Below are 72,089 nucleotides of genomic sequence, written 5' to 3'. Positions count from 1 at the left end.
CGCACATTCGTTGATTCAAGGTCTTAATTGTTTGAAATGGGAGTAATTCAATGTAGAGCGACCATTTCTTCCCCTTCTTCTTAGTGAGTTAGGCCTTCTGTCAGAGGGAGGGCACACAATTTTACTTGTTTAACCGCTTTAACACTGGGCACTTTTACCCCCTTCCTGCTCAGGCAAATTTTCAGTTTTCAGAGCTTTCACACTTTGAATGACAATTGCGCGGTCATGCAACACTGTACCAAAATGAATTTTTTATCACTTTTTAACACAAATCAAGCTTTCTTTTGGTGGTATTTAATTTTTTGTTAAAAAAAATGAAAAAAGCCTGAACATTTTGAAAAAAAAAGTTTTCTTAGTTTCTGTCAGAACATTTTGTAAATATGTAATTTGCCTCCTTCACTGATGTGCGCTGATGAGGCTGCACTGTTTGGCACTGATAGGCTGCTCTGATGGACATTGATGAGGTGGCACTTATGAGCACTGATGAGGCGGCACTGATATGCTGCACTGATGGGCACTGATAGGTGGCACTGAGAAGCACTGAAAGGCGGCACTGATGGGCAATGATAGGTGGCACTGATGGGCAATGATAGGTGGCATGGACAGGCAGCACTGATGGGCACTGAAAGGCATCACTGACTGGCATCACTGCTGGGCACTGAAAGGCATCACTGACTGGCATCACTGCTGGGCACTGCTGGGGCTGCACTGACAATCAGGACACTGATGATCAGTGCCCTGATTACCTGTACAGGTCTCCCCTTAGAGGAGATGCCACTGATCGGGTCTTCTCTCCTCACACTCTGTCAGTGTGAGGCGAGAAGGGCTGATTGTCAGGGTGCCAGGAAACCAGACCACACAAGGGATGCAGGTAAAATAAAGCAGTTTATTGGAGCAAACAACAATAAACGCACAGCAAGAGTGAGGAAGTGGGAGCTGGAACAAGCCAGGGTAAAGTCCAGAAGCGGGAATTCATCCAAGCCAGGGTTAAGTCCAGAAGCGGGTAGCCTAACGATGCCGGGTCGTCTGCTGATGTGGGAATCGTCTGCTGATGCGGGGTCGAGAGCCAAGAGAGTCGTCAGCCAAGCCAGGTCATACACTGGGGAACACGGAGAACAGAAGACTGATTGCAGAGATGCACCTTGGAGCACAAGGGCAAGGACTGCAACCCATCAGGTGATAAATATAGTCAGGTGTGCGACACCCAGGCAGTAGGCAAGTGATGATGCAATCAGAGTCTATAAGAGGCAACAGTCTGTATATTTCCAAGATGGCTGCCAACAGGAAGGAAAGGTAATACCTTGACAGTACCCTCCCCTCAATTGCCCCTCCACCGCGGAGCAAAAAACGGTTTCTGAGGAAAGCAAGCATGGAAAGCGCGGGTAAGGGCGGAAGCATGAAGATCAGTGGAGGGAACCTGGGAGCACTCCTCAGGACCATAACCCTTCCAGTGCACCAGGTATTGAACCTAAGCTCGGAACAGACAAGAATCCAAGATACTGATAACCTCATACTCTGCATGATGGCCCACAGGTGGGGGAAGAGGGCGAGGAAGTGAGGAAGTATAGTGATTGCAACCTAGTGGCTTCAAAATTGACATGTGAAAGACATTGGACATACGCATGCCAGGGGGAAGACATAGGCCACCGAGTTCACCTTACAGAGGATATGAAAAGGCCCAACAAAACGGGATGCCAGTTTTGGAGTGGGCACCCTGAGGTTTAGATTACGGGTCAACAACCACGCCCTCTCCCTGATCTGGTACGGAGGAGCAGAAAAACGCCTCTGGTCTGCCTGGAGCTTCTAACGCTGTGCAGAGACCTGTAAATATTCTTGAATCTGCACCCAAGAGGAACGGAGGGCACGAAGATAATCCTCCACAGCCGAGATGTCCTGTGGTGAGAATGACTCGGGCAACACAGCGGGTTGGAACCCATAACTGGCCATGAATTGGGACATTCCGGAACATGAGTTGATGGCAGAGTTCCTGGCAAACTCTGCCCAGGGTAGCAAATCAACCCAATTGTCCTGATGGTCAGAGATATAGCAGCAGAGAAATTGCTCCAGAGCTTGGTTGGAACGCTCAGCGGCACCTCAACTTCGTCAGGGAAATCCTTGGCCATAATCTCGTCCTTCAATGCATCGGAGAGACCATGAGAGAAGACAGCCACCAGAGCCTCACTATTCCAGCCCACCTCTGCTGCCAGGGTACGAAATTCAATGGCATACTCGGCAACGGTTCGTATACCCTGTTCAATGGACAGGAGCTGCTTTGCAGCAGAGGCAGAGCAAGCAGGCACATGGAATACCCTACTATAGGAGGTAACAAAACTCGGATAATCGAGTGTCACAGGATTATTGTTCTCCCATAAGGGATTCGCCCAGGTCAAAGCCTTGTCCAAGAGCAACGAGATTAGGAAGCCCACCTTGGACCTATCAGAAAGAAACTACTGAGGAACCATCTCATAATAAATGCCCACTTGGTTTAGGAAGCCATGGCACTGACTCGGTTCACCCCCATAGCGCTGCGGAAGGGAGGCTGAACCAGTCATCCCTCTGGTAACAGCAACTCCAGCTGCAACTGCAGGAGCAAGAGCGGCAACAGGAGCAGCAGCAGGTGCAACAACAGAAGGAACCACCGGCCTAGCAGCACCAGGAGCAAGGTGCGCTGTGCGTGCAAGCAACATGAGCGAACTGACCCAAAAGGTGATCTTGTTGATTGAGCCTTGTAACCAGCATGGGGAGCATAGAAGTAACTGCATCGCCAGGATTCATGGCCCTTGCATACAGTCAGGGTGCCAGGAAACCAGACCACACGGGGATGCAGGTAAAATAAAGCAGTTTATTGGAGCGAACAGCAACAAACCCACAGAAAGAGTGATGAAGTGAGAGCAGGAACAACGTGGGGTCGAGTCCAGAAGTGGGTAGTCTGCCGATGCAGGATCGAGAGCCAAGAGAGTCGTCACTCAAGCCAGGTCATACACGGAGAAACAAGCAGAAGACTGCTAGCAGAGATGCACCTTGGAGAAAAAACACAAGGGCAAGGACTGCAACCCATCAGGTGATAGATATAGTCAGATGTGCAGCATCGTCCCTGTGCGACACCCAGGCAGCAGGCAAGAGATGATGCATTCAGAGTCTATAGGAGGCAGCAGTCTGCAAATGTGCAAGATGGTTGCCAGCAGGAGGGCAAGGTAAGACCTTGACACTGATTATCGGCACTTCTGTGTTTACATGTGATTGGCTGTGATTGGACAGATCTGATCACATGGGTAAAGAGCCCCTGTCATTTTACTATACAACAAAAGGCAGAGATGGGGCTTTGTATGGGCGAATGGAGAGAGGATGATCACAATTATCATACCATTAAATTAAAAATTACTCTCTTTATTGTACAAACATAAATAAAAATATTATGAATACATAAAAAGAAAAATAGATAAAAGAAAATCGCATTTGTAGAAATATATTCCCATCTCAATAGATGTTACGGTCTCTAGATAGCACGGTCTAGGGTCCCCAGCAAGCCCTTAGCCTTTTGTTGTACACTAATATGTAGGTGTTTGGGCTCAATATCACAGGAAATGTTTTTGCTTTCATTTTACTATAAGGCAGGTTAAACAAAATAAAAGTGTTTTGTTTATACTGAAGACATATAGTACATATCCGCAGTAGGTTTTCTGAAGCCTTTCTAAGACCCGGTTCACACATATGCGATGTCAGACATCGCATGTGATCCACTGCTCTGAAAATCACATGCAATGTCTGTGCGTTGCAAATTCAGCCATACAGATTGTATGGCTGAATTTGCATCGCATTCAAAGTCGCACAGGACCCTTTTTTTGGTCCGCTCCAGAATCAGGGTGTTCACACCTATGTGATCTGATTCATGTGCAAACTGACAGTTCGCACTGCGACATGCGAACTGATCTGGGGGTGTGGTTAACTTTGTGTTGACACCCCCAGCATATGGTAGTGTGAACTGCCTGCAAGTGGAGTGCGATGCGGGAACCAGCAGTGCATTCACAGGGTTCCCGCATCGCATATGTGTGAACCGGCCCTCATAGTCGGCTATTTCAAAGGGAGAGCAGGCAGATTTCATGCCCAAAACATAAAAAAAGATTGTCTGTTTCCTAGGATATAATACAGAAAAATTGTACAGATTTGCAGCACATCTTTTAAGCCTTTCTTGGGTGACAACAAGCACATTGCAACTGGAAATACAAAAGTTAATGTATTTTTTTAGGAGATTGAAGATCAAAAAAATTGCACAGTTTTTTTTTTTTATTATTAATTTTTATTGAAAATATTTGCATATAATCGAGTAGAGTATAAACAGCGCCAAAGGGTAAACTTTAGTCACAGACAGAAATTTACATTTTCACAGGAGATTTGAGAACGCAAAGGTTAAGCACACTCCAGTCTGTCTAATCATCTAGAGGATATAAAAATGGCAGCACAATGAGTAAACTGGATCAGAAATTATGAGGGGAAATGTAAAATAAAAGTGAGAGAATAAAGGTAAAAAAAAATAAAAGTAATAATGAGAAAATAAAGTTGAAGAATAAAAATATAAGCAGTGCCTGACCAATGGTTGGAAAAAGAGAAGGGACCCACTTCGGAATACAGTTATTTTTCGGGACCCACTTGCTTGTAATTGAATATTGTAAAGCGCTACAGAATTTGTTGGCGCTATATAAATGCAAATAATAATAATTATAATGCATATTTTAGAGGGAGGGGGATTTTTTTCAATTTATTATGATCAAATACCACCAAAAGAAAGCTCTTTTTGTGGGAAAATAAGGACATCAATTTCATTTAGGTACAGCATCGCACGACCACGCAATTGTCAGTTAAAGAAACACAGTGCGCAATCACAAAAAATGGCCTGGTCATTAAGGGGGCAAACCCTTTCCGGTTCAGAAGTGGTTAAACCTGCAGGGGGACCAGTGTTTTTATTTGTAAATCACTTTACTACTGCTTTAGGCCTGGTTCACATGTACAGTGGGTACGAAAAGTTCACTCTTCTTCCTCATGAATGTACACATAGCACCCCATACTGACAGAAAAACACAGAATTGTTGACACTGTTGCAGATTTATTAAAAAAGAAAAACTGAAATATCACATGGTCCTAAGTATTCAGACCCTTTGCTGTGACACTCATATATTTAACTCAGGTGCTTTCCATTTCTTCTGATCATCCTTGAGATGGTTCTACACCTTCATTTGAGTCCAGCTGTGTTTGATTATACTGATAAGACTTGATTAGGAAAGCCACACACCTGTCTATATAAGACCTTCCAGATCACAATGCATGTCAGAGCAAATGAGAATCATGAGGTCAAAGGAACTGCCTGAAGAGCTCAGAGACAGAATTGTGGCAAGGCACAGATCTGGCCAAGGTTACAAAAAGATTTCTGCTGCACTTAAGGTTCCTAAGAGCACAGTGGCCTCCATAATCCTCAAATGGAAGACGTTTGGGACGACCAGAACCCTTCCTAGAGCTGGCCGTCCGGCCAAACTGAGCTATCGGGGGAGAAGAGCCTTGGTGAGAGAGGTAAAGAAGAACCCAAAGATCACTGTGGCTGAGCTCCAGAGATGCAGTCAGGAGATGGGAGAAAGTTGTAGAAAGTCAACCATCACTGCAGCCCTCCACCAGTCGGGGCTTTATGGCAGAGTGGCCCAACGGAAGCCTCTCCTCAGTGTAAGACACATGAAAGCCCGCATGGAGTTTGCTAAAAAAAACACCTGAAGGACTCCAAGATGGTGAGAAATAAGATTCTCTGGTCTGATGAGACCAAAATAGAAATTTTTGGCCTTAATTCTAAGCGGTATGTGTGGCGAAAACCAGGCACTGCTCATCACCTGTCCAATACAGTCCCAACAGTGAAGCATGGTGGTGGCAGCATCATGCTGTGGGGGTGTTTTTCAGCTGCAGGGACAGGACGACTGGTTGCAATCGAGGGAAAGATGAATGCGGCCAAGTACAGGGATATCCTGGACAAAAACCTTCTCCAGAGTGCTCTGGACCTCAGACTGGGCCAAAGGTTTACCTTCCAACAAGACAATGACCCTAAGCACACAGCTAAAATAACGAAGGAGTGGCTTCACAACAACTCCGTGACTGTTCTTGAATGGCCCAGCCAGAGCCCTGACTTAAACCCAATTGAGCATCTCTGGAGAGACCTAAAAATGTCTGTCCACCAACGTTTACCATCCAACCTGACAGAACTGGAGAGGATCTGCAAGGAGGAATGGCAGAGGATCCCCAAATCCAGGTGTGAAAGACTTGTTTCATCTTTCCCAAAAAGACTCCTGGCTGTATTAGATCAAAAGGGGGCTTCTACTAAATGCTGAGCAAAGGGTCTGAATACTTAGGACCATGTGATATTTCAGTTTTTCTTTTTTAATAAATCTGCAACAATGTCAACAATTCTGTGTTTTTCTGTCAGTATGGGGTGCTATGTGTACATTCATGAGGAAGAAGAATGAACTTAAATGATTTTAGCAAATGGCTGCAATATAACAAACAGTGAAAAATTTAAGGGGGTCTGAATACGTTCCGTACGCACTGTATGCGGGTTGGCGGTTCACATGTATGCGGGTTGGCGGCCCACATTTGCACAGGCATAGCAGCCGATTGATTTGAATGGCTGCTATGCCCTCATTTTCCGTAGAAAAAAGGTGCATGCAGCATTTAAAAAAATACAGTGGCCTTGAAATGCATCCTGCTTTTGCACCATGCAACTTACCTGCAGTTCCTGCACTGGCAAGCTTTCTGCGTTTTTATATACGTGGGCCCAGCATTTAAAAAAACACAGTTTGCGTGTGCAGGAACTGCAGGTAAGTCACATGGTGCAAAAGCAGGATGGATTTCAAGGCCACTGCATTTTTTAAATTCTGCATGCACCTTTTTTCTGCCAAAAACGCAGGCATAGCAGCCCATTAAAATCAATGGGCTGCTATGCCTGTGCAAATGTGGGCCGCCAACCCGCATACATGTGAACCAGGCCTAAAATAAGCCATCAAGCAGTGTCTGATCTGCACGTCTGGTGGCCCATGCTGCTCTCTAAAAAATAAAGCCACAGTCTGTACTGGTCAGGGTTTTTAAACTCAGTCTCTATGGGAATTTGGAAGCCAAGGGAGGAGAAAGACCTACCTGGTGACTGGTCCTGGCCAGCTCAGCTCCGATCTGATGCACTCTGATAACGGCTCCACTGTGCAGTCCGACTCCTACCCCAAGGCACCGCGTCCCGTACAGAACACAGCATGCATGGCAAGGGGCGGGGGTCAGATCGTCAGTGGAGCTCAAGGTCCAGCCTGCTCCTTGTAGCACAGTGTGCCGCAGATGCCAGCCCAGCTGTCACTGTCTGCACGGACCGGTGGATTAATCTACAGCGAAACGCTGATGGGGCTCCCGATTTGCGGCTTAAGGGGCTTAAGGGGAAGCTCTGCTTTGGGCCCCAAACAATCACAGTAATTTGTGCGTGCTCGCACAACACAATTTAAGTGGGCCCGCTCTAAGTAAAATCTGTCTCAGCGCGACCAACTCAAATGCATCTCGCGACCCACCATTTTGGGAACTCCTGCTGTAGATGATGCACTTGTATAATTTCTAGGACCTCCAAAATATTTGGAGCCCTATTGGATTTCCACCTTCTTGTTATGAGTAATCTGGCTGCTAAGAGAATGTGGGTGACCACTGTATGATGGGGTGGAGAGAAGTTGTCAATGCCAAGGTGCAATATCGCCATTGCTGGGTTAGGGGAGGTTAGTATACCTGTGATGCTAGAGATAAGGCGGAAAACAAAGTTCCAGAAACTGGTAAGGTGTTTACAGGCCCAGAACATATGCATAATATTGCCAGCCCTGCCACACTCTCCCCAGCTTAATGGGGAGTTAGATTATGAGAACTTGGACAATTTCTAAAGTGTGAGGTACCACCTCAAGGCTATTTTTTGTGCGATTTCCCAAAGGTTCTCACAGCTCGTAGCCTTATAAACTGTCCTGAATGTGCATTGCCACTGGTAGTTGGTGAAGGACTTACCCAGATCAGTTTCCCATTTTTGGTATGGGTCGGACTTAATAAACTAAGTTTATTTTGTAACAGATTGTAAAAAAAGGATATGCCATTGTGGGGTGCAGTGTGTGAAGAGTAAAATTGCCATACTGAGTGCTGGAAATAAATGCAGGGGGTCTTCAAGGATCTCAAAATATGGTAAATTTGTAGAAACTTATAGTAGTCCGAGGGAGAGAGGTCAAATTCCATTTTAAACCCAGAGAATACCTTTATTGTGCCAATTGAGAGGGGCAATGGTAGGTATTATATTTGTCAAAAAAATGTATAGGTACTGGGACCTCTATTTTTTTAATAGTTGTATGAGCTTGTTGAGGTCTCTTCATGATATCAGTAAAGCTTGCGTTGTTGGTGACAATTGTTTTAAAGGGAATGGTTTCCAGATATCAAGATGCAGGAGAGAGCGCAGATCAGAGATAGGTCTGTGGGTGGACTCAATGGAGGCCCAAGGGGTCTCAGGGGAAGAACCAGCATCTTAACTGAGTGAGTATCGAAGCATGGTAGTAGTCACGTATGTCGGTCATACACATGCCTCCTACCGATCTATGTTTAATTCGATGGATCCTGGAACACCTAGAGCGGCCAAATTGCCAGATATATTTTGTTAGAATAGAGTTTAAGGATTTTAAATGGCTGTTCTTCAACAGAATGGGAAGAGTTTGAAATATATAGAGTATTTGAGGTAGTATAATCTTAAATGAGCCTGGTCTTCCTTTCCAGTATAGTTCTGTTTTAGCTAATCAATGAGTTTCTTTAGAAAGTTTCTCCATAAGTGGCGCGCAGTTGGCATCTGCTAGTTGTGTCCGCTGTTAGTTGTAGTTCTCAATATGAGATTCTGAATTGTCTCCATGTATACGGAAAGGAGGACTGCAGCCTGACTCCAAGAGAAGGGGGGATACCCAGGTCTAGGATCAGCGATTTTGTGAAATTCACTTTGTAGTAGGATATGCAGGATATCTGGCTGTATTTAGGATGTCATGGGCATGGGGAAGGGTAATGGATGGTGTGGTCATAAATAATATGATGTCGTCTGCAAAAATGTTTATTTAATGAGATGTTCCTTGTTTAGAAAAGCCTGATATTTTGGGATGTGTCCTGTTTGTTTCAGCTAAAGGCTCCATGAGGTGATTGAATAAAGAGGGGGACAGGGGGCACTCCTGTCTTGTTCCATTTGTAATTGGAAAAGACTGAGACAACATGTTGGATGTGTACACTTGAACACACCAAAAGGAGTACAAGGCTAAAATTGCAGAAAGTATGGGACCAACAAATCCGAATTTCCCGAGGGTATGTGTCATGTAACCCCAATAGATCCTGTTGAATGCCTTCTCTGCATCAAAAGATAGGAGCAGAGAAGGAACTTGACAGGTTTTAGCATAATGGATGAGGTTTATAACTCTCCTCGTAGCACCCGACGCTTGCCCACCCGGGGTGAAGCCAGTTTGGTCGGGTTTAATTAGGATTGGAAGGATTGGAAGGAGTCTAGAGGCCAGAATCTTAGCATAAAGTTTTACAGTAAACCCCCCTCCATTGCGGGGGTTACGTTCCGAACCCAGCCGCGAAAAGTGAAATTCAGTGCGATAGAAAAACCCTATTAAAATGCATTGTAGGCATGATTTTTTTACTGTCACTGTACGTGTAGAAGCATTTTAAGGTCTTTAAACACACTTTTAAAACAATAGAAACTCATTTAAACACATAAAAGATACTTAGAGACAGAGCAAGAGCTATGAAAAACACAAAAATCTTTCATTTTTAATGATTTATATAGTAAAATAACATTACAAAAAAAACTGCGAATTACCGGGACCGCAAAAACTGAACCGCGATGTAGCGGGGGATTACTGTACATCCATATTTAACAGTAAAATTGGCGCCAAAATTAGATGGTGTGGGGAGTTCTTTGCCCGGTTTAGGGAATAGTAATAACATAGGCTTTCGACATTTTGGGAGGGAATGAGGCGGAGGACATTGATTCAGAATAGACTGCTGTCAATGCTTGGGAAAGGGAGCTATTAAAAAGCTTATAATATGAACAATAGAAGGATATCGGTTCTAAAGACAATCATTCACAGCCACATCCCTGTGTGAAGACATAATAAGAAAGAGAACAAGAAGAAGGAAAGGTGCCAGAACACTCTAACCCAATGACATGGGGAGTTGACTCACATACCTCTTCTTAGAAATAGGATTTTAAAGGCTGTGAAGTTGTCATTGATCATCATATAACATATTCTTAAAAAAAAACATCTATATTGAGTTCATCAAATAGAAGATAAAAACAAGATATATAAAAAAGGTTTTACATCAATAGTTGAAATACAACTGCCAAGTCCATAAGTAGAGATACAGTACTGGTAGGTCCTCAGCGTGGAGAGAAAGGAGTCCCCCGTCCGAGTCCCGTGTGTCCAGGGAGCCACGTCAGATAATAAGATGCGGACACAGGGAACTCGGACGGGGGACTCCTTTCTCTCCATGCTGCCTGTCATTCATAGGAATTGCTTTTTATATTTCACCCGTTGTAATGGGAGCATTGAGCTCTGTTAATTGACTCTGAGATAGTGTGGGGAGTTTGAGATTAGCAAGAAAGGTTTGAATAGCCTCTTCCGTAGGCTGAGGAGTAGAGAGGCCTTCCCTAAGGTTATAAAGGGAGTAGTAATACTCCGAAAAGGTGTCAGCAATATTTTTTGGGTTGATTATTTTATTTTTGTCAACTGGGTGAATTAGGTAAGGTATGTTAGACATGGATTTGTGTTCTCTAAGTCTTTGAGCAAGGAATTTACCAGCGTAGTTGCCAGATAAGTAGTGTGACTCTTTAAATATGGTGAGATATATTTTCTTACTCATTGTCATTGGGTTATGTGTGTCTCCCGTGTGGTCCTTCTTTGGGAACTGCAATCCGTCTCGTCCGCGTCCGTCCTTCTCTCTCCCCCCTCCGGCTACATGCCGGGGTGGGGGCGGGATCTTCGGTCGCGGCCGCGACGCATCGGCGTCACATCCAACCGCACAGGGCATGACGTCACACGCATGTTGGTGTCCCTGCACGTGACTCCACCAGCGTTCATTTGAGGGAGACCGCTCCGGGCAACACCCGCTTGCCCGATGGACTCCCTCTGTGCCGAACAGCATTGTGACGCTGAGAGCCGCCTCCCACCCAGTCCCAGCGTAGGTTCTTTGACTCTATGCACTCATTTGCTCCAGACTCACCTTTATTCATGTCTTCTTCACATTCCTTGGCATTTTCACCCTTCGGACTTCTTCTTCCTGACTATCGTGTCAGTCACTTTCATTTTTATTTTTCATTTTTGAGCACTTTTTCCTTTGGTGTTTATGTGGTGTCACTGGTTTACTTAGTTCAACACTCCTCACGCATGTCTCACCTCCTCTCCACCTGCTATGGCTGTCCACACAGCCACACACCTTTGCTTCACTGTTTGGTATTCTGATTTGGTCTCACTTTCTTCACATGGTTTGGGCTCATTTTTCTTTACTATTCTATACTTATGAATTTTATATATGGATCACTGGTTTGATTCACATATATATGCATATATATCTTTTTGTACAGTGTCATGCTACTACCAAATCGAGCTCTTCAATACCACTTCCTGATTTCTTCACCACACTATGGATCTTGCGTTTTGACTGTGTCTGTGGAGGCCGCTTTCTCAGTTCCCATTTGGGACTCAATTCCGGGCGAATCCATTGCCTGACTGACATTCCATATTCCTGTGTAAGCTTTATTCTCTTACGCTAATATTACAAAACATTCTTCCATTTGATGCAATATCACATATGTATGTGCATATATATTTTTTAGATGCCATGACCATGCCTGCTCCTGAGGAAGTGAACAATGTTATTCACGAAACGCGTCGAGCTTAAGAGGCAAACAATTTACCTACAAGTTTCATCAGGCATACACAAATGTTTTGTAGTACCTTTTTGAATGCTGATTTATGATATTATAGTTTTTACCAACTCTATATATACATACCCTTTTTACCCTCATTGTATTGTATTCATACATTAGTGTTAACTCCCATTTATACAATATTAAAACACATGATGTTAATTGATTCTATACTTGTTTTGTGCTTACCAGCCTAGGTATATGGAATATCATACATAACATCATGTGCCCATTGGCCACATCTCATACAAAGTCCCAAACATTTTTGTGTCATGGTGAGATATTTGTTGTGTTGCTCTATTAGAGTGAGTCTAAGGTCAATGCAAAGCTGAGACAGTTTATATGCTGTCTTAGTGTCAGCGTTCCGTTTATTTTGGGCTTCTAGAGTCTTAATATTATTTAGAAGACGGTCTAGTTCCTGTGTCCTCCGCCTTTTTACCCTGGGACAAATTTGCAATATAATTCCTCTTTTAAATGCCTTGTGGGCACACCATAGAGGAAAGGGATTAGATATGGAGTGAGTGTTCAATGAAAAAAAGAGGTTTGCTGATAGTGAACAAATGGGTGGGCATTTGCAGCACATGAGAATTGGCCCGCCACACGTATGCTGGTTCATGAGTGGTCCCCCCCATCACCTTTATCGAAACAGGGGCATGGTCTGACCATGAGATGTGATGGATGGTGGAGGAAGACACAGCCTGGAGTAGAAATTTATCAATCAAGATCATATCAATGCGTGAGTGTGTGTTGTGTCCGGGGGAGTGAAAGGTGTAGTTGCAATCATTCACGTGTTGACACCTCCAGACATCATACACATCCTCGGCACATAAAAGAGAGTGCAGTGTAGGTGGAGGACGTGTGGGTTTAGAAGTAGAGTCCAATGCAAAATCTACTGTCAACTTGTAGTCCCCACAAACAATCAAAGTGCCTTTTTGCATGGAATTGATTTTGCGGAAGAGATTCTTCATAAATCAAAGTTGGCGATTATTTGGTGCATATAGGTTAACAATAGTGTACAATTTGTTGTTTAGTTCCCCAATCAGGATCAAAACTCTCCCCTCCCAAATAGGGTGCACCCCCTGAAGCGTAAAGGTGACCCAATCTCTCATGGCTATTCGGACGCCCTTCTGTTTTGTTGATGCTGAGGCCGCAAAGATACAGTATCTCACAAAAGTGTGTACACCACTTACATTTTTGTAAATATTTTAATATATCTTTTCATGTGACAACACAATGTAAAGTAGTGAGTGTACAGCTTGTATAACAGTGTAAATTTGCGGTCCCCTCAAAATAACTCAACACACAGCCATTAATATCTAAACCACTGGCAACACCCCTAAGTCAAAATGTCCAAATTGGGCCCAAAGTGTCAATATTTTGTGTGGCCACCATTATTTTCCAGCACTGCCTTAACCCTCTTGGGCATGGAGTTCACCAGACCTTCACAGGTTGCCACTGGAGTCCGCTTCCCCTTCTCCATGATGACATCAAGGAGCTGGTCGATGTTAGAGACCTTGCTCTCCTCCACCTTCCATTTCAGGATGCCCCAAAGATGCTCAATAGGGTTTAGGTCTGGAGACATGCTTGGCCAGTCCCTCACCTTTACCCTCAGCTTCTTTAGCAAAGCAGTGGTCATCTTGGAGGTATGTTTGGGGTCATTATCAAAAGGAGTACTGCTCTGCCCAGTAATCCATGTCCTTAGTCTGCTTGTCATCAGCAAACTGTTTGTAGGCTTTCTTGTGCATCATCTTTAGAAGAGGATTTCTTCTGGGACGACCAAGCCATGCAGACCAATTTGATGCAGTGTACGTTGTATGGTCTGAGCACTTGCAGGCTGAATCCCCACCTCTTCAACCTCTGCAGCAATGCTGGGGCACTCATACATCTATTTCCCAAAGACAACCTCTGGATATGATGCTGAACACGTGCACTCAACTTCTTTGGCCGACCATGGCGAGGCCTGTTCTGAGTGGAACCTGTCCTGGTAAACCGCTGTATGGTCTTGGCCACTGTGCTACAGCTCAGTTTCATGGTCTTGACAATCTTCCTATAGCCTAGGTCATCGTTATGTAGAGCAACAGTTCTTTTTTTCTGATCCTCAGAGAGTTTTTTGCCATAAAATTATTGACGTTTGAAAACGTCACAGACAGTGAGAACATCAGAACGTGGAACGCACAATGTGACGTACGCACAGAGATTGGGAACGCAAGCTGGAAAACTTCCGCTCGCCACTCTGCATTGCTGTACAATCTGTCACGGGAACCTTTACCCGCCCGCTTATATGCTTCTTATCTGTTTTTATATTACCCAATATATGGGGAATAAAATCCATTGACAATATTACACTATTAGAGAGTTTATTTTTCTATATACTTGTCGTATGCTGATGTGAGGGAAGGTGAGGAGGAAACCTTAAACTACACATCCAGGAGGCAGCACAAGGGGACCTACCTTGGCCCTGAGGGCCTACAAGCGTGATTGGGTTAATAACAAGCGTTAATATCATACGATATATGAGACCCATTACATCTGGTAAGTCACCCATATTTTAAAATACCACTGAAAAGGAATCCGCACCTGCACTTTAAAAGTCACTAAATATTGGAGGAAATTTATCACTGAGCACCTGCACTTATAATTCCTCTGGAAGAACTTTTTGCACTGAAGAAAATTTAATTGGGACTTTTTCATTGTCACTTGTTGAAGACCTGCATTTATTATTTATATTTTATGTCACACAATTGATTGATTTAATATTTGTATATTTTTATCAACTTGTTTTCATTTGGATCACTATTATCATTTTTTACACTATTTGCACAATATTTATTGCACAATGATATATGAATTTAGCCATTTACTTTGGATATTTTGTACGTTTATTTATGATATTTATTTGAACACCCACTTTTTACTGTGATTAATAGCAATTGCTGTAGATAGCCCTAATTACTAGACTATTTTTTTCACATTAAATTTTTGTGTCGGAAAACAGGGGGCACTTGAGGCCAGGAAGTGCGTTTCTTTTATGCAGATTACATTACTACTGAGCTTTAGAGCTTCCTTCCATACAGAAGATCTTTTTGCAGGGTGGTTTAATCCATGTACTTTGTACATTAAAAGATGTTACAGTGAGTGGCATGGTTGTCGAGTGGGTGTAAATGATGACAGTACCTTATAGGGTCTTCAGTGCATCCAGTGGCATGCAGGGGCAAAGTCTGCAGACAGCGTCTGGAGAGTGGGACGTGTCGGCAGTTCCTAAATGGATCAATTTCAGTGGAAATAGTTTCCAACAGCGTGAGGTCAGACCAAAAAAAAGAAGAACAAAAAACATTAAACAGTTCAAACATAGCATTTGTGTTAAAAATATAGATTCCAACGGGAATCTGGTGGCAGATTTACTGCACATTACTTTGGAGGGGAAGTTTGTGCGTTATAGCCTCTGTAGGGTTTTAAAGTAGCTTGAAGTTGAAGTTGTGAAAGAAGGGCTCAATTGCTTTTTTTCTTATTTTTCTTCTTGTGAGACACCAATTGCCAATCAGACTGCGTGTGTAGTATAGAGGCAGAAGCAGATTCCTCTGGGGGTGTAGCAGGGATTATTTCCCAAGAACGGAGTAGCACCAGGCCTTCATCAAGGGATGTAATCACTGAGGAATTTCCATCTTTGGTGATGGTTAATTGTGTTGGGTAGCCCCAGCAGTACACAATGTTATGGTTGCATAATGCCTTCGTCACAGGCAGGAGGGCCTTACCATTGTGTGCTGAGAGAGGTCAGAAAAAACCTGGATGGAGGTATACTGCTCAGGAGGCTGTGGATGTCTGCGAAAAAGCCGACATAAATTGCTCTTTGACGTAGAAAAAATGTACCTGCCTTATCACATCCCTAGGGATGTTATCTGGAAGGTGGGACGCAAGCAATGTATTCTGTCAATAATTAATTCTGAGTCAGGTATTGTGGGTAAGTAGGCCTTCCTGATGCCGCAAGCATATTGCTGAAGCTGTGTAGGTTGTGTAGCCTCCGGGATCCCCCTTAATTTCAAATTGTTTCTGCGTGACCTATCTTCTAGATCCACAATTTTGGATCTGAGCCAGGCTACTTCATCTGTATGGTCATTATATGCATCCACCAGAGAATTATGAAAAGAAGCAAACTCTCCCATCTTCTGCTCGATATGATCCACCCTGCCACCCAGCTCCCTCACTTCAGTTTTAAAGCCTCTCATGCACTCCATCATATCAGCATGTAAAGAAGTGCACAGGGATACAAGCATGTCTTTAAGAGTAGTGTCTGAGAGAGACTGGTTGGCAGTAGAAAATGCATTAACAGTATCTATGAGCTCCCTCGTGTCTTCTATGGAATCATGTTCAGTGCTCACCTTGCTGCTGTGTTTTCCCGGATCAAGGTGAGGCTTTGACTTCGCTGGGCTGTGGGACACAGGCATGGAGGCATCTGGGGAGTGCTGCAGGGAACCCTTCTGTGAGCATGGGCTCAAGTTATAAGCAGTGGGCCGGGGAGTGGGCATTGGTGCCATCTTTGGAGAAACAGCGGTCCATCGGCGGCAAGAAGTGTTGAAGCTTCTTCGCCGGTGTAGACTCTTTCCTGTTCTGAGTCATCTCGGTATGGCGAGCGGCACTTCAGGCAGCTTTCGGTGTGTCTGCAGTGGTGTGAGAGCACCTCAGGCCTTTAGAGATCCTGACGCTGGAGCGGAGCTACAGGTCGAAACGTCCATGCTTCAGCGCGGTAGCCATGCCTCTCAAAAAGTTGCACAGTTTTAAAATGCACCTTTTAAGTCTTTTTTGGATAGGCCTCAATTTCTAAGGGACAGCGCAAGAACATTGCATATGGAAATAAAAATGAAAACATTTATTAGGAGACTGAAAAATGATACAGACTTTCACCACAAATCTTAAGCCTGTATGAAGAGGCTGCAATTTCTGGGTAACTGAGCAAGCATATTGCATCTGAATACTAAAACGTTTTGTCTTGATTCATAGACTGAAGATGGAAAAGATTCTACCGTTTAGCTGCACAGCCATTAAGCCTTTCTTGGATAGGTCACAATTTCTGAGAGAGCCAGCAAGCATATTGCATCTGGAAATAAAAATGTTGTGTCTTGTTTTAGAGACTGAAGATGGCAAAGGTTTGAGATTTTAAACCATAGATATCAATTCTGTATGTGCAGGCTGCAATCTCTGAGTGACTGAGCATTTTGCATCCAGAACAAAAAAGTAGGTCATTTTTGTGTACAATTGAAAATATAATAATTGAATGGAATTGCACCACACTTCATTGAAATAGACCTACATTTTTGAAGGAGAGAGTAAGCGTTTTCCATACACAAGCACAAAATTGGCTTCCTTTTTCCCAGAATAAATAAAGAAAATTTGGACAGCATTACTGCTAACGTGTGGACTTAGAGCTCCGCTCAAAGCTGGAGAATAACAGGTGTCCCTGCTGGTATTCAGAAAGTGGGAGCAGGCATCAGGCACTAATTTAGAAGCATGGACATTTTTGAGGTAAGACTCCACTCAAAACTGAACCAGTGCTTCAGATGTGGATATGTGCCAGGAAACCAGACCACATGAAGATGCAAGTAAAATAAACTAGTTTATTAGAGCAACAACAATAAACACAGAGCAAGAATGAGGAGCAAAATCAGGAACAGCCGGGGTCAAGTTCAGAGCAGGTAGTTATCCAAGCTGGGATCGAGTCTACAGACGAGTAGTTATACAAGCCGGGTTTGAGTCCAGAGGGGGTAGTCTGCCAATGCCGGGTCATCTGCTGATAAGGAATCGAGAGCCAGGAAAGTTGTCAGCTAAGCCAGGTCATACACGGAGGAACACGGAGAACAGAAGACTGCTAGCAGAGATGCACCATGGAGCACAAACACAAAGGCAAAGAGCTGCAAGCCAACAGGTGCTATATATAGTCAGGTGTGCAACATCATAACTGAGCAACGCCCAGGCAGCAGGCAAGTAATAATACAAACAGAGTTGATAAAAGATAGCAGTCTGCACATGTCCAAGATGGCTGCCAACAGGAAGAAAAGGTTGACAATATGGTTGTGTGCGGCCTTAGTCAACACTGCTCTGGCCACACCCTGTGACACACTTCACCCGCCTACTAGGCCTTGGTCACAGAGGTTTGCTGCTAAGCCTGTAATCCTTTTGTGCAGGCTGTTTTTTTAGAGGGAGAGAGCAAGTAAAGTAAAGTTGAAATTAAGCAATTGTTTTCTTTGTTCCCAACAATGAATAAAGGAGGTATATGTTAACAGATTAGTACCACAACTTTCTAGCCTGTTTGGACAGGCTGCTATATGTTGGCCATACAAAAATAAACTTACAAATACATTTTTTATTGCTTCCAGACAGAAAACAGAAAGAATATAAAGGATTAAAACAAATGGACTGAGATAATAAAATCCACAAATGAACCAAATATTATCACAATCACGCGCTTATGGAGAAAGACACAATATATCAAAGAAAATAAAATGGAAACACATCGGTAGCTGCTGCCTAATATAGCAATAAATAAAAAAATAAAATGTGTCAATCCCTTCTGAAGTCCATGTATAGGAAAGTCCAACACATCAGCAGCTCTGAAAAGAGTATGACCCCTTAATGCATAGGTGAAACCATGAGCACTTCGTTGGTAAGAGGGTCAAAGGAGTGTAGATATAATATATAATTCCACCACACCACGTGACCCCCCCCCCCCCCCCCCCCCCAGGGTAATGCTCACTCACCACAATGATAAGTTAAGAGAGCCTTGATATTTCACTGTATCATCAACCGGATCCAGAATGACAAGACCAGATTCCTTGAACATCGAGATCTCCCCAATCAGGATGGCAAGGGATGCACCGGTTCCTATATCAAATGATCATAGAAGGATAATGGAAAAGAACATAGAGGGCTCATAGGGCAGTATTTCAACACAAGTTTTATTTAAACATACCCCCGAATCCCACGCTTTATGCACTCACATAATAAGTAAAAAATACAGGCACTCAAAGTCCAAAATCAATAGCACTAGTGATGCTGTGCACGGAAGCTCACCGTTCCTCTCCTGCTTGTCAGCGCCGGGAGCGAGTAGAGACAGATCCGCATCAGCTGTTCACAGTGTCGGGGTGGCTGCGTGCTCACGCCCTGATTATAAAGGATTGCATCAAATCTTTTATACTCATTTGGATAGGCCAAAGGTGTTGAGGTAAAGAGCATTATTCTATTATTATTTGAAATTTAAACCACAAAATGTACTTTATTTCAGTACACATTTTAAGTCTTTTTGGATAGACAGCTTTTTATGAGGGAAAGAGCAAGCAGATTTCATTAATAAGTATATAATTAGATAGAATCTATGCATTGACATAATATTAATAATGTACAGATTTGCTGCAGAGAATGTGATCCTTATTAATAAGAGAATAACTTTGAGACAGAAATTAGACCTATTTCACCCAGAAGTTTTCCTGAAACTGCTTTGTTTTAGACACAATTGAAACAGTTAAAAATTGCACAAACAATGAACAATTGTTCATATTTGCGGAATGGAATCTCATACTTTTTTAAGTGAAGACAAACTTTATTGTCTACTCTAGATTCAGGATACTATATGAAAATCATATGAATTAGCTAAAGAGAATCTCATCCATTTTAATGAGAGGTAATTTTGAAGACAGGGAGTAGTCATATTGCAGCATTAATAAAATAAATTATTTTTAAGATACTGAATGTGGATTTACCTAATATAATCATATCCTTTTTCATAGGAGACAATTTCGGAGGCAGAGAGTTGTTCAGCCATAAATATTAAATAAAACTTTCTTGTTCATAAAAGCTATTTGTAAATGAAATGTAATTAATGGCTGAACTGAATAACGTTCTTTAGGGTGTGATAAGGTTTTAGAGGTAGGGTGTAGGCATATTTCACCAATAAATTTTAAGTGAAGCAAGATATAGGCTCCTAGATTATGATCCACTAACAAATAGCTATTCAAATTAATGATAGGGTACAACAGTTTGAGGAGACGTGGGATCCATGGGCTAAATTTATACATATCCAGTTATGTCCACCCTCAGAGTTCCCAGTATCCTCCCTGTGAGTTTCCTAGGTCTCCTTCTGTTCAGCCTTCTCCACTCTTACCTTCTTGCTTCTCTATGACTTTTTTTTCTCTCTTCCTCTACTCCTTATTGCTTAGGGTATTGTTCCTATATTACACTATATTGTTCAAAGACCCTCTATTGTCATCATATACAAAGTCATTAGCAGCCACCTGCTTCTCAATGCTGTGATGAAGCCTTATAAGAAATAAAAATATAGTTCCTCAAATATTATATAATAATTGAACAGATTTGATGCACTGAATCACATCTTTTTTAATCCAAGGAAAAGTCATATTTGAGCCAGAGATGAGCAATTAGACTGTTACTTTTTCGAAGACACTACTGTATAATGGAATGCTCTTGATGGAATTCCTAATACAGTCATAAAAATAAAATTATACAGTAATATATTTTTTAGTGACAGGTTAAAAATTGTAAAGCTCTCATGCGCAGAATATCATCCTTTTAAATAGGATTACATTTTGGATCAAGAGAAAAGTCGTATTTCAGCCCAAAATATAATCAATTGTACTATTATTTTTTAACAGGCACTTTCGTGCCCTTCCTGCCCAGGCCAATTTTCAGCTTTCAGCGCTCTCGTGTTTTGAATGACAATTGCACTGTCATGCAATACTGTATCAAACTACGGTATTTAAAAATCTCCATAGACGATGCTTTGTAAGTCTTTACAGGTTTCCAATTTAGAGTTACAGAGGAGGTCTAGTGCTAGAGTTTTTGCTTTTGCTCTTCGCAGCAATACCTTACATGTGTGGTGCAATCGCCGTTTACGTATGCGCATGGGACCAATGCATGCGTTCGCCTTTGCATACGAGCATCGGGGGATGCAGGTGGCTTAACCTTATTTATTTATTTATTTTTACACTGTTTATTTCAAATGTTTTATTATTTGGTACACTGTGACAGATATTTTTGTGCACTGTACACTGTAACAGATGTTGATGGGACACAGGTACAGATGTTGATGTGCACTGTGGACAGAGACAGATGGAGCTCAGGAGGAGAGCTGAGACAGAGGCATATGCCTCTGTTTATATTGTGTGATTGGACACAGCCATTACAATAGCGGGAGGGCCAATCAGAGAGCTCATATCCCGATCTGTGATGTGCTGTGTCCGAGGGATGCAGCCATCATGGGATTGCAACAGTGGTGTAGTGGTTAGCACTTTCCCCTAGCAGCAAGAGGGTCACTGGTTCAAATCCCAACCCCAACACTACCTGCCTGGAGTTTGCATGTTCTCCCTGTGCCTGCGTGGGTTTCCTCTGGGTACTCTGGTTTTCTCCCACACTCCAAAGACATGCTGGTAGGTTAATTGGATCCTGTATAAAATTGGCCCTACTATGTATATATGAATGTGAGTTAGGGACCTTAGATTTTAAGCTCCTTGAGGGCAGGGACTGATGTGAATGTGCAATGTATATGTTAAGCGCTGCGTAAATTGACAGCGCTATGTAAGAACCTGAAATAATAATAATAACGCTGCACGACCACAAGGCTATGTGCAGCACACATTCTGACAGGACGTACGGCTACATCCAATCAGAACCGCAATTGTCCCACCTGGCTGTTTATGTACAGTGACTGGGAAGCAATTAAAGAATCACTGTTAGACTACATTATAATAAAGTGTGTAACCAAAATAATAAAAAAAACATGGAAGCTGCACTTGTTTTCTCTGGTTTTGGCAGGTACCCGCTTCCACTTCTGGCTGACTTTGCTGTAGCGAAGTCACCCACAAGTTTGGCCCCCCTCCTCCTTCCCCCACCACCAGGCAATTCACAGAGTGCAGCATGCTTAACTCATGCGCAGTAGGCTTCATGTCAGGGGCAGCACCCGAGCAGCCGACTGAAAAATCGGCTAGGGTGAAGACACCGCTGGTTTCATGAACAGGCAAGTGTCCTAATATTAAAAGTCAGCAGCTATAGCATTTGTACAGTATTTGTACAGCAGCGACAGTATTTGTGCAGTACAGTATTTTCTGAAGGAGCCTGAAGCTCCTCTTTAGGTAGAGTCAAACGATTGACATGAACAGCAAGTTATAACCTGCATAAAAGCCAAAAAAAATTCCAAACTGAAGAGAGCAATGTAGAAGCTTAAAGTGTTGTCCATTTTTAAATTTTTAAAGATGAAGCACCATAAGGAAATGCAAAGATTATTGACAAACACAGTACAGTAGTTACTCACATATTTGTAAAAAATGTTATCTTTGGAAAACAGCCGTCTAAAAATTAAGTTCTGAGTTTTATCGGTACCAGCACACTGTATAATACCACAAATATTCTTGTAGAGCACAGTATGCCGGCTGCCCAAAAGTGGATGTAGCCGGGAGCGGACTACAGTTATTTGGCATTGCAGACTTGTCCTCTACCTTCCCAGTGCGGGGCTCAGATTAAACGCATCAAAATCCTGAGCCTAGAAGAGAGCATTGTAGGAACTGTAGTCTCCTGAGCAGAGATCACTGAACTGCAGAGCTATCCATGGACTACACCTCCCAGAAAGCCATCTGCTCCAGGTGAGAATTGTGTGAGAGATTATAAAGGGATCTGCTGACCAGGCCAATGCTCTCTTGCTTCCCAGGATCAATGGAGTGTGCACCAGTTCGCCCCAGTGTGGAAGAATTGCGGCCTACTACGCGACACACAGCTTTCTGCAGCTCCAGCCCAGGCGGGACAGATGTCACTCACTACACCAGGGGTACCCCAGCAGCATCGCTGATCACATCGGAGTTGGTGGACTTGCTGAATCAGCAGACTACAGCCATCTCAGCCCGCTTGCAGTGTGGAGAGTCGACTCTGACTGTTCTTCAAGAAGTCATTAAAGGTCCTCAGGATTGTTGAGAGGACACTTGCCCAAAATCCAGTTACCAGCCACTAATACATCACTCTGAACACTCTATACAGACACCTTACACCTGGATTGCTAAGAGGATTATCACTAGTCAGAACAACCTGCCCTGCATTGATTGCCTATCACTGTGCCACATCTAGAAATTCTTTGTTTCTTTAAGCTCCAACTGCCAATGAAGATAATTGCAAGGCCTTGCTTTCTAGACACTGCTATTTTATTGCTTTTAAAGGGGACACGCTACTGGTATTTATATTACTTCATCTCTTATTAGGATAAAGGTAGTATGGGCCGTCATGGGGTTCCCCTTTAGCAGTAGTATTACGCACAACAATCAATAGCTTTCTTGAAAGATCCACTTACTTACTGTCTGTTATTGTGTACATTGGTATTATTTATCTGTCATTTCTAATTGTCATTTAACTGCTTTAACCTCCCTGGCAGTATGATTGTTTCCGATTTTGGGTGCTGAAAGCGGTACCATTTTTTTGCTAGTATTATTAAGGATGAGCAGCCCAAACCAACTATTTACATATGATTTTTTTTTACTGTGCATTCTTCTTTATAACATCTCGGGTATGATAAAGTTTGAAACACAAAATCATAAATTATAATATAATAAATAACTATAAATAAGTTAAAGTATATATATATATATATATATATATATATATATATACACACACATATACAAACCCAATTCCAAAAAAGTTGGGACACTGTACAAATTGTGAGTAGAAAAGGAATGGACTAATTTACAAATCTCATAAACTTATATTTTATGCACAATATAATATAGATAACACATCAAAAGTTGAAAGTGAGACATTTTGAAATGTCATGCCAAATATTGGCACATTTTGGATTTTATGAGAGCTACACATTCCAAAAAAGTTGGGACGGGTAGCAATAAGAGGCCGGAAAAGTTAAATGTACATATAAGGAACAGCTAGAGGACCAATTTGCAACTTATTAGGTCGAATGGCAACATGATTGTGTATAAAAAGAGCCTCTTAGAGTGGCAGTGTCCCTCAGAAGTCAAGATGGGCAGAGGATCACCAATTCCCCCAATGCTACAGCGAAAAATAGTGGAGCAATATCAGAAAGGAGTTTCTCAGAGAAAAATTGCAAAGAGTTTGAAGTTATCATCTACAGTGCATAATATCATCCAAAGATTCAGAGAATCTGGAACAATCTCTGTGCGGAAGGGTCAAGGCCGGAAAACCATACTGGATGCCCGTGATCTTCGGGCCCTTAGACGGCATTGCATCACATACAGGAATGCTACTTTAATGGAAATCACAACATGGGCTCAGGAATACTTCCAGAAAACATTGTCGGTGAACACAATCCACCGTGCCATTTGCCGTTGCCGACTAAAACTCTATAGGCCAAAAAAGAAGACATATCTAAACATGATCCAGAAGCGCAGGCGTTTTCTCTGGGCCAAGGCTCATTTAAAATGGACTGTGGCAAAGTGGAAAACTGTTCTGTGGTCAGACGAATCAACATTTGAAGTTCTTTTTGGAAAACTGGGACGCCATGTCATCCGCACTAAAGAGGACAAGGACAACCCAAGTTGTTAACAGCGCTCAGTTCAGAAGCCTGCATTTCTGATGGTATGGGGTTACATGAATGCGTGTGGCATGGGCAGCTTACACATCTGAAAAGGCACCATCAATGCTGAAAGGTATATCCAAGTTCTAGAACAACATATGCTCCCATCCAGACGTTGTCTCTTTCATTTTACCTTGCATTTTACAACATGACAATGCCAGACCACATACTGCCAGGGCCGCTGATAGGGGGAGACCACCAGCCCTCTTGTAGGTGGCCCGAGCACACAGGGGGGCCCCACACAGGTAGGGGGATTAGTGATGGACAGCAAATACAGAAATTTTTCTCCAGCACCTAAATCTGATCTCTGTCCCTCTCCCAGCTTTTATCTGTTGAGAAAGAGACAGTGGTCTCTCACTAATCACCCTCCCTGTGTGGGCCCCCCCTCCCAGCACTGGCTCTGATGTTAGCTCTGCTCTTGAGTTTATTTGTAACTTTGTTTCTTTCCCTCTGTCTCTCTGATCCAGAGCTCCAACTGCCCAGCCTGTATATTTTTTTCATCTCATCTTCATTTTCATTCATTAACATAGTTTTTTTTTTTTTTTTTAGATTTAGCAGGAATTATGTTGAATTTTTGTCTGACAATAGTGATTTTGCTGTAATTCTTTCATATTTTCTTGGGGGGGGGGGCCCTGCCAGGTAGTCTATATGGGGCCCCGTGATTTCCAACAGCAGCCAGGCATACTGCATCAAGTACAACATCATGGCTGCATAGAAGAAGGATCCGGGTACTGAAATGGCCAGCCTGCAGTGCAGATCTTTCACCCATAGAAAACATTTGGGGCATCATAAAGAGGAAGATGTGACAAAGCAGACCTAAGACAGTTGAGCAACTAGAAGCTTGTATTAGACAAGAATAGGACAACATTCCTATTCCTAAACTTGAACAACTTGTCTCCTCAGTCCCCAGACATTTGCAGACTGGTATAAAAAGAAGAGGGGATGCCACACAGTGGTAAATATGGCCTTGTCCCAACTTTTTTGAGATGTGTTGATGCCATGAAATTTAAAATCAACTTATTTTTCCCTTAAAATTATAAATTTTCTCAGTTTAAACATTTGATATGTCATCTATGTTGTATTTTGAATAACATATTGAAATTTGAAACTTCCACATCATTACATTCTGTTTTTATTCACAATTTGTACAGTGTCCCAACTTTTTTGGAATCGGGTTTGTATATATATATATATATATATATATATACAGTAAACCCCCCTCCATTGCGGGGGTTACGTTCCGGACCCAGCCGCGAAAAGTGAAATTCCGCGAAATAGAAAAACCCTATTAAAATGCATTGTAGGCATGATTTTTTTACTGTCACTGTACGTGTAGAAGCATTTTAAGGTCTTTAACCACTTAAGCCCCGGAGGATTTGGCTGCTAAAGGACCAGGGGTTTTTTTGCGATTTTTTACTGCGTGACTTTAACGGACAATTGCGCGGTCGTGCGACGCTGTACCTAAACGAATTTGACGTCCTTTTTTTCCCACAAACAGAGCTTTCTTTTGGTGGTATTTGATCACCTGTGCGATTTTTTGATCACGCGCTATAAACAAAAAAAGAGCGTAAATTTTGCAAAAATAACAATATTTTTCACATTTTTTTATATGAAATTCCCCAAAAAAAAAAGTAAAAATCAAAATTTTTTAACATTTTTTGGCCAATTTGTTTTATGCTACCTATGTTTGGTAAAAAAAATCGCAAAAAGCGTATTTTGATTGGTTTGCGCAAAAGTTATCGCGTTTACTAACAAAGAGAAAGATTTTTGTCATTTTTGGTGTTTTTTTTTTTAACGCATAATGGCGGCGATCTGCGATTTTTTTTTCGGTACTGCGACATTGCGGCGGACAGATCGGACCCTTGACTGACATTTTTGACACTTTTGGGGTTACCAGTGACATTACTGCAGTAATCAGTGCTATACATATGCACTGTTACTGCAAAAATGACACTGGCAGGGAAGGGGTTAACTTTATTGGACAGGGAGGGGTTAAGTGTGTCCTAGGGGCGTGCTTTCTACTGTGTAGGGACATGGCTATTGGTGTAAAAGCAAAGATCAACCGTTCTACATAGTAGAACGGTCAGATCTTCACTTTTACACAGGGAGAACTGACAGGCAGCTTGTTTACACAAGCTGCTCTGTCTTTCTCCCTTCACAGGAGCGATCGTAGTGTGGCCGGCGGACATCGAGTCCGCCGGTCACACGCACTGACTTGCCTGTGAACGAGCCGCGGCGGGCGCGCGCCTCGGCGGGCGCGCGCCCGCCCGCGATAGGCTCGCAAGTCAGTGACAGGCGAGTGACGTATCGATACGTCACTCTGCCTGGCCGGGGCTGACCGCCGCAGTATATAGTCGTGCGGCGGTCGGCAACCGGTTAAACACACTTTTAAAACAATAGAAACTCATTTAAACACATTAAAGATACTTAGAGACAGAGCAAGAGCTATGAAAAACACAAAAATCTTTAATTATTAATGATTTATATAGTAAAATAACATTACAAAAAAAAACGCGAATTACCGGGACCGCAAAAACTGAACCGCGATGTAGCGGGGGATTACTGTATATATATATATGTATGTATATATAAAAAGTACAGTAAAACTGCAGGAAAGGGCACTGGGGGGCAAACTAATGTCAATTTATTTTATTTTGTAATGTAATCCAATAGGATTACAATATATCAGTGTGTTTGTGTGTTTTACTTTTTTTTATCTTTCAATAAATGTTTTAATGGAATTGCACTAGGTCGATGCGCCCTTCTCTTGTTTTCGTTATCTTTGTAGCTCTTGTGGATACCCATGATCCTAAGAGGGCAGCAAGATCCCAGGCGCTGCTAACGAAGTCTAAGACACACTAAATTCCCTTAAGCATAACACCTGAGCGAAGGAGTGTTACTTTTGTTTTTTTGTCATTTTAACAAATGTCAACCACTTAAGTGAGGACAGATGAATGCTTTCGTCTGCCACAAAGCCCCCCCCCCCCCCCAGCACTAAATGTACATTCAGAGTCAAGGGTGTAGGAACCCACACAAATCTGGGGGGGACAGCATTTTTACTCGCCAGGTATATGCTTTTTCAGTAAACTGCGAGAGAGAGAGTGTGTGTGTGTGTGTGTGTGTGTGTGCGTGCGTGTGCATGAAAAATCTCACAACAAACAAATATGCAAAAGGAACAGTTCTTTATTTATCTCCTTCTGCAGTCTGTACCGCGTTCTGCCCGTGCTGAAAGTGAAACCGGAAGGAGACCCCGGAGTGCTGACTACGCTGTTCGTGTAGTTAACAACTACACACTGCGTGCATTCGCCTAACAGTAGGTGTTCGGAAGCCGAATGCACTGGACATTTTTACAACGTACCTAGAGCATTTGGCACCCGGGGCGGATCCTATATCTAACCCCCCCCCCCCCGGCATGCAGGTGACGGACCGCACATTGACCCGGCGACGAGGCCCCTCCTCCTCTGCAAAAACGGCACAGATTGACCTGAGGCGCCAGACAGAAGTACATGTAACTGGCAGTGGCATACTTACTGTGTGCTGTCAGTGGTGTCACTAGGGTTGCTGTCACTCCCCCCCAAAAAAATATTTTCCTGTTTTCTGAAAGGTGCCAAAGATGCAGCATGCAAGACTTTTGGTGCGCTTTCAGAAAATGCAGAAAAAAAACTATAGGACTGCAGTAATAACTGCGAGTAAAATGTAGGAAGACCTCCTTTACATTACACAGCCCCCATACCCCTGGACCCCTTTACATTACACAGCCCCCATACCCCCGGACCCCTTTACATTACACAGCCCCCGTACCCCTTTACATTACACAGCCCCCCCCATTGGAACCCTCTACATTACACAGCCCCCCCTATTGGAACTCTTTACATTACACAGCCCCCATACCCCTGGACCCCTTTACATTACACAGCCCCCATACCCCCGTACCCCTTTACATTACACAGCCCCCCCCATTGGAAACCTCTACATTACACAGCCCCCCCCCTATTGGAACCCTTTACATTACACAGCCCCACCCCCAGACAGGCCCCCCTCACATCAGTGTCCCCAGAGAGTGCCCACTTCTTACATCAGGGTCCCCAGAGAGCCCCCCTCCTTAATTCAGGGTCCCCAGAGAGCCCCCCTCACATTTAGGATACCCAGAGAGCCCTACCCTCACACATAAGGGTCCCCAGACAGGCCCCCTCACATCAGGGTCCCCAGACAGGCCCCCCTCACATCAGGGTCCCCAGAGAGCCCCCTTCTTACATCAGGGTCCCCAGAGAGCCCCCCTTCACCCATCAGGGTCCCCAGACAGGCCCCCCTCACATCAGGGTCCCCAGAGAGCTCCCCTCACATCAGGAACCCCAGAGAGCCCTCCCCTCACACATCAGGGTCCCCAGAGAGCCCCCTCCTTACATCAGGGTCCCCAGAGAGCCCCCCTCCTCACATCGGGGACCCCAGAGAGCCCCCCTCCTCACATCGGGGTCCCCAGAGAGTCCCCTTCTTACATCAGGGTCCCCAGAGAGCCCCCCTCACATCAGGGTCATCAAAGTGCCCCCCCTCAGATCAGGGTCCCCAGAGAGCCCCCTCCTTACATCAGGGTCCCCAGAGAGCCACCTCCTTACATCAGGGTCCCCAAAGTGCCCCCCTCATATCAGGGTCCCCAGAGAGCCCCCTCTCAGATCAGGGTACCCAGAGAGCCCCCGCTCAGATCAGGGTACCCAGAGAGCCCCCCTCACCTCAGGGTCCCCCAGAGAGCCCCCTCTCAAATTTAGGGTCCCCAGAGAGCCCCCCATCAGGGTCCCCCAGAGAGCCCCCCCTCACATCAGGGTCCCCCAGAGAGCCCCCCTCAGATCAGGGTCCCCAGAGAGCCCCCCTTCAGATCAGGGTCCCCAGAGAGCCCCCCCTCACCTCAGGGTCCCCCAGAGAGCCCCCCCTCACCTCAGGGTCCCCCAGAGAGTTCCCCCTCACCTCAGGGTCCCCCAGAGAGCCCCCCTCATCTCAGGGTCCCCAGAGAGCCCTCCCCTCACATCAGGGTCCCCAGAGAGCCCCCCCCCTCACCTCAGGGTCCCCAGAGAGCCCCCCCTCACCTCAGGGTCCCCCAGAGAGCCCCCCCCTCACATCAGGGTCCCCCAGAGAGCCCTCTCTCAGATCAGGGTCCCCAAAAAGCCCCCCCTCACCTCAGGGTCCCCAGAGAGCCCCCACACACATCAGGGTCCCCCAGAGAGCCCCCCCTCACATCAGGGTCCCCCAGAGAGCCCCCCTCAGATCAGGGTCCCCAGAGAGGCCCCCCCCTCACATCAGGGTCCCCCAGAGAGCCCTCCCTCACCTCAGGGTCCCCAAAGAGCCCCCCCATCAGGGTCCCCAGAACTGCTCCTCTAACATTAAATGTGAGCCTCCAGAAGTTCCTTACCTTACATAAATTGGAGGCAGAGCACTGTCAGCAGCCAGGTCCAAAGGAGGAAGTTCCACACACTAGGAGCAGAGTCAGACAAACAACGTGGTTGGTTGCTAGCAACCAACCACTGTAGCTGTAGTAAGCCGGGAGGTGTGACAGCAGCCAGCCCAGGACTGCAAGAGCTAGCTCCGCTCTCTGCTGAATGCCGGGGGGCGGAGTCATTAACCCTGTGGTTGGTTGCTGAGCGTTACTAACAACCAACCACTGCTGGCCTGGCAGTGTCATGAAGGAGCTGGGACTGCATCCGCCCCTGGTCTCTCTCCCATGCTCTGCTTTGACTTTGATCAGCTCCTCCTTCTCTCCTGTGTCAGTGTACGCAGCGAGCAGCGGAGGAAGTCCGGCGGCCAGCCCCGGGTGTCACACCCTGGTGCTCTGGGGGGGATTTCACCATACCTGTCCCCCCCCCCCGCATTATTTCCTGGGGGGGATGTGTCCCCCCCGTCCCCCCCGGTTCCTACGCCCATGTTCAGAGTGGACAACTGGTTCAAGGGCAGACCAGCTGCTTGTTTGAGTGTCAGTTGGGTAGACTAGGAAGAAGAAGCAGTCAGGTGGACTAGTATTTCCTGCAGGAGTAGAGCAGGGACCAGTGTCTACAAGTTAGTGGAGGTACTCCAGGATGTAGTTCACAACCAATTTTATACTTTTCTAAGGGACTGAGAGTTCATAGCCTGTAGGGGGTTGTTGCTAAGGAAGACTGTTTGTTTTGTAACAGGAAAGTGAAGATTCAAGCTGTACTGAGGATCAGGTCAAGCTGTGCAGGAGGATCAAGAGGAGCTGTATATGAGGAGGAAGTTGTCCCTGGGTCTTTGCTACAGCCAAGTTGGGCATCTCATACATTTCTAACCCCATCAAAGTTATTATCTCCTCAATAAAACAACAAAAGCAAAGCTCAAGGACTGTTTTCTGTGTCTGGATGCAGGAAGGAAAGGCTATGTGACTGGCTGTACAGCAGTGGGGAATCCTGACACTTGCAACCCCTACGGGGGTAGTGCTACACTGACAGTATAGTGCATGCATCCTGTTTGAAAATCCAGAGATGTAGGGAGGAAAATCCCAGCCCAATGAGCCTATCCTCATGTTATTCTCACACTTCTACTCATTTATGGCTCACTGATGCTGGGGCAGCCAGGGCAGATTTCCAGTTGGCCATGTCGCACATCAGGCTATGTTCCGGCTAATAGACTTCCTGCTGAATTTCTCCTAGCCACACACTGACTGGCTATGACTGCCCTAAATGTCTACAGAATCTTCTGACCTGACTCAAAAGATCCTGTAAGCCAAGGGACATATCCAGCAAGTGATGCATTGATAGGTTGTGGATGTGTGCCAGGCAAGGCATATGTGTACATTTTAACTGTCAAACAGCAGACAGTAGGCTTTTTCTAGACTAAGATGTGGGTACCCACCTATGGCCCAGCCTCTGTATAGCAGACAGAATCTCTGTTCCAGTATGGCTCCTGTCTCCTAGGCATACCAGTTGCAACACTGCATGGCATCATCTACCTGAGCTATTGCATAACACCTTGAACATTTTCAGGGTACTGGTGGTTCAGGGGACAATTTATCCAAAGAAGGCACTGAGGAGGGGATGGAAACAACTGTGCTGTCACAATCACTAACTGTTGCCCCACCATCCTCCACAATCACCGGCTCTAATTAGGCAGTAGGCTGTAGCTGCAGTACCATCTGTGCCAGTCCATGCTTGTTGTCACTATATATGCCTGAGCCCAATGTACAAAGAAACACAGTATATTCCCTTTAATAATAACATCATACTCCCAGATTGTATATATTGGAAATGTCATTACAGAATATATTAGAACTGGTAGACTGTGGTTTACAGGATACAGGAACCCAATAGAATTACTCAAAAAGAGCAAACCCTTTAATTTAGAGAAGATTTCTGCTTTAAGATAGCTTAAGTGCATCTGACATTTATTAGGTAAAGATCAGAAATATCAAAGTAGACTAATTAGGGGGTTATGGTGTAATTTAAAATAACTTGTTGAGCCATGACATTTTCTACAATAACATGGATATTAATGCATTCCTCAGGCATGAAATCTTGTTTTTAAGACCTAAAAAGTCACATGACTGGAAAGGATTTAAAATTTGCACTGAACTCTTCCAGAAAGAAATTAAGTATTGGAATGATTTGAAAATTATATGTAAGGTTTAAGTAACTTGTGGTAACTACTGAGGGTGAGGGACCACTAGTTCCAACATGGATTCCAGAAAGTGACTTGCAGTGCTTAGTGGAGCTTATGGTTACACAACTGCTAAAGCCTAAACATGTTTTGTACAAGATATTAGAAACAAAGACTATTAGGCCTGGATCTATCTATCTATCTATCTATCTATCTATCTATCTATCTATCTATCTATCTATCTATCTATCTATCTATCTATCTATCTATGTATCTATCTATCGCACCCTCCTAGGTAGGTGCTAGAGAGAGAGTATAGTTTTTGATCTTTTCTGCCTACCAGAGAGATTGCCAGGTAAATCTATATTGTTCTCTGCCTACCAGAGAGCTGGATTTGCTAGTGAGGTCTGCTCATGGTGCTCAGGTGCAGCTCAGCTTGTCTGAATTGTTTCACACTGGTCCAATAGGGAGGCATATTGGACAGTGGGCGGAAACCTGACAAATGAGTGCACAGACATTTAATACAGCCCTGGTGATTGGCAGAGGAAAGTGCCTTGGTGCATGCTGGGATACTGTGTATATCCAAGGGCCTATATATGCTCAGGGTCTTTCAGCTGGAGAGCTGGGTCCCGGAGGGAAGGGGACTTCCTCTGTTGAAATTGCCATGCGGCCTCAGGTGGTCGACCTGAGGGCCTGAGAGTCAGAGAGGAGCTGAACCTGGATGTCCTGCAGAGCTGACTGCAAGGGAGACACTGGAAAGGATCTGATTCTGCATACAGTGAGTACAGATCTGTGTCATAGATTGCCCCTAGACTGTTTATTGAGCAACGAGCCATTGGGAGTAAGGATGGATGTGTGTACCTGTCCCTAAGTGACTGTCTGTGGGTAATCAGAGGAGGCCACAGAAGTCATCATAAAGCAAGCCCTATGGGGAGAGTGCTACATATCTATCTGTCTACAAGGGAAGTTCAAGTCAAACTGGGACTTTTGAGTTTATATAATAAAAGAGCAAGTTTCAAGGAGTGGAAACTGCATTTATTTTTCGACATTCTCCCCTGCTACATTTATAAAGAGAGCATTCAAGCGGCTCCTACAGGGGTAGCACTACACTGTTATAATGTAGTATTAACTTCCAGCCATTAGGTCCCCTGGGTGCCAGAGTGTAAAATTTCAAAATCTTCCCTACGGCAAAGTTTCAGAAATCTCTTCACTGTAGAGTCACAGGGGGTATAAACTTTATAACCCAGACCCTCAGACCTTCTGTGGAAACATCATGCTGCAAGGTAAAAAATATATAGAATTCATATCAGGTTTATACTTTTTCCAACATTATGGCGATACACACACATATGCATTTGGAATTATTCCAGGCTGAGTATACGCAAACAGACTCCTATATGAACGTTGTGCGTCCAGACGCATGTGTATGCACATGAATGTGTATGAATCTTTAGACACACATAGTTACATAGTAAATCTGGTTGAAAAAAGACACAAGTCCATCCAGTTCAACCAACAACCTTATTTATTCATGTATAATTTTATATAGGAAAACCTCAGAGTCTGAGGCTGAAAAAGTTTATTTATTTATAGTTGCAATCTCTGAGGTGAATGAAGCGTGTGTAAAAAAAAAAAACACATATTGTACGCATATGTGTTTCCTTCATGCTTTAGGCCGGGTTCACACTGGTACAACACAAGTGTTGTACGACTGGCCATTCGACTTTGCCCTGCGACATTGGTCCCACATCGGTCCTACTTCCATCCGACTTGAATGAACAGGATACGATTTTGCTCCGACTTTGAGATAGTCTGACTTGACCATTTAAAACAATCCCAGCGTGACATAAATTAATTTTCCTGCTACTGTAATCACCATGTCGGATGTCACAAGTTGGATGGTTAGAACGAGGACCTAACTTTGATCCCACTTCAGTGATATTGAATAAGCTGAAGTTGGACCAAAGTAGTGCAGGAAACGTTTTCAAAGTCAGACAAACTTGTTTCAGACCCGTTAGGATGGCTCTCATAGAAAAGCATTGATTTGTACACGTCATGCAACATGTGTCGCACCAGTGTGAACCGGGCCTTAGTTTCACTCACATCATTCTTTTTAATAACAAATATGTATTTATAAGAAACTATTAAATGTTTTTACAATGTTTCAATCATTATGAAAACTGCTTAAAAGCACACGGTATCCAAACTAATTGTAAGCAACCAAGCGCTTGGTGAGGAGATAACTCACACTATAGTCTGGTAAATGCTGCTACTTAATAAAAAACATATAAATAAAAGAATACTAAAAACACACAAATGGTCAATATTCCTGTAGTGCAAGGGGGAAGAGCACTATCGCAACCCCTACCAAAAGCGTCAGCTGACACTGACAACCGGAGGAGAGACAGAGAAGATCCTCACACGGGTCAGAGCAGAATAAGCTTCATGTCTACAGTCTGCACATTGCAGGCCTAGGACCCCCCATAAGGTGGAATGACACTTTAAGGGGAACTTTCCCCTGATTGTGGACACTTGTGAGCAGGAGGAAGAGAAGCCGAGAGTTGGGAGAGATTTCCCCCTTCATGTCCGGTCACCGTGCTGGGAAGAGTCAGAAGTCACCCAACCATAGAAGAGTCATCAGAGGAGCTCCACATCAACCTCCAGAACAGGACACCATCAGCCAGTCTGATACGTGATTGGTCCTGAGATAGTGGTTCCGGTCTTGGAGGTCTGGAGGAAATTGTGATTACTGGTCTGTTTGCTCTGTCATGAGAGTGGCTGAGCCTATGAAGTCGGTGAGTGGGCATTGCATCTCCCCCTTCAGAGCACAGTGGTGATGGTTGGTGATCCCATACATCTGCAGCCACAATTTACTTCTCCATAACGGATATTTCATGGACTATTGCTGCTTATCATTGATGAACTATACTGCATTGGTGTTTTATCTTTAATTTTATTTTTGTTTTATGGTTGTCAGTGTCAGCTGACGCTTTTGGTAGGGGTTGCGATAGTGCTCTTCCCCCTTGCGCTACAGGAATATTGACCATTTGTGTGTTTTTAGTATTCTTTTATTTAAATGTTTCAATCATTGTTGGATATTTTTTTATTTTATATTTTTAGATCCCAGATTTATTTATGTAAATAAGATGAAATTTATTGTATCTGATATTGATAATTTATATTGCCTCCATGGATATTTCATTTTCTTTGCAGAAATTGATGAGTTTATTGTACTAAAATATTATTTTAATGTTAATTTATATTTGTTATTGTACATGCTGAATAATGCAGTCTTGTCCTGTCTCATCAGCAGCAGCTCTGCAGATTTGCCAGCCGCTTGCTAGTCTCCCCTTCCCTTCTCCAGTTTTTCTCCGCATTCACTAAACACAGAGGAACAATCCCCTGTAAAGTGGACAGCCTATTAACTTTTAGTAAATGAACTCCAAAGTTTATTCGGATGCCAAATTAGTGCACAGATATGGGGAAAAAAAGCGGGCACTTCAGAATTCAAGTAAAAGCCCCATTCACATGGGGAATACTATTTTGTTTTTATTTTTTACATGGGGTATATTATTTATTTATTTTTTTTTACATGGGGTATACTATTGCGTACATCCGTGCGAGACCGTGTTCATCCACTTGGGGATGCACAGGTGTTTCATGCATCCCCATCCAGGCAATCTAATCAATATTTAAATGGGACGCAGTGGCATCTCCCAATTTGACATCCATGCAGGTGCAGGGCCCTGAATGCACACAGTGTGAGCAGTGGGGTATGTGCAGTTCCTGCGTCCCAACTGACATCAACGTAACTGCTTGCATAGAGATGCATAGATCACCTGTTCATCCCTATGCTTGCATTCGCTTATGCTGACATTCCGTTTTAGTTTTTTTAAACAACAATTTTATAGAAACAGTATTAAAATATATAAAACATAAGCTGAAAAATGTATAAACTTAAAAAAATAAATTAAATAAAATCTACCCTAAACCATTAACATTTCTCTTTAATACCACCATAATATTTGTATAATATCTCAGTTCTATCTGTCTTACTGTATGCCAGTTTGGCTAGCTATGTTTATTTCAGTCTTTGAGTCTAAAGTTTGAAGGGAAATTACAAGATGCATCTTTACATTTTGTTACAACAGTTAGTTAGTTAGTTAGTTAGTTAGTTGATTTACTAAAACTGGAGAGTGCAAAATCTGATCCGGCTCTGCATAGAAACCAATCAGCTTCCAGCTTTTTTTGTCAAAGCTTAATTGAACAAGCCGAAGTTAGAAGCTGATTGGCTACCATGCACAACTGCACCAGATATTTCACTCTGCAGTTTTAGTAAATGAACCCCACAGGGTGTCTAGGCTTTAAAAAAGTCATTAAAAAATCCAAATGGTAACCAAATAAAAAGCATATTAAACAGAAATGACAAATTGAGAATGTGTTTTCTGAGTCATTCTCACAAGCTTTAGTGTCCCTGGCCAGAACATGACACAATATTGCAGAAATGTATGAGTCAGTGGGTGTGTTATAACTTTAATCTATTTGCTATGTTTACACAATTTTCACTTTATAATTTGCATCAATAAATTCTCTGCAACAACAATAAAACAATAAAGCCGAAAGAGGGTTTTATTTATATAAAAAAAAAAAAAAGAAAGGGTTTTATGAAAAGGTCAGCAAAGAAATATATATCTATTTTTTTTTTTTTTTTTGCTTGATCTTTCCACAAAATGTTGTTAGTTTTCACACTACTTTATAGACAGCTGACTTACAATGTCCAACTGTTGTGTAAAAACTGGCAAAAAGTAAACAGAGTGGTAAAAAACACCCAAAAAATGGGCATACCTTTCACGAAAAAAAAAGATGCAGTGTTTTTATAAACTGAAAAAATATGTTTAGAGAATGTTTTCTAATTTATTTTTAAAAGGATTAAAATGTGCCAGAAATCTAGAGAAACGACCCTTTAAAGTGTACGTTAAACATTAGGGCAATATGGAAAAAAAGTATGCCATACATCTCAGCTAGTTGAAGTTCCCTCAGATGCAGGGTTAACAGCAAGCTTTTCCTGTTTGCCAATTGTTGAATGGATGAACTAAATGGCCAAATTTTGGCTGTTCACCAGCGACATCCTCTGGCTAATACTGAAGTCGAAAGTCATTAATTTAGTAGCGCTATTCCTACTGTCATTAGATGACAACTTCTCATTGTGTTGTAATCATCTTTGGTTGACAGGATACATGCTGCCCTACATTGTCATTAGTTGCTAGGATGCTAGCAACCATGTGTATCCTAGTAACCAAGGATGTTGTGCAGGGTTACATAGTTACATAGTCAAATTGAAAAAAGTCCATCTAGTTCAACCAATAACAAAAAAAAATCATACAATCCTCAGCCCCTCCCAGTAATTTATCAACCCGGTTCACCACATGCCGAACCCTGGCACCAGGGAGACAGCAAACTATTCGGTTGAGCCGATCCTGGCAACAAAATATTCTATTAGTCCTTCTGATTATAGAATCCCTTATTACCCCCAACTGTTTAGGCCTACCTACACTACCCTTACCACACCTACTAGATGGGCTTCTCTCCCGGCGGTTAGGGATAGCAGTGACATCTAGGGCTGCCACTTCTGAGCTTGCCACCTCCATATCTTCACCTAACTTGGCAAATCTGTGCTCAAACCCAGGGCTGGACTTACTTTTGTGTGAGCCCCTACCACTCCCACTAACTGTATTAACCCATCTTCTTACCTGATAATCCTGACTTTTCCCTCCACCCTCCCCATTAACCTACTAGCCACCTGAGTACCTGTCATCGGAGTACCCAAGTACCTGTCATCGGAGTACCCAAGTACCTGTCATCAGAGTAACCGAGTACATGTCATCAGAGTACCCGAGTACCTGTCATCGGAGTACCTGCCATCAGAGTACCCGAGTACCTTTCAACAGCCCATCAGAGTACCCGAGTACCTGTCACCAGCCCATCAGAGTACCCGAGTACCTCTCTGCAGCCCATCAGAGTACCCGAGAACATGTCATCAGCGTACCCAAGTACCAGGCTGTCATTAGTCCATCAGAGTACCCGAGTACCTGTCATCAGAGCAACCGAATACCTATCACCAGCCCATCAGAATACCCAAGTACCTGTTATCAGAGTACCCGAGTACCTGTCACCAGCCCATCAGAGTACCCGAGTACCTGTCATCAGAGTACCCGAGTACCTGTCTCCAGCCCTTCAGAGTACCTATCTGCAGCCCATCAGAATACCTGAGTACCTGTCTCCAGCCCATCAGGGTATCTGAGTACCTATCTGCAGCCCAATAGAGTACCTGACTACCTGTCTTCTGCCCATCAAAGTATCCGGGTACCTGTCTCCAGCCCATTAGAGTACCCGAATACCTCTCTGCAGCCCATCATAGTACCCAAGTACCTCTCTGTAGCCCATTAGAGTACCCGAGTACCTGTCTCCAGCCCCGAGTACCTGTCTCCAGCCCAGAGTACCCGAGTACCTGTCTCCAGCCCAGAGTACCCGAGTACCTGTCTCCAGCCCAGAGTGCCCAAGTACCTATCTGAAGCCCATCAGATTACCCAAGTACCTGTCTCTGGCGCATCAGAATACCCGAGTACCTCTCTGAAGCTCATCAGAGTACCCGAGTACCTTTCTGAAGCTGATCAGTGTACCAGAGTACCTGTCTGCAGCCTATCAGAGTACCTGAGTACCTGTCTGCAGCCTATCAGAGTACATGAGTACCTATCTGCAGCCCATGCCTCCTAGATTATGTGTTGGGGTGTTTGCTTTCCAAAATGGTGTCATTTTATGGGGGTTTCCATTGTCCTGGTGCTCCAGGGCCTTCAAAAGTGTGATAGGTCGTTAGGAAATTATATGTGTAATTTATGCTCCTAGAACACCTGACGGTGCTCCTTGCATGTTGGGCCTCTGTATGTGGCCAGGCTGTGTAAAAGTCTCACACATGTGGTATCGCCATACTCAGGAGGAGTAGCAGAATGTATTTTGGGGTGTAATTGCAAGTATGCATATACTGTGTGTGAGAAATAACTTGTTATTATGACAATTATGTGTAAAAAAATATATATATATTTCTTCATTTTCCCAAGAATTGTGGGGAAAAAATTACTTCAAAATCTCACCATGCCTCTTACTAAATACCCTGGAATGTTTACTTTCCAAAAAAGGGGCATTTGGGGGGTATTTGTACTGTCCTGACATTTCAGGGCCTCAAGAAATGAGATAGGCCATAGGTACATCAGGTGTGATCAATTTTCAATGATTGGCACCATAGCTTGTAGACTTTATAACCTTCACATAGACTAAATAATAACCACTAATTTGGGTTATTTTTACCAAAGGTATGTAGTAGTGTAAATTTTGGCCAAAATGTATGAAAAAAAATTACTTATTTGCAAAATTATGTAATAGAAACTAAAACAAAATGTTTTTTTTTTTTTCAAAGTTTTCGCTCTTTTTTCACTTATATTGCAAAAAATAAAAAACCCAGCAGTGATTAAATACTACCAAAAGAAAGCTCTATTTGTGTGAAAAAAATGATAAAAAATCTGATTGGGTGCAGTGTTGTATGACTGAGTAATTATCATTCAAAGTGTGAGAGCCCTGAAAGCTGAAAATTGGTCTGGGCAGGAAGGGGGTGTAACTGCTCTGTATGGAAGTGATTAAGAGAACACTTTAAGCATGCACATTATAGACCTTTTTTTTGCACAGTGGTATTTTGACTGAGCAAATAAGAGGTGTTCATTTTTGGGTTAATTGGATCCTGTCTAAATTGGCCCTAGTATGTTTGAATGTGAGTAATGGGCCATACACACTACAAGATTTTCTGAAGACTTTTTCCTTTAGATTTACCAAAACCAGATAATATGAGGTTAAACCTAAATACGTTCAATTTGTATGCAATCTGGCAGGCCCTTGCACTACATAGAAAAGGTAAATCTGAAGGAAAAAGTCTTCAGAAAATCTTATAGTGTGTATGGCCCTTTAGGGACCTTAGTTTGTAAGCTTCTTGAGGGCAGGGACTGCTGTGAATGTACAATGTATATATGTAAAGTGCTATATGAATTGATGGTGCTATATAAGTATCTATAATAAAATATGAATGAATTAAATAAATAATACATAAATTGTTTTGCAATTTAATGGTATTTAGGCACTTCAATACAGGGCACTTTCACCCCCTTCCTGCCCAGGCCAATTTTTAGCTTTCAGCACTGTCACATTTTGAATGACAATTGCGCTGTCATGCAACGCTGTACCCAAATGAAAAATGTATCATGTTTTTCACACACATAGAGCTTTTTTTTTTGTGGTATTTAATCACAGTAGGGTTTTTTATTTTTTTACTAAAAAAAAAAAGAAAATAGACAGAAAATTTTGAAAAAAAAAGTTTTTCTTAGTTTCTGTCAGTAAATTTTGTAAATATGTAATTTTTCTCCTTCACTGATGTGTGCTGATGAGGCGGCACTGATGGGCATTAATGGGCTGCACTGATGGGCACTGATAAGGTGGCACTTATGGGCACTGATGAGGTGGCACTGAAGGGCACTGCTTAGCTGGCACTGATGAGGTGGCACCAATATGCTGTACTGATAGGTGTCACTGAGATGCAGCACTGATGAGCACTGATAGGTGGCACTGAAGGGCACTGATTAGGTGGCACCAATGCTGTACTGATAGGTGGCACTGAGATGCAGCACTGATGGGCACTGATAGGCGGCACTGATGGGCACTGATAGGCGACCCTGGTGGGTGGCACTGATGGGCACTGACTGGAAGCACTGATGGGCAGCACTGGTGGACACTGATGGGCAGCAGAGATGAGCAGGCGCTGACAGGCACTTACTGGCATCACTAATGGGCACTGATTGGGGTCACTGATTGTCACTGATTGGGGTCACTGATATGCCATGTTTGCTGTCATTGATGTGCATTTATTTATTGCAGGGGTGGGGAACCTTTTTTCTGCCGAGGGCCATTTGGGTATTTTTAAAATTATTCGGGGGCCATACAAAATTATCAACTTAAAAATGTGCCTGTTATATTTGGTCAAACATGTAATTAACTCACCCCTAATGTGATGGCTGCAACTGCTTCTCTTTGGTCAGGTGTGTGATGTTAGCTGGTATTGATGATGTTGCTACTGGCAACTGGTTTTCCAGGTTTTCCCCCCTAATGCAGACTGATAAGTGCCCCCTTAATGCAGAGTTATTAGTACCCCTATCAATGCAGAGTGATGAGTCCCCCCATCAATGCAGAGTGATTAGTGCCCCAATCAGTGCTGAGTGATTAGTGCCCCAATCAATGCAGAGTGATTAGTGCCCCAATCAATGCTGAGTGATTAGTGCCCCCCCTTATTGCAGAGTGATTAGTGCCCCCATCAATGCAGAGTGATTAGTGCCCCAATCAATGCAGAGTGATTAGTGCCCCCATCAATGCAGAGTGATTAGTGCCCCCCATCAATGCAGAGTGATTAGTGCCCCAATCAATGCAGAGTGAGTAGTGCCCCCATCAATGCAGAGTGATTAGTGCCCCAATCAATGCAGAGTGATTAGTGCCCCTCTTAATGCAGAGTGATTAGTGCCCCAATCAATGCAGAGTGATTAGTGCCCCAATCAATGCAGATTGATTAGTGCCCCAATCAATGTAGAGCGATTAGTGCCCCCATCAATGCAGAGTGATTAGCACCCCCATCAATGCAGAGTGATTAGTGCCCCCATCAATGCAGAGCGCATGGGGATTAGAGCGCCTCCTGATTACACACAGAGCAGGGTTCTTCTACTTACCCGCCACGGGCGCTCTGATACGAAGTCACGCCTCCTGGACCGACTCCTATGATAGAAGTCACCACTGTGCTGTCTATCATAGGTAGGAGGCGTGACTTTGTATGACAGCGGCCGTGCCGGGTAAGCAGAGGAACCCGCTCTGTGTGCAATCAGGAGGCGCTCCCCCTCCCCTTCCCCTCCGGAGGTAACCCAATGGCAGGGCCGGATCAGATGGCTTTGGGGGGCACATACGGCCCGCGGGCCATAGGTTCCCCACCCCTGATTTATTGTATTGTAATTAGGGCACTGAACGTCCCAGAACGAGAGCCACACCGCTCCCAAAACGAGAGCCGCACCGCTCCACCGTCATTTGATGATGGGCGAGCGGCTAGTGGTTAAATAACCTTTCTACTGCAATTTGCAGCCAGTTATGATTTTTTAAAACATCCAAAAATATTAAATTACACTTCACTGTAACCATGGAAATAGTTCACAGAATGACACCAGCATTGTACAGAACTCAGACATTTAATTTCCTGCTGATGTGATTGGCTTTGTTTAGTAGTTTGGAATGGCATTGATGATGTGATTAAAGCAGGCAGACCCTCCAATTTAGTACTGATATTCTGTTTATGGAAAATACTAAAATGGCTTTTCTTATATCTTGTATATACAGAGCACTAGCAGCATCTAAATCCACAATTAAAAGAGAAGTATGGACTTAAAAAAAGAACATTTATGCTTACCTAGGTAGATGCAGCATCAATTAGATGTTGCATCTGTTCCCCACCAGCTCTGCAGTGAGAACTGAGTGATCAAAGACCACTGATTGCTGAGTTCTCCCCTTCGCTCTAAACAGAGTTGTGACTTTCAGTCACTGGCTTTCTGCTTTGCCCCTCCAGCACTCACTGGAACGCTGGGTTGTGGAGGGGTGGGTGGGGCTGGCTCAGGCTCTCAGCTGGTCGCCTGTACTGGCTCTATGACGTAAGCCGACAGCAGGCTTTAGCCCGTTGTTGGCTGAAAATGGGTCACAGAACGAAGTTCACTTGTGGGACCATCAGCTTTGGCTATACTTCTCCTTTCAGTTTGCTAGAATTAGTAAAGTGTATACAGGTGGCCTGATGAGGTTTGGTTATTTCACTTTCCTTAGGTCAGATTAAATGAGGTTATGTACCACTGTGATGGAATATATGGCACCTCTAGGTGCTAGGGGCACTCTTCTATGCAAATTTTAATTACCATCCTGTGGTTGAAAACCTGGCCTCCCCCTGCTATTTTACAATTCATTAGCTGCAAGTACTCCATTCAAGTACAACATTTTAAGTACAGTGAAGAGATATTGCAGGAGATAGTCAGGAGGTAGGCTGGAAGGTGGAAAAAAAAATTGAAACAAAAAGGTAAGATTTGTTTGACTTAAATTTACAATTTTTTATTTTTTTTTTCCTCTTTAAAATGGCAGACTTGGTTCAGTGCAGGAATTGTTGTGCATTTATTTCATGTTCCACTCTTTTGAGATTCAGATTCTGTCAGATCTGTAGACAATTCTCCTTACTGCAGCAGGAAATTGCATTTTTGAAATCAGAGATATTTACATTATCTGTTAAACAAACTCCAGCTGGGACTGCTGCAATGCCACTGCCACAGAGGACCCCCAGAAATGGCAGATGGGTTACTGTAGGTTCTGGAAGACTTAGAGTGGTGGATAGAAGACATGTCCCACAGTCGGTGGTTCTCCGTAATTCATTTGCAGCACTCTCAGAATGTAAGGACAACATGGATATGGACTCAAGCACAGAGGGTGAGAAACCATCGACTCCTATGTCTAATGTATGCAAGACTGCAGCCAAGGACAAAAAAGATAAAGTGAAGTCTCAAAGGAAGCAGCTGTTGCTGGGTGATTCAATCATAAGAAGTGTGGAGCTTAAAGAAAATGGTTTTGTGAGATGTCTCCCTGGTGCTACTGCTAGACGAGATAGAAGACGTATTATTAATATTGTTAAGCAAGCAAAGCAGGAAGGGGACGTGGATGTTCTTGTCCATCTAGGGACAAATGACCTGGCTTGCAATGAAGTGTCAGAGGTGAAAAAATCTTTTATCACACTTGGTAATGACGTACAGGATTTTGCATCCACCAGTTCTGCCTGTGCATAATGTTCAGAATGAAAAGCAGAGGCGCATAAAGGAGTTCAACATATGGCTTAGTAAATGGTGTCAAGAGCAAGGATTTGGCTTTGTTTCTCATGATAGCTCTACTTGGAATAGAAAGGAACTGTACAAAAAAGATGGTTTGCATCTTTCTCTCAAAGGAACAAATGTACTTAGTGAACAACTCCAAGAATTTGCGAAAGAATATTTAAGCTAGGAAGGGGGGGAAAAAGAGTGAAAATACAAGAGTCCAATTGCCCCCCGAAACAATGCCAGAACAGGTCAGAAGCACAGAGATTAAGAAATGATAAGCTCAGAGTCCTGTCTACAAATGCTCGCAGTTTAGGTAAAAAAATCAATGAACTTGAGTCAATAATGGCATCTGAGAATGTAGATTTAGTGGCTGTTACGGAGACATGGTTTAATGAAAGAAATGACTGGGACATAACCATACCAGGGTACTCTTTATACAGAAGAGACAGAGAAGGCAAGAATGGAGGAGGAGTGGCCCTGTATGTGAAAGATAGCATTAAATCTAACCTAATACAAGTTGGTGAGGCCAACATAGAGTCAGTTTGGGTTACGTTGCAGATTGCTAATCATGCAGTAACTCGTGTAGGTGTGATATATAGACCACCTGGTCAAGTCAAAGAACTAGATGATCTTCTAGTTGAAGAAATAGCTAAAACGACAATGAAAGGAGAAGTTATCATTATGGGAGATTTCAATCTTCCAGATATAAACTGGGAGTACAGATATTCTAAATTCCCTACTGGGGTTGTCTCTGCAACAAGTGGTTGAGGAGCCAACCCGGAGGGAGGCCATTTTGGATTTGGTATTCACAAATGGGGATTCGGTATATGATGTCATTGCAGGCGAAACAGTGGGATCTAGTGATCACCAGTCAGTGTGGTTTAATATAAGAACTGTGAAAGAGTCACACCACACAAAAACAAAAGTTTTAGATTTTAGAAAAACAGACTTTTCAAAAATGAAATTAGTCATAAATGAGTCCTTATCAGACTGGAACGGATTACATGGAGTCCAGGAGAAATGGGACTACTTAAAAGGTGCATTATTGAAGGCAACAGAAAATTGCATTAGACTTGTCAGTAAAAGCAAAAAAAGGAAGAGACCACTGTGGTACTCAGCAGAAGTGGCCCAAATCATTAAAAATAAAAAGCTAGCATTTTGTAATTATAAAAAAAACCCAGAGCAATGAAGATAAGGAAATCTACAAGATTAGGCAGAAAGAGGCCAAGCAAGTTATAAGAACTTCTAAAGCGCAGGCAGAAGAAAAACTAGCTCAGTCTATGAAAAAGGGGGATAAGACATTCTTCAGATATATAAATGAAAAAAGGAAATTAAAACAAGGAATAACTAAATTAAAAACAAAAGACGGAAGGTATGTAGAAGAGAATAAAGGGCTAGCCGACTGCCTTAATGAATACTTCTGTTCAGTTTTTACAGAAGAAAAAGAAGGAGAAGGCCCTCCACTTGAAAGGATGACTAATGAATCGTTTGATGCATGTGTCTTTACAGAGGAAGACGTTCTAAGATTGCTGTCTAAAGTGAAGACAAATAAGTCACAGGGTCCTGATGAGATACACCCAAAATTATTAAAAGAGCTTAGTGGTGAGCTGGCAAAACCATTAACAGATTTATTTAACCAATCATTAGTAACAGGAGTCGTCCCGGAAGATTGGAAATTGGCAAATGTCGTGCCCATTCACAAGAAAGGTAGTAGGGAGGAATCGAGCAACTATAGACCAGTGAGTCTGACATCAATAGTAGGCAAATTAATGGAAACCCTATTAAAGGATAGGATTGTGGAACATCTTAAATCCCATGGATTGCAAGATGAAAAACAACATGGGTTTACTTCAGGGAGATCATGTCAAACAAATCTTATAGATTTTTTTGACTGGGTGACTAAAATAATAAACGGTGGAGGTGCAGTAGACATTGCATATCTAGATTTTAGTAAGGCTTTTGACACTGTCCCACATAGAAGACTTATCAATAAACTGCAGTCATTGAGCATGGACTCCCATATTGTTGAGTGGATTAGGCAGTGGCTGAGTGACAGACAACAGAGGGTTGTAGTCAATGGAGGACATTCAGAACAAGGTCATGTTACCAGTGGGGTACCTCAGGGATCTGTACTGGGACCAATTTTGTTTAATATCTTCATATTGATCTTCACATCTTGATATTGCAAAAGGCCTCGATGGTAAGGTTTGTCTTTTTGCTGATGACACAAAGATATGTAACAGGATTGATGTTCCTGGAGGGAAACGCCAAATGGAAAAGGATTTAGGAAAACTAGAAGAATGGTCAGAACTCTGGCAACTGAAATTTAATGTGGATAAGTGCAAGATAATGCACCTGGGGCGTAAAAACCCAAGGGCAGAATATAGAATATTTGACACAGTCCTGACCTCAGTATCTGAGGAAAGGGATTTAGGAGTAATTATTTCAGAAGACTTAAAGGTGGGAAGACAATGTAATAGAGCAGCACGAAATGCCAGCAGAATGCTTGGATGTATAGGGAGAGGTATAAGCAGTAGAAAGAGAGAAGTGCTTATGCCGCTGTACAGAACACTGGTGAGACCTCACTTGGAGTATTGTGCGCAGTACTGGAGGCCATATCTCCAGAAAGATATAGATACTCTAGAGAGAGTTCAGAGAAGAGCTACTAAACTAGTACATGGATTGCAGGAAAAAACTTACCAGGAAAGGTTAAAGGACCTTAACATGTATAGCTTGGAAGAAAGAAGAGACAGAGGGGATATGATAGAAACTTTTAAATACATAAAGGGAATCAACTCAGTAAAGGAGGAGAGCATATTTAAAATAAGAAACACTACCACAAGAGGACACAGTTTTAAATTAGAGGGGCAAAGGTAGGCTGGAAGGTGGAAAAAAAATAGAAACAAAAAGGTAAGATTTGTTTGACTTAAATTTACAATTTTTTTTTTTTTTTCCTCTTTAAAATGGCAGACTTGGTTCAGTGCAGGAATTGTTGTGCATTTATTTCATGTTCCACTCTTTTGAGATTCGGATGCTGTCAGATCTGTAGACAATTCTCCTTACTGCAGCAGGAAATTGCATTTTTGAAATCAGAGATATTTACATTATCTGTTAAACAAACTCCAGCTGGGACTGCTGCAATGCCACTGCCACAGAGGACCCCCAGAAATGGCAGATGGGTTACTGTAGGTAAAGGTTTAAAAGTAATATGAGGAATATGAGGAAGTATTACTTTACTGAGAGAGTAGTGGATGCATGGAATAACCTTCCTGCAGAAGTGGTAGCTGCAAATACAGTGAAGGAGTTTAAGCATGCATGGGATAGGCATAAGGCTATCCTTCATATAAGATAGGGCCAGGGACTATTCATAGGATTCAGATATATTGGGCAGACTAGATGGGCCAAATGGTTCTTATCTGCCGACACATTCTATGTTTCTATGTTTACTAATAGCCTATAACACTGCCTATTATATTTATGTGCTTGTAGTGAGATTTTGGTGGTGGAGAAGGGAGGAGCTGAGCTCTTGATCGTGTGATCATGAGAGATTGTCTAGACTTCACATACTCTGTAACAGTGTAAGATATGCTCAAAAGCTCCATACATTTTAGCACTGCAGTGATCCACTGTGCACTCCAGTGTGGGACTATATCCAACAGCTCACAGTGGTTGACACCCCAGCAGGAAAATCAGCACTGCCTATCTTTTAAGAGGGACATCCCTGATCCACCAGAATGGCTTTTTTTTTTAAGACAACACTATAAGTGCTACCTAGCGTGAAATATGTTAAAGTTCTTTTTATGACTGTATGTGCCCAGTTTATTAATATTAATAAAGTATGGTGTATCAAATGTTGGATTGCACCATCATCCTCCGTTCAATTGAAGTATATTCCCCCAGTGACAAGTTGGGTTTGTACCTGGCTGTGGATTGCAGGACACGTATAGAACAAAGTAGAGTGGTATCAACGTTTTGCAGGTACATATATTGGGTGCCAGATCCAAACAAACAATCAATCAGTAGGACAGCCATGGTTTCCAGGTTGCCTTACTGATCCATGGAGCCCAGGAACACAGAAAACTGTCTCAAAAAATGGTAAATGTGAGGACCTTAGGCAACATCTCTACCCCAATCTCCTCATAATCTTGTGTTAGATTGGCTGGAGTGGAGAACAGGGGAAAAGGTCAAATAGATACCTTACGTCTCCCTAATGAGGACCTGTGCTATCACATAGAGGGCTTGTTGGCCACATTGTGATAGGAATAAAGCTAAGTGAAAATAAAATAAAGATAAGAGTGTGCAGAAGCATACATAGTATGTAATCATTGATTGTATCACACATGCTAGGCATCACTGCGAACGTGTAAGATAAATAATTGGATTTCAAATTCAATAATTAATGGTTAACTATCATCTAATGATCTGTAAATATTTAAAAAAAAACACTTATGACTTATGGACTTTTTTTATTATCATAGTTTTTTGTTATTGACCTATTGGTAATTTACTTAATACAACCTCATCTTTTGTAATTTTACCACAAAATGGGTATTATATTGTGTTTGTGTATACTAAACGCTTCCGTACCTCCCGCCGCCTTTTTACTGCGGCAGTGCGGCCCTCCTGCGCAAACCGACGTAGACATACATCGGTCGCGCACAGGCAGCTAGGGGGCGCGCTCCCGCCCCCACTCGGCAGCGGGGAAGCCGATGCACGGGGCAGGCGGTTCTGATTGCCACCTGACACCCACGATCGCTCCCCACTGAGAGAGAACAGTCAGCTGTTGTAAACACAGCTGACCGTTCTCCCTGAAATGATCATAGAGCCCCTGTGATCTTTCTATATAGGATCACAGGTCTCTATGATCATTTCACAAGCCACACACCCCCACAGTTAGAATCACTCCCCTAGGCTCACATTTAACCCCTTGATCACCCACAATGTTAACCCCTTCCCTGACAGTGTCATTATTACAGTAACATTTTTAGCACTGATTACTGTAGTAATGTCACTGGTCCCCCAAAAGTGTCAAAAATGTCAGTTAGGGGTCCGATCTGTCTGCCGCTAAAAATCGCAGATCGCCGCCATTACTAGTAAAAAAATAAAAAAACACAATAAAAATGACAAATCTTTCCTGTAGTTAGTAGACACGATAACTTTTGCGCAAACCAATCAAAATACTCTTATTGCGATTTTTTTTTTTAACCAAAAATATGTAGCAGAAAACCAATTGGCCTAAAATGTTAAAAAATTTAGATTTTTAAATTTTTTTTGTGAGAATGTTATATAGCAGAATGTGAAAAATATTATTATTTTTTTTTTTTCAGAATTGTCGCTCTTTTTTTGTTTATAGCGCAAAAAATAAACATCGCACAGGTGATCAAATACCACCAAAAGAAAGCTCTATTTGTGGGAAAAAAGGACATCAATTTTATTTGGGTACAGCGTCGCACGGCCCACAATTGTCCATTAAAATAACGCAGTGCCGAATCGCAAAATATGGCCTGGTCATTAAGGGGGAAAATTTTCCGGTCCAGAAGTGGCTAAGGTGGGTAAAGGTCCTTTTCTAGAAAAAAAAATGCAGATTTTCAATGTGTGCAAAACATTTAAAAATTGCTGCAAAAGTGGTTTTTAGCATTTAGAAAAAAGGCAGACTGTCCTAATGTGGAGACACACAGACTGTCGTAGTCATTAAGGGTTAATGAAAAAGCAATAACAAATCTGATCATATTTCAGTATTTCTAACTTGCAGGTCTACTTATTATTAACTGTTAGGTCACCTTTTATAATTAGTAGGATAAATTTCACTACTTACCTTTATTAATATTCATATCTTGCTGTTCGTTGGTGGAAGCAGGCAACAATAATTCACTTAATTGTGTTGTTTGTCTTATTATCAGGATCAATTTTAAAACCCTGGAAAATAGGTTTCAAAATCCCAGCTAAAATTAAAATGGATAATCAGATGGAAATGAGAAAATAAACATTGATTTGCTAAATAAATTAGACACATCCAGTGTTTAGATCTGAAATTGAAACAGTTTCAAAGCTTTATAACACGTTCAGTGGAAAACAAGGAGTAATGCAGAATCCTGTGCTCTTTTCAGTACTTCATTATAAAAATAGATAACAATTCATAATTCATATTAGGCAAAAAATAACCCTGTGCGTTTATGAATAAAATCCAACGTGTCGTTGGATATTTCAAACTTACAGATAATAGGCTCAAGGTTTTTTACCCTAACCAATTGACCTCCGGAAGATTTACCCCCCCCCCCTTTTTCTGACTAGACCATTTTTTTACGATACGGCACTGCATTACTTTGACTGACAATTGCGCAGTCGTGCAACACTGTACCAAAATAAAATGTCCTTTTTTGCCCGCAAATAGAGCTTTCTTTTTGTGATATTTGATCACCTCCGCATTTTTTTGTTTTTTGAGCTATAAACAAAAAAAGACAATTTTGGAAAAAAAAAACAAAAAACTTTCTGCTATAAAACATATTCAATAAAAACATTTTTAGATTCAGGCCAGTATGTATTCTGCTACATATTGTTGGTAAAAAAAATCCCAATAAGCGAATATTGATTGGTTTGCGCAAAAGTTACAGTGCCTACAAACTATAGGATATTTTTATCTACTTTTTTTTTACCAGTAATGGCGGCGATCAGCAACTTATAGCGGGACTGTGATATTGCGGCAGACAGTCAGACCCCAACTGACACTTTTTACACTTTTTGAGGACCAGTGACACTAATACAGTGATTAGTGCTAAAAATACGCACTGTCACTGTACTAGGGGTTAATCATCAAAGGGTTAACTGTGATCCTTGCCCGTGTTTAGTGTTTTGTGGGCGAGGTGCTTTTACTAGGACAAGAAGCCAAGAAGCTTGCTTTGGGGGCACTCGGCAGGAGGGAGGAGCCAAGACAGCCGTCAGGAGACTGAAATGAAGAGAATCAGGGCTGCTCTGTGCAAAACCAGAGGTGTGTATAGCAAGTTTGTTATTTAACCACTTCCCAACCAGCCTATACTCAATTGATGGCCAGGCGGGTGTTTTCCCATCCTGACTAGACATCATATGACGTCCTGTCAGGAAGCACTGACCGTGCGACCACGGAACAGAGCAGTGGCGCGATCTATCGCCGGCTGTGTTCACGGGACACAGCCGATGATTGATCAATGTTCGGGCTAGATGTTGGTACTATTGTACAGCTGTGACCAATCACAGGTCACATGACAGGTGTATACAATGGATGGCTTCCTTCCATGCCATCTATTGTGTACAATTGTGTTACTAGGTGTGATTGGTCAGTTTGATCACATGGTACAGCCCATCTGTACCATGTGATTAGCTTCCACCAATCACAGCTAATCACAACAAAACAAACTGAATGATTCAGTTTCATTCAGTAAAATGCTTGCTTATAGCAATGTAATTTACAGTACTGCTATAAGCAAACATAAAAAAAACCCTGATCGCTTCCCCAGAGTCGTACAATATTACTATGGTAAAATGATATTGCTCTGGTCACAGTGTGTTAAAAAAAGAAATAAAAAGTAAAAAAAATATTATTATTTTTTTTTTTTTTAACTGTCACAATTCAGTGTCCCTGATCACTGCCACACAAGGTATATGATAATGCTGTACTGCGCTGGTGACAGTATGTAAAAGAAGAAAAAAAAAAGGGAATTTTTTTTTCCAAAAATTTTGGACCAAACATTACAACTTCAATAAACCCGCCATGCATCTTACTAAATACCTTGGACTGTCTTCTTTTTTAATAAGGGGTCATTTGGGGGGGGGGATTATTCTCCTGTCCTGGCATTTTAGGGCCTCAAGAAATGAGATTCCAACAGACTAAATAATATACACTGATTTGGAAAGTTGCAAAGGTTTGCCCTTGGGACTTTAAATGAGGTGAGACTCGCCCAGTGATGAAATATAAAATGCAAGTTTATTGGGACGTATAATGTCAGCAAGTAAACACAGACGGGTACCATATTATCAAACAGATTTATGATGTTATACATAGTATATTATTTAGTATCCCACGAAAGTAAGTACACCCTTTACATTTTTGAAAATATTTTATTATATATATTCATGTGACAACACTGAAGAAATTACACTTTGCTACAATGATTATGTAAAGTAGTGAGTGTACAGCTTGTATAGCAGTGTAAATTTGCTGTCCCCTCAAAATAACTCAACACACAGCCATTAATGACTAAACCGCTGGCACAAAAATTAGTACACCCCTAAGTGAAAATGTCTAAATTGGGCCCAATTAGCCATTTTCCCTCCCCGGTGTCATATGACTCATTAGTGTTACAAGGTCTCAGGTGTGAATGGAGAGCAGGTGTGTAAAATTTGGTCTCACTCTCTCATACTTCTCACGGGAAGTTCAACATGGCACTTTAATGGCAAAGAACTCTCTGAGGATCTGAAAAAAAGAATTGTGCTCTACATAAAGATGGCCTAGGCTATAAGAAGATTGCAAAGACCCTAAAACTGAGCTGCAGCACAGTGGCCAAGACTATACAGTGGTTTAACAGGACAGGTTCCACTCAGAACAGGCCTCACCATGGTCGAACAATTAAGTTGAGTGCACATGCTCAGCGTCACATCCAGAGGTTGTCTTTGGGAAATAGACGTATGAGTGCTGCCACTTTTCCTGCAGAGGTTGAAGGGGTGGGGGGTCAGCCTGTCAGCGCCCAGACCATACGCCGCACACTGCATCAAATTGGTCTGCATGGCTGTTATTCCAGAAGGAAGCCTCTTCTAAAGATGATGCCCAAGAAAGCCCGCAGTTTGCTGAAGGCAAGCAGACTAAGGACATGGATTACTGGAACCATGTCCTGTGGTCTGATGAGACCAAGATAAACCTATTTGGTTCAGATGGTGTCAAGCGTGTGTAGCGGCAACCAGGTGAGGAGAACAAAGACAAGTTTGTCTTGTGTACAGTCAAGCATGGTGGTGGGAGTGTCACGGTCTGAGGCTGCATGAGTGCTGCTGGCACTGAAGAGCTACAGTTCATTGAGGGAACCACGAATGCCAACATGTACTGTGACATACTGAAGCAGAGCATGATCTCCTCCCTTCAGAGACTGAGCCGCAGGGCAGTATTCCAACATGATGACGACCCTGAAACACACCTCCAAGACGACCACTGCTTTGCCAAAGAAGCTGAGGGTAAAGGTGATGGACTGGTCAAGCATGTCTCCAGACCTAAACCCTATTGAGCATCTGTGGGGCATCCTCAAACGGAAGGTGGAGGAGAGCAAGGTCTCTAACATCCACCAGCTCCGTGATGTCGTCATGGAGGAGTGGAAGAGGACTCCAGTGGCAACCTATGAAGCTCTGGTGAATTCCATGCCCAAGAGGGTTAAGGAAGTGCTGGAAATGGTAGCCACACAAAATATTGACACTTTGGACCCAATTTGGACATTTTCACTTAGGGGTGTACTCAGTTTTGTTGCCAGCAGTTTAGACATTAATGGCTGTGTGTTGAGGTATTTTGAGGGGACAGCAAATTTACACTGTTATACAAGCTGTACACTCACTACTTTACATTGTAGCAAAGTGTAATTTCTTCAGTGTTGTCACATGAAAAGATATAATAATATATTTACAAAAATCAGAGGGGTGTACTCACTTTTGTAAGATACTATATATTCATGGTCAAGTTCAGTATTATATAGAACAATCCATGGTAGGTATGAAAATGCATCCTGATAACCCGTGTTTCGTGAACAACGTTTGGGCGCTTCCGGGTTACATGATCGGAGACCCGATCAAAGCCGAATCCGATGATTTAAAAAAGTGTCAGTATTCAAAAATGCAGATTTCTGATTTTCTGAATACTTTGAAGTGCAGTGGAGGGGTCTGGGGTCTTTTAGACCCCAGATCCCTCCATAAAGAGTACCTGTTACTGCCTATTATGGTCACAATGTATTTTTCCACAAAACGTGTGTTTGAAAGACCGCTGCACAAATACTGCGTCACAAAATATATAAAAATATATATAATGTTTGGGGTTTTTAAGTAATTTTCTAGCAAAAAATACTGATTTTAACTTGTAAACAACATGTGTCAGAAATAGGCTTTGTCCTTAAGTGGTTAAAGTGCGACAGTGCTGAAAATTGGCCTGGGCAGGAAGGGGGTAAAAGTGCCCTGTACTGAAGTGGTTTAAAAAAAAAAAACCTTTCTTTTACAATCACTATAAAATGTATGTAAACCCCAAATCTTTTTTTTTTTTCTGTATATTTCACATTGTGTCTTTTTCTAAGCAAATCGAATTTCGAGAATCTGGTTCAAAGTTTTTTACCTTGCGATCTTGACAATAATAAAAAATAAATGTAGCATCATTTGTTTCTATGGGGACTCTATGTCCATCCTTGTTATTCCTCCTCTTCTGGCTCTTACCAAGATCATCCATGAAAGATATATTAAAAAGAAGAAAGTCATATTTCATAAAATCCTTTTTTATTGAAAGATTACATTTCCTAAAGCTTTACCACTCTTAATAATTCTAGTCAGTCCTTTGGTCCTCCAAAAGTGACAATGTGATGTCACTAACCCTACCTATGGGAGGACATTAATGAATGTCCCCCCATGTTGCTAATTCTCACTACCACATTCTGTTACCCTGCTGGGTCCTATTGTTGGCCTTACACATTTTGTCTATTTCCTTTTTTTTTTTTTCAAATAACAATTTTTATTGATTTTTTTTTTTTTTTTTTGAACAAGAGAAAAGGCACTATATTTATGGCAAACAGAGAGCACACAAAGTGCAGCAAAGACATTTGGAAAAAGCTATAACAATAATGTCCATAATACAGATATATCAGGAATCTCAAAGACAACCTATGCAACTCTCAGCAATGGCTGTAGAGCTACTGCAGTATCATAGTGTAAAATATCTCCATTAAAAAGTAACATGGTAGCACATAGAGAGGTGCACAAAGAGAGCTAGAAAAAAAAGAAAAGGAATTAAGAAAGCAGAAGAGAGGTCAAGGACTACCACGATGGCCCACTTACTCAAGACAGGGCTAACAGTAAAAGAAAAAAAGGGGGAAAAGGGAAAGATGATAACTAGGGTGGAGGGTAGTCTCAGGGTGGAGATGCAAGAGTTCCCAAACTTTGTTTGGGGCCTCCAGCCTGTCCTGAATTCTAGCAGTCAATTTCTCCTTTAGCTTCACATCTTTAATTCTAGTATACAATGCAGCTGAGGAGGGAGGGGGAGCGTTTTTTCCATTTAAGGGCTAAAAGGCGGCATGCAGCCATAAAGACGTGGTGCAGCAACTTCTTATAAGATTTGGGACAGGCCCAGCAAAAAAATTTGGTGTCAGTGGGATAGATATTTTAAAAAGGAAAGGCGGGATAAAAGTTGTTGCACTGAATGCCAAAAAGGAAAAATCAGCGGACAGCTCCAATATACTGTATATAGAAGACAACGCCCACAACGATCAGAGCAGGTAGGATAAATGGATTTTCCAGTGTCAGGTACCAAAAGTAGAACATTTTATATGCATTTTCTTTATAGAGGGTACACAAGAAACTTTTAGCCGCATAAGACCAGACCACCTGCCATGCCTCCAGAGGATTTTCCTCTCCTAGTATCCTCTCCCAGCGGAGCATATAGGAATGTTTACCTTGATCTTAAATGGAATAAGCATTCAATATCCGGTAAATATCAAATATCAATCCTTCCTGTGTGGGACCTTCCAACATCGTCCAATCTAAAGAGGAGAAGGGGGGAGAATTGCAGAGTTGGGGTTATAGTTTGAGCATAATGGCAAATTTGCAGGTATCCATAAAACACCTGGTGGGGCAGGTCACATTTATCCTGAAGTTTATTGAATGGCAGTAATTTATGTGACTGTCATGTACCTAGGTGTCCTTGAACCAGGAGGTTCCCGGTTTCGCAGCCTGCTGCCTTGCCTGTTGTGCCACAGGGAAACTCTGGAGTCTTTACAGTGATTTTCCAGCCTGATGAATTGCTTTGGACTCACTAGCCCCACCTGCTGCCATCTGCGAACAATGTACAATTTAACCAGCCCATAAATAGCAGCACTTCCTGTTACTCAGTGCCCATTTGTGTGGACTATCTCCCTGGGTGTGCTGTATGCTCTGTGACTCTGATGATTGTGTATGAACGTTTGCCTTAATTCTTGACTCCTCTCCAGCCTGCCGATTCCATACTTCACCGCCAGCTTGTGTATGACCTATGCCTGCCTGACCACTCTCTGTATTTCGTTTGCATACCGCTTTGCCCGATCTGTTGCCGGCCCAACCTCCCTGACTACATCTTTGCCTTACAGGTACTTGACAGAGACCTGAGATCAACCAGATGGCCGAAGTGGAATAAGTTCCTCAATGGCCAAGGAGAAGACATCAGGAATGTGAGGCTGTCGGTACTTTGGGATTATATAAAAAAGAAGTCAGCAATGATGCTTCAGATTTAAGAGCATGTTGGAGAGATAATTTGTGTCAAATCACCTAAACTAAGCCATGGCCCCAAGCAGACAGCTAGGATCTACCTTCGCATTCCATAAAAAGATTACTGGGATGAATGGGTGCTAGCTAGAGTTTCTCAATTTCATTCCATTTATTTTAGGCACATTGTTTAGACCAAGAGGCGACCGTGTGCAATTAGACTGCATGGTAATATCTTATAAGATTTGAAAACGCTAAACTGCCATTAGTAAATGAAGTACATGAATATGGAAGGGGGTATTCTGTGTTGTTTATAATTCCAAACAAATTGCAAAAGGTAATTTTGTTAAGTGTGCAGAAGGAACAGGAATGGGTAGTGTTTGGAACAAGTACAAAAGCTTATTGAGAATGGACATTTTGACAGAGGAAATATGTTACAGTAGGGAGATATGATGCTACTTCCATTGTTGTAATGTCAATTTGATTTGCTGGTAAAGGGGAGGCAAAATTCTATCACCCGCAAACAGCGAAATATTAAATTCCTTAGCTCTGATCGATATGCCCTAAATGTCCAGATTTCTGCGGATAGATGCAGCTAAGGGCTCATCATAATGCGCAAACAAGAAAGGAGAGAGCGGACAGCCCTGTCGGGTACCATTAGTCACTTGGAATGAGGATGAAAGGGCAAAAGGAGTTTTCACCTGAGATGTTGGATTGCAATATAAATGCTTAATAGCCCGCAAAAAAGCCCATATCACGAAATGTAGCAGGAAAGGCCAGCCGAGGTGGTCAAAAGCCTTTTCTGCATCCAGGGTTAAGGATGAACCTTCCCTGTTTGCTACATCAGTTAGGTCAATGACCTTCATAGTGTTGTCCCCAGCCTAGCAAAAAGGGACAAAGCCCACCTGATCTTTAGGCTGCATTCACATGTCAGCGTTTGGATCGCGGGCAGAACCCCCGCGGTTCCGCCCGCGATCCGGAGATTATTGCAAATCGCGGGACGCCTAGCGTTTCTCGTTGATTTGCAATAGCCCCCCAAACGCCGAGCGATGTTGCCGCGATTTCCGCCTGCCGAATCGCGGCAACATCACGCAAACAAAATCGCGGGACGCAATACGCTCCAAAGAAGCTCTTGTACTTCTTTGGAGCGTATTGCGTCCCGCGATTTTGTTTGCGCGATGTTGCCGCGATTCGGCAGGCGGAAATCGCAGCAACATCGCTCGGCGTTTGGGGGGCTATTGCAAATCAACGGGCAACGCTAGGCGTCCCGCGATTTGCAATAAATCTCCGGATCGCGGGCGGAACCGCGGCGGTTCTGCCCGCGATCCATACGCTCACATGTGAAAGGAGCCTAAGGAATCAGGGATAGAAGAACAGCATTCAAACGAACAGAGAGAAGTCTAGTAAATATTTTCAGATCAGAGTTCAAGAGAGCTATAGGCCTATAGTTAGCACATAAAGTAGGGTCTTTATCTGATTTTGAAACCAGAGTAATGAAGAATCTCTGCATATCTGATGGGATTGGGGTGTCCTAAAGAAAAGCATGATAGAGACAACACATATGGGGAAGTAACAGGGGTAGAAAAACTTTATAGTACTCATATGGGAGGCCGTTGGGGCCTCGGGACCTTATGAGCAGGTAAAGATTTAATAGTTAATTTGATTTCCTCCACAGTGATAGGTGCATTGAGGGTGAAAAGGTCTGAAGTCTGGAGTCCGGGAATCCCACTCTACTTGAGGTATTGATGCATGCGATCCCATAGTTCACTATGATTATGGGGCATACTGGGGTCATTGTAGAGAGCAGCATAGAATTCGGCTAAGGAATGAATGATATCTTGAGGATGGGAAAGTAGGCAGCCCAACCTATTCGAAATTTGGTGCGGGGCTATCAAAAAAGTGTGATCACGTAATTTTCTAGCTAAGAGGAAATAGGCCTTATTGCCTTTGTCATATTAAAGCTGGTTCACTCAGGCCAGAGCTTTTTGCACCTGGCCCATTGCCAAATTTTTAAGAGCTGTTCGCAAATGGACAACTTTTTTAAGCAGGAACAGGGATGATGTGCATTTTGTCTATTTTCATTGTCCAAACAGTGTACTTATAGCTTACTTAGTGTGATACTAAGGTGAGCCGGTCAACTGGATTAGGAGTGCAACAAAAAGCCTAGGGAGGTAGGACATATAAATCCAATTCTGTGCACAGTTAGTCCTGCAAGATATGAGGTTGGAATAGAAGAGCAGCTCAGCAATGAAATACAGGTACGAGGTGTAGTCCTTACTTCATTACTATTCAGTTCTTTGCCAATCCCTCTGGTGACTTCTATTCATCTAATAAAATGTAAAATACTAATATAAAGCCATCTACTACTCTGCCCTAAGCTACATAACCAACCCAATCTCACAATTACACCCAAACCATTTCCTGCTCTCTAGCTCCTTCATCACCTCCTCCCATGCTTGCCTCCAAGATTTCTCCAGAGCCTCCAATCCTCTGGAATGCCCTACCCCAATCTATCTAGCTGTCTCTGAATCTCTCTTCCTTTAAGTGATCACTGAAAACTCACCTCTTCATGGAATTTTATCCCACATCTACCTAAAAACGAAACGTTTACTTTCTCCATCTCTTCGCCCCCACACAGATAATATCTTTTGTATCGCTTGCCCCTCCCTTTCAAATTGTAAGCTCTCATAAGCAGGCCCTTCTAACCCTTTTGATTTAATTATTTTGTTAGTGTACTGCCCCCCTTTATTTTGTAAATTTCTGCAAAAACTGTTGGTATTATATGAATCTGCTATAATAATAGTTTAATTACTAAAAAAATAATAACTATAGAAAAGCATACTCTTGGGCATACTAAGAGATTTTTCCTATTAAATTGTATGGAAGGGCAAAACTTTTTTTCCTGACAGACTCCATGGCAGCATACGTTCGGGTAGGCTCCGCCTCCTCTCCTACCTCATAGGACCCCACTCCCATAAATCTTTGCTCCCTTTCAGCATCAGTGTTCTTTTTTCGTCCTCCTCATACATATGTCTGATGTTCCTACTATCTGGTCCTGTATGTCGATGGCAGACTGAGTTTTGGAGTCTCTGATAAGCCCTGGCTCTTAGCGGGGTATGGAGGGGGCAATAGAAGAGACCCTCAGCTGGAGCTGTGTGGTTTGGCCGAGAGAGCCCTGCTGCTGCCGGTGGCCCTTTATTGCCTGAAGGTACAATCCGGTGTTGCGTCTCCTGGACTCGGTTATGCTATCGGAGGGTGGTAAGCCCTTATATGGGACCATTTCTTTTTCCTCATTTTTATGCTTGTCTCTTGTTTACAATGCCTTTTCTTGTCTATGCTCGTGTCTAGGGTGTTTTATGTCAGTATTGCTCAGGTTTCGCTAGTTCTGTGGCTTAGTACTTACTTATGGCGTTTCTTGGCCGCCGCCACGGTCCTTACCGCTACTTCCGGGTCGTTCGGCGCTTCTGGGCATGCGCAGTACGCTCCTAGTTTCAGAGTCGTCGCGCATGCGCAGTGGTGTGGTCTGACGTCACGCGCGGTTGCGCAATACGGCGTGTCACGGCCCGGCGGTCTATTTAAACTTAGGGTTAGACCGGAGCTGGTGGGAAGGTCGGCATATCGGTAGCCTCCCCGAGACTCCGGTCCTGTGGTTAAGGTAAGAGTATTTCTTCCCCTGGGGGTCTTGTTTTTCTGGGTAATGGGACTGATGGTAGTGTCCTCCTTCCTATTAGGATTCCTATTCCTAACTAGTGCATCTTGAGTTTACTCGAGCAATGGACTCGTCGCCGCCCCCCAGTGGCCAGCCTGCTCTTTCTAGGTACGTGCTGGTTTTAACAGTTTAATGCCCTGTTTCTCCTTTCATCTTTCTTATGGCTTGTTGTATATGTCTGTCTCAGCTCTCTTAGGTCTGATCAACAGCCCCGCTCACGCAGCGAAGATAGTCATGCAAATACGCAACACCAGCGCTCCTCTTCTAAGTCTAAGCGCAGCTCCTCCCACAGCAGGGGACGTGAGCACCAATCCTCCTCGCACCATGGCAGCTCAGAACGCCCGCAGGGGAAAAAATGCTGGGGTTGCCGCACCCTGATACCAGATGGTTCCTCTTTGTGCAAACCCTGTTATACCCAAGCTACGGGTGAAAGGGAAGAATCGGACAAACATATTGAGGAGGTGGTACGCAGAGTTTTAAAGGACTCTCTTGCTGAATTGCATAAGCCAGGCACTTCTGCAGGTCCGTCACGCTCTCCTGACAGAGAGTTGTCGGTTCAGGATCCGTTCGAGTCCTCCCAACCCAGCCATACATCCATCCTCCCGTCTGAGTCCGATTCTGATTCGGAAGACTCTGGTACTGGATTCGAATTTTCCCTCGTGTCTCCGTTAGTTAAAGCGGTGAGAGAGGCCCTTGACTGGGAGGATCCTGCTGTCTCTTCTCCTAAGCAGAAGAAGTATTTCAAGCAGTTATGCAAAGAGCGTTTAAATTTCCCATTTCTAGAGGAACTGGGAGACATAATGTCGGAAGAATGGAGCAAAGTGGAAAGGAAAAATTCCATGACCACTAAAGTAGCGAAGCTCTATCCTTTTAAACAGGAAAAGGTGAAATATCTGGAGTCATCTCCTAGTGTGGATGCAGCAGTGATGCGTCTGGCGAAACACGTCACTCTCCCAATGGAGGATACAGCATCATTTAGAGATCCTTTGGATCGGAGGATTGACGCTGATCTTAAGCGAGCATACCTATCGGCCGGCATGGCCTGTAAGCCAGCAATGGCTTTGGCTACAATTTCCAAGGCCATGGAGGTTTGGGTTAATGCTCTCGAAGATACTCTCGGTGGAGTTTCGGAGGAAGTGCTCCAAAGTTCTCCTATACAGGAGCTGAAGATGGCTGCGGGCTTCTTGGGGGAGGCTTCCTTGGATACTATTCGCCTTTTGGCCCGGGTTATGCTGGCCTCTGTTATGGCCAAACGTGCCCTTTGGCTTAGGCCCTGGGTTGCCGATGCTGCCTCTAAACAGGCTTGGTGTAGGATTCCCTTTGAGGGCTCTTCCCTCTTTGGGAATAAACTAGATGCAGCCATAACCCGGGCCACGGGTGGAAAATCTGGGTTCCTTCCCCAGGATAAACGCCCAAGCAATCAGAAGCGCTCTTTCCCAAGGAGGCAAAACACTAATCGTTCTAGGGAAGCGCGCAGCTACAAACTAGGAAAATCCTATTGGAGAAGCTGGAAGTCAAGACAGTCCTCCTTTCAGAAAGGCCCCAAGGGCTCTTCGTCCGGTGACCGGGAGGCCACCAAATCCTTTTGAGGTTTGTTCCGTCCAGTCTGTTCCGGTAGGGGCCAGGTTGCTCCAATTTCGGGACGTCTGGGCGGCCTCAATCCAGGATCCCTGGGTTCTGAAGGTTGTGTCGCAAGGGCACTCGTGGAAGTTCAACAACGTTCCCAACCCCAGGTTCATAGCAACTTCCCTTCCTCCTGCAGCAGAAAAGAAGAAGGTTCTTCTCAGTTATGTAGATACCCTACTGGATCAACGAGCTGTCGTACTAGTTCCCGAAGAGGAAAGGGGTCAAGGAGTATATTCGCCTCTTTTTCTTGTCCAGAAAAAGAACGGCACTTGGCGCCCGGTAATAGATCTAACTTATCTCAACAGATCTATACGTCGAGAGAGGTTCAAGATGGAGTCCCTAATTACAATACAGCACTCGGTTCTCCTAGGAGATTGGTTGGCATCAATAGACCTAAAAGATGCGTACTTCCACGTTCCTGTGGCAAAAGAGTACCATCAGTTCCTCCGATTTGCTGTCAATCATGTCCACATGCAATTTACATGTCTTCCCTTTGGGCTCTCGACTTCGCCTCGCACCTTCTCCAAGACGCTATTGGCAATCGTGGCTCTCATCAGAACCAGAGGTATCAGATTACATCATTACCTGGAAGATCTCCTTCTTCTGTCTCAGGACAGGTCCCAGCTACTGCTACATCTGGAGCAGGTGATTCGTACTCTTCAAGAGTTCGGGTGGATTCTCAATCTGGAGAAGAGCCATCTGGTGCCCACGCAGTCCCTGGTTTTTCTCGGAGCACTGTTCAATACGGTGAATTGCACCATATCTCTACCAGAGGAGAAGATTCCAGTGGTCCAGAGCAGGGTGGCTCTCGCCCTCGCTGCCTCCCAGCTCACTGCTCGTCAGTGTCTAAAGGTGGTAGGGACTCTAGTGGCTACCTCGCCCATGGTGAAGTGGGCTCTGTGGGGCCTGAGACCCTTTCAGAAAGGGTTTCTCCATCAATGGACGACAGAGAACCTGTCACAGATTATTTATCTAACACCATTCATGAAGGGGTGTCTTCCTTGGTGGCTACGCCGTGCAAATCTAATCAACTGCCACTCTATTGCTCCAATTTCGTGGGTGACGATAACCTCCAACGCCAGCAGTACAGGCTGGGGAGCTCACTGCCAGTCAGAAGTGGCACAGGGCAGGTGGAATTTTGCCAGTCACGGAGTGGTGTCCAACATCCTAGAGCTACGAGCCGCCTTCAAAGCCCTCCAGGCTTTTCACCATCTGACTCAAGGGGCCTCAGTGTTACTCAGGATGGACAACACCACGGCAGTGGCATACGTCAAGAGGCAAGGTGGAACCCGCAGCATGTCTCTACTCCAGGAGACAGATCCAATTATGTCTTGGGCCCAGCAACACCTGGCCAACCTTTCAGCGGTCTTTGTCCCGGGGGTATTTAATACACAAGCAGACTTCCTGTCCAGATTCCAGTTGGACAACAACGAATGGTCCCTCCATCAGGAGGTGTTCAATTGGGTTCTGTCTCTAGGAGTCTCACCGGAGGTGGATCTTTTTGCGAGTCCACACAACAAAAAACTTCAGAGGTATTACACGAGGTTCAGGGATCCTCGAGCCTTCGGGGTGGATGCCCTCATGGACAGTTGGAACTTCCAAGTTGCCTATGCCTTTCCACCGGTGCCAATAGTACTCCAATTCCTTCGGAGACTGAAGATGGAGGAAGTAGAGGTCATAGCGATAGTTCCCTTCTGGCCCAACAAGCCTTGGTTTCCTCTGCTGTCCCTTCTCAGCTTCAGGGATCCGATCCCTCTGCCTCTCAGGCCAGACCTTCTATCGCAGGGGCCTACTCTACATTCGTGCCCTGCGCGTCTACACCTCAAGGTCTGGTTCTTGAGAGGGAGAGGCTGGAGGCCCTCGGATGTCCAGAAGAGGTGATTCCCACTCTTATGAGCTCGAGGAGGGCTAGCACCAACAGAGTGTATGAGAGAATCTGGGAAAGGTTTCTGAGTCATCAAGCCCAGAGTCTGGGTTCAGCAGGGGCACCTACCATTCAGCAAGTATTGAGTTTCCTACAATCTGGGCTAGATCTGTCCCTCTCGGTTCCTTCTCTCCGGGTGCAAGTTTCTGCCATCTCAGCCTTCACCGGAATTCAGTGGGCAAGACATCAACTGATCCAACAGTTTTTTAAGGGGGCAGTCAGGCTCAGGCCTCAGAGAAAACCTAGATTCCCGAAATGGGATCTTCCGTTGGTCCTGGACTTCTTTGCTTCGAAAGAGGTGGCTTCCATGTCCATCAGGGAGCTTACGTTGAAGACGGTATTTCTGGTGGCTATCACCTCTGCCAAGAGGGTCTCAGAGATACACAATTTGGGCTGCAAAGAGCCTTTTCTGACCTTTTTTCAGGACAGGGTGGTCCTAATCCCTATGTTGGGGTCAAACCCTAAAGTTACATCTGTCTTCCACGAAAATTCTGAGATAGTTCTGCCCACCTTCAGAACAAGTGGAGAATCCTTAGTCCATCCTTTAGATGTGGGAGATACTCTGAATCAATACTTGGAGGCCACATCCTCCTTCCGGCAATCGGATTTCCTGTTTGTTCTTCTCCACGGGAATAAGAAAGGTTCACGTGCATCTTCAAGAGCGGTGGCTGCATGGATTGTCCAGGCTATACAATGGGCATATAGAGCAAAAGGCTTGGCTCCCCCAGAGGCGATTACAGCTCATTCTACCAGAAGCATTGCTACATCCTGGGCAGTTTCTAAACACGTCGCGCCTGATGTGATCTGCAAAGCAGCCGCTTGGTCATCTGTGAATACCTTCCTTACACATTATTGTGTTGAACCTGCTGCCTTATCTTCAGTTAACTTTGGCGTTCAAGTTTTGTCAGTTGACAGTGCCAATTAAAGTTTTCTTTGTTCAGCATCTTCCCACCCGGGAGTGTATAGCGAGTTATTTCCCGAACGTATGCTGCCATGGAGTCTGTCAGGAAAACGGAAAATTGATATCAAATACTTACCGTAATTTTCCTTTCCTGATGGACTCCATGGCAGCAGGAGTCCCCTCCCAATTCCTGAGTAGGCTAGTTATAGAACACTGATGCTGAAAGGGAGCAAAGATTTATGGGAGTGGGGTCCTATGAGGTAGGAGAGGAGGCGGAGCCTACCCGAACGTATGCTGCCATGGAGTCCATCAGGAAAGGAAAATTACGGTAAGTATTTGATATCAATTTTCCGTTTTTTTTTTTATATAATGGGTAAGGGTTAGATCCTTTCTCAATGTCTTTTCTGTGTCTCCACTGGGTAGAGTCACCCCTCTGTTTGTTCTGATGACAATCGTCTAGAGAGATAATACAGAATGGCATGGTATAATAAAGTGTTTAAAAATATTTGAAAATAAATAACAATTTAATAAACTGTAAAGTGTCTTTGGGCTTTAACTTGTGCTTAAACAAATCCGTATAACATCCAAAACCATAATATTTCTCCAGTCAATAGTCATGCAATATTATGCTCCAAATGTATGTTCCTGGCTATGTGAATGAATATAAAGCTTCCATATTTCCCAGCGCACTTCATACACCATGGTGCCCCTGTCAGGTGGCTACCCTTTGAGAAAGTCCATAGGACGCAAAACATAAGAGAGGAGGGACCAGTGATGTCCCCACATACAAGAAGGAGAGATAGCGGGCTGCAACTATTTGATAGTGGAATAAATTAAATTAAAACCCGCGCTACTAATAATAAAATTGTCAATATCTGTGTTACAACAATTTGTTAAGTGCAGCTGCTGTGCATATAAGTAAATCTTAGAAAGAATAGGTGTAGTAAATTTAAAACAGCGCTAGCATTTCATGTGAAAAAAAATAAATAATTATACGTGTAATAATATTATTAAAATTAAACAAATATATATTGCAAAAAATGATAAAACAGTCCTTATTAGTGGTATGTCCAATAAAGTGCTCAGGTGCAGAAAACGATCATTCAAACGGTGCTCAAATGAGTGGCCAGACCCTCTAGGTTCCGTACTCACCACAGAAATGAGTCTCAAGCGCTTAATAAGATCCTTAGGACTTTGGCACTCAGGCTCTTAGTTGAGGATAATCCAAGATCAGGGATGCCTTGTATGGGATCGCTCCAAAATAGACCTCCGTTAATCCTGGATATAAAACAGAAAGGACCAATATAGTGTAGTATGTTTTGGTTATTTATTTTCCCCAAAGCAATAAAACATGCTTACAATGTACATAGATAAAAACCGCAGTAAAAAAGAAACATCAATGGTGGTGGACGCCGCTGTTAGCGTGCGTTCCACTAACAATCCAGGAAGTGAACCGGAAGTGACGATGCGTTCCAGCCGTACTGGAAATTGCGTCAACGCATTTCGCCCGCCTACTGGGCATTTTCAAAGACCAAATTGTATTGAGATTTTTGAAAACGCCCAGTAGTCGGGCGAAACGTGTTGACGCAATTTCCGGTACGGCTGGAACACATCGTCACTTCCGGTTCACTTCCTGGATTGTCAGTGGAACACACGCTAACATTGCTTTGGGGAAAATAAATAACCAAAACATACTACACTATATTGGTCCTTCCTGTTTTATATCCGGGATTAACGGAGGTCTATTTTGGAGCGATCCCATACAAGGCATCCCTGATCTTGGATTATCCTCAACTAAGAGCCTGAGTGCCAAAGTCCTAAGGATCTTATTAAGCGCTTGAGACTCATTTCTGTGGTGAGTAGGGAACCTAGAGGGTCTGGCCACTCATTTGAGCACCGTTTTGAATGATCGTTTTCTGCACCTGAGCACTTTATTGGACATACCACTAATAAGGACTGTTTTATCATTTTTTGCAATATATGTTTGTTTAATTTTAATAATATTATTACACGTATAATTATTTATTCTTTTTCACATGAAATGCTAGCTCTGTTTTAAATTTACTACACCTATTTGATAGTGGAATCGCCAATGTACCTGTATACAATAATCTGAGTCAGATTGGTGCAATGTAAGTGCAGTTTTAACTTATATAATTTATTTAAACAAATGGTGACTTGCCCTTTTAACTTATGAGTACTGCCCACAGGTTCTTGTGAGGATTTCTGGAAGTGACTGGAGAGTGGGCAGAGATCCCTGCCTATGGTTCTCATTGCTGAGCTTATATTGACTATTATTATTAGTAAGGTCGATCTGAAGAGGTGAGGATTCATCTGACAGGGGCACTGAGGTGTATGAAATGCACTGGGGATTATGGAAGCTTTCTATTTATCCATATAGCCAGGTAAATATATATGGATTATAATACTGCATGACTGGCACAATATGATGGTTTTGGATGTTAAAAGGATTTGTTTAAGCTCAAGTTAAAGCAAAGAGACAATTTACAGTTTATTGCTTTATTAAAGAGGTATTAAACCATATTAGAAAAAAACAAAGGCTCATGTCATAATGTGCTAGTATGCACTATACACTAGCACTTTATGACAGACTTACCTAAAAAACAGATCCCTCCAGTGGTGCGCTGTCAACACTGAATCTTCACCCGGTCATCGGGGGAATCTTCACTCACCCGGGGGGTTTTCTTTCCAGGTTTATGGTGACCAGCCTCATCCTTTGAGAAAGCCCATTAGGCGCAATGCGAAAGGGAGGCGGTGATGTGATCACGCTGGGCGGAGCCAAGCCGAAACTTGTGAGTGCCGGGATTACACTGTGATATGCTGGTTTTTAACTTCTGAAATGTGTGTTTACCTGCTTTTGGATAAAAGCACTGTTTAAGTGATCTACACTATGGAGCTTTCCTCTAATTTTCCATATGAGTGACCTCTCACTGGAAGCTGTGGAGTATGGTGTTTTAACCAGTGGAGCAGTGCCATTTTACTACTGCAAAATCACTGTTTATCTCCAATACCGGTGAGGTCTGTCCTAGCATGTGAGAGGACACCCATAGGTGGGGTGAAGGGCACTGTGGTGATTAAAGCCAAGAATTATTGGTGTATGGGACTGCACAATCACTTAGTTTGGATACCTCTGATTTAATGGACGTCTATGTTATGGAATGATTTAAAATATTGTTATACACTTTGTCTAAAAATACTTTATCAGATGACCACATACTTGTTATTTGTTTTTTTAGCATATATGTTTTTTTTAACACTTTTGATGTCTATTTATTGATTTATTATATACAGTTAGGTCCATATATATTTGGACATAAGCACAATTTTCATACTTTTTGCTCTGTATGCCATCTGAATAAAATTAAAACAAAACAATCCGAATGGAAGTGCGGACTTTCAGATTTAATTCAAGGGGTATATCAAGTACAAATTTTAGGAACTGCAACCATTTTTATACACAGTCCACTCATTTTTAAGGGCTCAAATGTAATTGGACAAATTAATACAATCATAAATAAAGTTTTCATTTGTAATATTTTGTTGAGAATCCTTTACTGGCAATGACTGCCTGAAGTCTGGAACCCATGGACATTACCAAAGACTGTGTTTCCTCCTTTCTGATGCTTTGCCAGGCTTTAACTGCAGCTGTCTTCAGTTCTTTGTTTGTGGACCTTTAGTTTTGCCTTCAGCAAGTGAAATGCATGCTCAATTGGATTGAGATTAGGTGATTGACTCGGCCATTGCAGAATATTCCACTTCTTTTCTTTCAAACGCTCTGGGTTGCTTTTGCAGTGTATTTTGAATCATTGTCCATCTGTACTGTGAAGCGCCGTCCAATCAACTTTGCTGCATTTGGTTGAATCTGGGCTGACAGTATATCTCTAAACACTGCAGAATTCATCCAGCTGCTTCTGTCTTCTGTCACATCATCAATAAACACCAATGACCCAGTGCCACTGGAAGCCATGCATGCCCATGCCATCACACTGCCTCCACCATGTTTTACAGATGACGTTGTGTGCTTTGGATCATGAGCTGTTGCAACCATTCTCCACACTTCTTTCTTTACATCATTTTGGTCCAGATTAATCTTAGTTTCATCTGTCCAAAGAATGCTTTTCCAGAACTCGTCTGGCTTTTTTAGATGTTTTTTTTTGCAAAGTTTAATCTGGCTTTTCTATTCTTCAGGCTTATGAATGGTTTGCAACTCGTGGATTACCCTCTGTTCTCGTGAAGTCTTCTCTTGATTGTAGACTTTGACAATGATACACCCACCTCCTGGAGAGTGTCCTTCACTTGTCTGGATCTTGTGAATGGGTTTTTCTTTACCATAGAGAGAACTGCGATCATTCACCACTGTTGTCTTCCATGGACGTCCAGGCCTTTTTATGTTGCTGAGCTCACCAGTGTGTTCTTCTTTCCTCAGAATGTACCAAACTGTTGATTTGGTCACTCCTAATGTTGCTGCTATCTCTCTGATGGATTTGTTTCATTTTTGAAGCCTTGCAATGGCCTGTTTGACATGCATGGACAGGCTCTTTGAACGCATGATGTAGGTTCACAGCAATACATTCCAAATGCAAATACTACACTTAGAATCAACTCCAGACCTTTTGCCTGCTTAATTGATGAAGATATAATGAAGTAGTAGCCCACACCTGACCATGAAACAGCTTTTGATTCAATTGTCCAATTACTTTTGGTCCCATGAAAAAAGGGGGATGGCTATTCTTCAGAGCTGTAATTCCTAAACCCTTCCTCAGATTTAGATGTAAATACATTACATATGCATTACATTACAGATGTAAATACATTAAACCTGAGAATTATCTATCTGTATATATATATGTATATATATAATATATATATATATATATATATATATATATATATATATATATGAATGTATGTACAGTATCTCACAAAAGTGAGTACACCCCTCACCTTTTTGTAAATATTTTATTATATCTTTTCTCGTAACAACACTGAAGAAATATCACTTTGCTGCATGTAAATAGTGAGTGTACAGCTTGTATAACAGTGTAAATTAGCTTTTCCATCAAAACAACTCAACACACAGCCATTAATGTCTAAACCGCTGGCATCAAAAGTGAGTACACCCCTAAGTGAGATTTTCCAAATTGGGCCTAATTAGCCATTTTCTCTCCCCGGCGTCATGTGACTCATTAGTGTTACAAGGTCTTAGGTGTGAATGGGGAGCAGGTGTATTAAATTTGGTGTTATCGCTCTCGCTCTCTCATACCGGTCACTTAAAGTTCAAAATGGCACCTCATGGCAAAGAACTCTCTGAGGATCTGAAAAAAAGAATTGTTGTTCTACATAAAGATGGACTAGGCTAGACCCTAAAAAATTAGCTGCAGCACTGTGACCAAGACCATACAGCAGTTTAACAGGACAAGTTTAATTCAGAACAGGCCTCGCCATGGTCGACCAAAGAAGTTGAGTGCACGTGCTCAGCATCATAATCAGAGGTTGTCTTTGGGAAATAGACGTATGAGTGCTGCCAGCATTGCTGCAGAGGTTGAAAGGGTGGAGGGTAAGCCTGTCAGTGCTCAGACCATACTCCGCACACTGCATCAAATTGGTCTGCATGGCTGTCATCCCAAAAGGAAGCCTCTTCCAAAGATGATGCACAAGAAAGCCCGCAAACAGTTTGCTGAGGAAAAGCAGACTAACGTCAATATGTTACTGGAACCATGTCCTGTGGTCTGATGAGACCAAGATAATCATATTTGTTTTAGATGGTGTCAAGCGTGTGTGGCAGTAACCAAGTGAGGAGTACAAAGACAAGTGTGTCTTGCCTACAGTCAAGCATGGTGGTGAAGTCATGGTCTGGGGCTGCATGAGTGCTACCAGCAGTTCATTGAGGGAACCATGAATGCCAACATGTACTGTGACATGCGGAAGCAGAGCATGATTCCCTCCCTTCTGAGACTGAGCCGCAGGGCAGTATTCCAACAGGATAATGACCTCAAACACACCTCCAAGATGACCACTGCCTTGCTAAAGAAGCTGAGGGTAAAGGTGATGGACTGGCCAAGCATGTCTCCAGGCCTAAACCCTATTGATCATCTGTGGGGCATCCTCAAATGGAAGGTGGAGGAGCGCAAGCTCTCTAACATCACATCCATCAACTCTGTGATGTTGTCATGGAGGAGTGGAAGAGGACTCCAGTTGCAGCCTGTGAAGCTCTGGTGCGCTCCATGCCCAAGAGGGTTAAGGCAATGTTAGAAAATAATGGTGGCCACACAAAATATTGACACTTTGGGCCCGATTTGGACACTTAGGGGTGTACTCACTTTTGTTGCCAGCAGTTTAGACATTAATGGCTGCGTGTTGAGTTATTTTGAGGGGACAGCAAATTTACACTACTTTACATTGTGTGTATACAGTATATATATATATATATATATATATATATATATATAAATATAAATATATATATATATATATATATACAGTAAAACCTTGGATTGCGAGCATAATTCGTTCCGGAAACATGCTTGTAATCCAAAGCACTCTTATATCAAAGCAAATTTCCCCATAAGAAATAATGGAAACTCAGATGATTTGTTCCACAACCATTTATTCATATGTCCTTCAGTTTATAGTCCATATAAAAAGATTATAGCATTGCGATAGGTTGTGTAACCATAAAATGTCCATCCACAAATAGCCACTTCCACAAGGGGATTAGAAGCAAAATCCAGCAGGAGCTACAGAGTATCAAAGAGAAGAGAGGCGCCTCTAAGTGTAGCAATATGGTTCCATTTAATGAAGGTTCAACATTTAACAACTCACATGGTTGATGAATAAAACAGGGACATCTAAGTATGCAGGCATCCGGGGTAAAGCTGTCCACATAGACTATCTTTTGCACCCCTGGCTGCCATTCTGTAATCCTGACCGGGAAGACCACCCTGGAGTAAAGCGATCTGATAGCGAGAGGCAGCATGGAAGGGATGACGTAGATGGCGGTGTGGAGGATGGTCTATGTGGACAGCTTTACCCCTGATGCCTGGATCCTTAGATGTGCCTGTTCCAATCATCAACCATGTGAGTTGCTAAATGTTGTACCTTCATTAAATATAACCATATTGCTACACTTAGAGGCGCCTCTCTTCTCTTTTATACTTAGCTGTGACTTGAGGCTATTTGTATATCAAGACATCGCTTGTATATCAAGTCAAAATTTATTTGAAAATTTTGCTTGTCTTGCAAAGCGCTCTTAAACCAAGTTACTCTCAAACCAAGGTTTTACTGTATATATACATATATTTGTAGATTAGTGCTGCACTTT

Source organism: Pelophylax lessonae, assembly GCF_965119305.1.
Source record: "Pelophylax lessonae genome assembly, chromosome: 5".
In the NCBI taxonomy this organism is placed as follows: domain Eukaryota; kingdom Metazoa; phylum Chordata; class Amphibia; order Anura; family Ranidae; genus Pelophylax; species Pelophylax lessonae.
Note: the sequence above shows the minus strand (reverse complement) of the source record.